The sequence below is a fragment of the Theropithecus gelada genome, chromosome X, assembly GCF_003255815.1.
Source record: "Theropithecus gelada isolate Dixy chromosome X, Tgel_1.0, whole genome shotgun sequence".
Classification (NCBI taxonomy): domain Eukaryota; kingdom Metazoa; phylum Chordata; class Mammalia; order Primates; family Cercopithecidae; genus Theropithecus; species Theropithecus gelada.
Window position 1 is genome coordinate 10,593,562 of NC_037689.1, and position 69,512 is coordinate 10,663,073.

General features: G+C 48.5%; 3 protein-coding genes and 1 pseudogene across 9 annotated transcripts in view; 2 read left to right on the forward strand and 2 right to left on the reverse strand.

Moving 5' to 3' along the window:
• Positions 1 to 14,326: 14,326 nt before the first annotated feature.
• FTSJ1 (FtsJ RNA methyltransferase homolog 1) lies at positions 14,327 to 25,532 on the reverse strand. Of its 3 annotated transcripts, XM_025372558.1 has the most exons (14): positions 24,639 to 25,532; positions 24,381 to 24,481; positions 22,874 to 23,081; positions 22,524 to 22,593; positions 22,335 to 22,425; positions 21,926 to 22,004; positions 19,832 to 19,884; positions 19,693 to 19,746; positions 19,507 to 19,609; positions 19,320 to 19,403; positions 18,529 to 18,626; positions 18,241 to 18,438; positions 18,007 to 18,048; positions 14,327 to 14,934 (listed from the first exon to the last, which is right to left on the reverse strand). In XM_025372558.1, exons 3-13 carry the CDS (start codon positions 22,992 to 22,994, stop codon positions 18,016 to 18,018), a joined length of 984 nt encoding a protein of 327 aa, XP_025228343.1. In that variant the 5' UTR covers positions 22,995 to 23,081; positions 24,381 to 24,481; positions 24,639 to 25,532; the 3' UTR covers positions 14,327 to 14,934; positions 18,007 to 18,015. The 3 variants fall into 3 exon arrangements, with proteins under 3 accessions (XP_025228343.1, XP_025228342.1, XP_025228344.1); XM_025372557.1 differs by lacking the exon at positions 24,381 to 24,481 and having other exon boundaries at positions 18,529 to 18,632; XM_025372559.1 differs by lacking the exons at positions 19,832 to 19,884; positions 22,335 to 22,425; positions 22,524 to 22,593; positions 22,874 to 23,081; positions 24,381 to 24,481 and having other exon boundaries at positions 18,529 to 18,632.
• A 6,667-nt stretch (positions 25,533 to 32,199) lies between these two features.
• SLC38A5 (solute carrier family 38 member 5) lies at positions 32,200 to 43,094 on the forward strand. 2 transcript variants are annotated; one of them, XM_025371922.1, is made up of 16 exons: positions 32,200 to 32,239; positions 33,632 to 33,685; positions 33,772 to 33,847; positions 34,482 to 34,597; positions 34,687 to 34,760; positions 35,237 to 35,329; positions 35,466 to 35,544; positions 38,679 to 38,761; positions 39,360 to 39,418; positions 39,507 to 39,644; positions 39,854 to 39,933; positions 40,564 to 40,664; positions 40,886 to 41,001; positions 41,762 to 41,906; positions 41,999 to 42,102; positions 42,607 to 43,094. In XM_025371922.1, the coding sequence occupies exons 2-16, from the start codon at positions 33,633 to 33,635 to the stop codon at positions 42,706 to 42,708; spliced, it is 1,419 nt and encodes a 472-aa protein (XP_025227707.1). In that variant the 5' UTR covers positions 32,200 to 32,239; position 33,632; the 3' UTR covers positions 42,709 to 43,094. The 2 variants fall into 2 exon arrangements, with proteins under 2 accessions (XP_025227707.1, XP_025227706.1); XM_025371921.1 differs by lacking the exon at positions 32,200 to 32,239 and adding an exon at positions 33,188 to 33,250.
• A 9,225-nt stretch (positions 43,095 to 52,319) lies between these two features.
• On the forward strand, positions 52,320 to 54,423 carry LOC112615344 (annotated as a pseudogene). The gene is made up of 3 exons (XR_003117328.1): positions 52,320 to 52,584; positions 52,892 to 53,939; positions 54,229 to 54,423. The product of XR_003117328.1 is annotated as an ornithine aminotransferase, mitochondrial-like (transcript).
• A 4,374-nt stretch (positions 54,424 to 58,797) lies between these two features.
• SSX3 (SSX family member 3) overlaps positions 58,798 to 69,512 on the reverse strand; it is a 15,743-nt gene continuing 5,028 nt past the window's right edge. For 2 of the 3 annotated variants that reach the window (XM_025371924.1, XM_025371923.1), the window contains 3 exons: positions 69,250 to 69,385; positions 60,160 to 60,264; positions 58,798 to 59,384 (listed from right to left, as the gene is read on the reverse strand). In XM_025371924.1, the coding sequence (XP_025227709.1) occupies positions 60,164 to 60,264; positions 69,250 to 69,385 (237 nt within the window). In that variant the 3' untranslated portion in view covers positions 58,798 to 59,384; positions 60,160 to 60,163. The remainder of the gene's footprint in view (positions 59,385 to 60,159; positions 60,265 to 69,249; positions 69,386 to 69,512) is intronic. The other variant, XM_025371925.1, reaches the window with a different exon arrangement.

The window sequence follows — 69,512 nt, forward strand, 5'->3', positions numbered from 1 at the left end:
AGCCACCGTGCCTGGCCGCTCTTGGTTTTCTACCCTACCTTACCTGCAAACTGCTGCCCTTCTTCCTTCTAGAGCCAGCTGAGGTCTCCCCACAGCTCCTGGCACCCCAGGGCCTCCTGGCATATATCATCCCCTGACCCGATTTCCTCTGGCACCCTAAGATCTGACTGCACTACTCTCACACCAAGCTATCAAGGCTGAGGACTTTTCCTGACCAAGTCTGACACCTGGAAGGTTGGCAGTCCTGGGCAGAGGGATTGGTTCACTACTGAGCCCCATCTCCCCTGCCTGGGGTGTCTTTCTTAGGACACATCCTCAATTGTCCTCCTGGCTCTTACTCCCTGTGAAGGACAACATCATTTGACAGAGCTAACCGCACCCAGTGCTCCTGGCAGAGGCCTTGGGATGGTTTCTTAGCATAAAAATTCAGCTACACTCAGGAAAATTCAGAAGCTGCTGCCCTTGAAGAAATTCTTTTTTGTTTTGAGACAGAGTTTTGCTCCGTCGCCCAGGCTGGAGTGCAGTGGCACACAATCTCAGCTGACTGCAACTTTTGTCTCCCAGGTTCAAGCAATTCTCCTGCCTCCTGCCAAGCAGCTGGGATTAAAGGCACCCGCCACCAAGCATGATGAATTTTTGTATTTTTGTAGAGACGGGGTTTCACCATGTTGACCAGGCTGGTCTTGAACTCCTGACCTCAAGTAATCCACCTGCCTTGGCCTCCCAAAATGTGGGGATTACAGGCGTGAGCCACTGCGCCCGGGCCCCTTGAGGAAATTCTTAGAGTCCCGACTGGAAGTGGCTTTGACCTTCTGGTCCTCTTCCCTCAGCAACGTGGCCATGCATCCTGCAAGCCCTTCAAGCGCTTCAGAGCCAGGTAAATTGGGGTGCACATGCCTGATTCCCCTGACCACGTTGTTTCCCTGGTATGTGTTCCAAAAGCGTGCGGTGTGGACCAGAATTTATGCTTGGATCTGTACACCCAGCAGACATCTCAGCATCCCACTGTCCATCTGTCCATCCATCTCAGGGACAGTTTCTGTAAATGGTGTTCTTCCTGAGGTCTTTTTCTTTCTTTGAATTGCAGGCTGGGGGTTGGCACATGTGTCTCTTTGGGGCCTGGAGCAAGAGTGGGCTGGCTACCCCATGCCAGCTACTCCAGGCCTCTGACTACACTCTCTGGGTGCTGGCTCTTTTGCTCAAAAGCCATCCCTGGCACCCCGGGGCTAGAAATTAAAGCCCCTGCTCATCTTCCAAGTGCCAACTTCTTTTATTTTATTATTATTATTTTTGAGACAGTCTCACTTTGTTGCCTAGGCTGGAGTACAGCAGCATGATCTTGGCTCACTGCAACCTCCACCTCCCAGGTTCAAGTGATTCTCCTGTCTCAGCCTTCCGAGTAGCTAGGATTACAGGTGCCCGCCACCATGCCTGGCTAATTTTTGTATTTTTTGTAGAGATAGGGTTTCACCATGTTGGCCAGGCTGGTCTTGAACTCCTGACCTCAGGAGATCCGCCTGCCCCAGCCTCCCAAAGTGCTGGGATTACAGGCATGAATGAGCCACTGTGCCTGGCCCAAGTGCCAACTTCTGTCTCAGCCCTTCATCCACCCTGTGCTTCAACCACACTCATTCTCTCTTACACCTCCCAGGGTTTACCTACGCCGTTACCACTTCCAGGAATGTCCTTCCTCTTCCTCTTTCCTGGCAACACCAACAGATCTGTCAGCACTTGGCTAAAATGTCAGGGTCATAATCAGATGCTCCCTGGGGTAACCACAGCATTGATCACAGAATCATGCAGTGAGATTTGCCTGTGGATGTCTCTCCAGTTGGACTGGGAGGGCTGAAAGAGCAGGAGGGGGTATGACTCATCTCCATGCTCTCAATGCATGGCACAAAGCTGGAGCCACAGCAGTGATCAGTTACGTGGGTGTGCGCATGGCTGGCTAGATAAACAGATGAATGAATAGGTGGGTAAGTGGGTGAATCACGGGTGGATGAATGGGTGCAAGGCTAAGTGAGTGGTTGAGTAGATGAACTGTGGGTATCTACAAGAAAGAGCGGGTCCATGACAATTCTAATGTTCTAACCTGCTCCGTCTGCTTCCCGATCCTCCTCTCTGACCCTCTCACACAGAACTCATCCTTTATGGTTGGATGAACTGACTTCCCTCTGCCAAGAAATCAGTGTTAGGAACAGACGCTCGATGAATATACACCTACACAACAGCTTTGCAGCAGAGCTGAACTGACAGGCTGATAGCTAGACAGACAGGTCCCTCAGAGGAGGGGAGCAGAAGAGCCGGGAGCTCAGATGCGCCTGGGAGGGCCATCTGCTCTGAATGGAGACAGAACATGGGAAGGAGGCTGCTGTCTCCTTCTGGGGCTGCCTTTGAGCTGCCTGGTCCATTGAGTACTTGGCACACTCCCTGACATCTCCCCATCCTTTTGCCACACGGCCCTGAATCTCACTAGAAGATTAAGTCACATCCAGCGAGGCTTTGCCTTCTTCAGGCAGACTCTGCTGCTTCTGGTAGTCGTTGACATTTTAGTATAAATTGCCTTTTAATCTGTCATGGGAGGCAGAATTTCTGAGTTTAGGAGTGATGGGGTAACTTTACAGCATAAAGCTGAGCACCTGAAAGTGGTAGGCAGAGAGGGACTAAGGCTGCCAGTGGTTTTACTTAAGGATTCAGTGGTGGCCTACTGTATTGGGCATGCATTCCTTTTGCCAACTCAGCACCTCTTTCCTCTTCTATGAAAGACCACCTTCTTTCTTTCTTTTTTTTTTTGAGATAGGGTCTCGTTCTGTCACCCAGGTTGGAGTGCAGTGGTGTGATCATGACTCACTGCAGCCTCTCACTCCTGGGCTCAAGAGATCAGCCTCCCAAGTAGCTAGGACTACAGGCATGCACCACCACACCAAGCTAGTTTTTGTATTTTTTGTAGAGACGGGGTTTCACTATGTTGTTTAGGCTGATTTTGAACTCCTGGCCTCAAGTGATCCTCCTGCCTCAGCCTCCCAATGTTCTCAGATTACACATGTGAACCATCATGTCTGACCTCCATTTTCTTTTTTTCTTTTTTGAGATGAAGTCTCACTCTGTCACCCAGGCTGGAGTGCAGTGGCACGATCTCGGCTCACCACAACCTCTGTCTCCGGTGTTCAGGTGATTCTCCTGCCTCAGTCTCCCATGTAGCTGGGATTACAGGCGCGTGCCACCACGCCTGGCTGATTCTGTATTTTTAGTAGGGACAGGGTTTCACCATGTTGGCCAGGCTGGTCTTGAACTCCTGACCTCGTGATTCACCCGCCTCAGCCTCCCAGAGTGCTGGGATTACAGGCGTGAGCCACCGCACCCGGCTCGACCTTCATTTTCTTTTGGCAACCCCCTTCCTCCTCACCTCACTCCAGTGCATGTTGTTCTTGTGGGGCTAACTCCTCCACCTCCCTGCTCCCACCTATATCTTTAGGAGTGGACTCATGACTAGACCAGCCAATCAGAGCAATCTGTCATTGTAACCACAGGGTCAGGCATGGGTGTGACTCAAGCCAGGCCACATGATCTAAAGCTGGAACTGAAGGGGAAAAGGCTTTGCTGCCCTCTGGGACTCCTTGCTGTTTAGGGATAGGCGAGGCAGCCACCACCTGGGAGAGCCTGCTGACGGCCAAATTTTCAAAGATGAATCAGGCCTCCCAGACAGACAGAGAGAGAGAGAGTCCTCAGACACGCTGTGCATGGCCAAAGCTCACTCTGTCCCAGGTCTCTTCTATTACCTGAGTATTCCCTTTTACCTTACGCTGGTTTGACTGGAGTTTCTACCATTTACAACTCACAGAACCCTGAAGAATACATACATTTTCCTGCCCTCTCAGCCCACATGGGGTTATCATCCCATTTTGCAGATTGGCCCTCTGAGGTCACAGCATGCCAGCCACAGAGGAGAGTCTGGACTGGAAGGGACCCCACAGGCCACTGAGTCCATCCCCCTGACCCAACCCCCCAAAGTTCCCCAGGTAAGTCTCAGGAGTGGTCTGGCTGCAAACCTCCCCTTCACTGGCCACAAAATTTGGGCAAGTTGACTCTCAACTTGCTGGGCAGCTTCCCATGCTGTGGCGGGGACTGGGTTTTCCCTTTGTGTCTGGTGTACTTTGTCTCCAATGGCAGGGCCTGGACTGGGAGAGGGTCAGCCTCCAGCCGTTACACTCTTGGAGAACATTTTTTCTTCCCCAAAAGATGGCTGCAAAGGTCTTCAGCAACTCACAGGTCCGAAGTGCCCATTGTGTAGATGGGGAAACCGAGACCCTAAGAGGTGATTTCTCCTAGGGTACCCCACCATTTCCTGTCAGGAACTCACCACTCCTTGTGCTCCTCCTTTGTGCCTTGGGCCTCAGGATCTCCTGGATAGCAACATGGGGGTTCCAGAGAGCAAGCCAGGCCTGTCTTCCTTGACCAGGAGTCTGAGCTCCTTGATCCATCAACCCGGGGAACACTTGGGTGTTTCATCCAAGGATGGAGCAGCTGGGTCCTGCTAGGCCAGCATCTCGAGGGGGTCCCAAGCATCCCTTCAAAAATGTCCACCACTGGAAGTTCTGCAAACCTAACAGACCTAATGACTAACAGCTGATATATATTGAGCGCTTAATCTGTGCCGGGCAATTTGAAGAGCTTCATGTCCATGATCTCATTTAATCTTCTCCACATCATATAAGGCAGGAACTGGAACTACATTTTATAGATAAGGAAGCTGGGGCCCAGCGGTTGAAATAAGATGCCTAGAATAAAGCTTTCCTATGGTCACCACCAGCATAGCATTTCAGGATGGCAATGGGGGCATTTAAGCACTTCCCCTGGCCAGGACCACTTGGGGTGGGGTGGATGGCTGGTTGTGTCTTGGGTCTGAATCAAGGCACAGCACAGAGGGTGGGACCTGACAGATGAGCCCCTCATCCCAGAGGGTCACTCCATATCCCCATAGTGGAGGTATGTCACAGCCCCCCATTCCATTCCACACCCGGGCAGAGCACATCCCCTTCCTTCCGGGAGCAGGGCAGCGCCCAGAGTAGCTTGAGTTCAGCTCTGCCTTCCAGTCCCAGTCCATGAGGGTCACTTCAAGCAAGTCCCTTCTCCCCGCGCTTGGTGATCTCATCTGTACTGTGAGCTGGTAGATGCAATTAAAAAATTATGTCCAAAATGGTAACATCATGACTCCTACTAATATAAAGTGAACATGTGTCAAAGATTTTTAGATCATTTATTTATTTTTGAGACAGAGTCTCACTCTGTCACCCAGGCTGGAGTGCAGTGGTGCAATCACAGCTAACTGCAGACCTTGACCTCCCTGGGCTCAGGTGATCCTCCCACCTCAGCCTCCTGAGTAGCTGGGACTATAGGCGCTCACCACCACTCCCAGCTAATTTTTGTATTTTTTGTAGAGACAGAGTTTTTCCATGTGGCCCAGGCTGCTCTTGAACTCCTGGGCTGAAGCGATCCACCCGCCTCGGCCTCCCAAAGTGTTGAGATTACAAGCATAAGCCACCACGCCTGGCCCAGATAATTTATGATTGAGGGAACTCGTAAGATGTTACACTAGGCTCAGAGGAGAATCTGAAGAACAAACATATATAAACTCCCAGAGATACTGCAATGGATTTGCCAATAGATGCAATATAATATCTGGAATAATCTTTTTCTACAGGATAGAGATCAGTTGTATCTCTACAGGACAAAATTTATTTATTATGGACGGGAATTATCAGTCCTGCACAGGTTAACTTCTCTCTCTACAGAGGTGCAAAATGGCCCAGCCAAAGACAAAAGTGCAGCCCGCTATAGAATCAGATAAGCCGTAAGGGGGTCGGGTAGACCATACCCAGTGTTCCATTGAAAGGACATCTTGGAACTAGTTTTGTCCATTTAAAAGGTTTTTAAAATGTTTCCTGATAAGCATAGGGCTGCGCTAGACAATGGCTGAGTATTTTTTTCCAGCTCAGAGACATCCCCGGTGAAGGCATGCCTGGCTCTGGGGCCATGTTCATTTTCTGCGAATGTCCAGATTTCCTTTGCCTTTAAAAACCTGGACACTGAGGGGCGCCACTAGTTCACATAATGCCTGTGTGAACTTTAGAAAAGGATGCCCCTTCCTCCTGATGGACACAGCCCCAAGCCACACCCCAGCGATGCTAGAGGAGCCCAGGCTGCGTTTCTGTTCCCAGTGTCTTCTGTGGCCAGGCAACTTTTGTTAGAGCATAGCCTGCACAACTGTGCCCAGTGGCCTGTGGCTGCCTGACGTTCTGCAGTCAGTATTGTTGACCTTCTGGAGGATCTAAAAAAAAGCCATTGGCTCAGAGCCAGGTGTGGTAGCTCGCACTTGTAGCTGAGGTCGGAGGATCAGTTGTGAGATCAAGGCTGCAGTAAGCTATGATTGTGCCACTGCATTCCAGCCTGGGTGACAGTGTGAGACCCCTCCAGCCCAATCTCTGGAAAAAAAAAAAGAAAAGCCATTGGCTTGGGGTTGAAGTGGGGGCACAAGAAGGTCTTGACCCTGCACCTGGGAGCTTTTAGGGGTGAAGCTGATCAGGGCTGGGGTGCCATGACTGGAAGGGGAGATTTGTGTCCATGTACCCCTAGGGGCCCATGTGTGGGAGTGCTCATGTATTCAGCTGTGCCAATGGGCTTGGATCTTGGTGTCTGTGCAAGTACACCCTTAGGGGACCACTCTACATCTGGGCCAGCTTGGAATTCAGGAGCAGCAACATCCTTCTCCAGCTGGGGTCAGGAGGAAGGTTGTGGGTCCCTGTGCCTCCCCTGCTATGTTCAGGTGGGTTGGTGGGGGACCAGGGTTCGTGGTGGAAGTGCCCCCTCCTAGCCCAGGGTTTCAACCCCACCAGGCTTCCCCCATGCTGATTGGCCTGTGGCCATGGCTCCCCCAGCCCATTTCCAAGCTTTGCCTCTGGGGAAGTGGCAGAGGAGCAGGAGGGTGGCCCAATCTTGGGGAGCAGCTGCCTACTGTCCATGGGCTCCTCTCTCAGGCTAAATGCTTCCCGGGGCCTGGGCTGCAGACAGGCAGGCCATGTGACAGTGGAGAAGACCGAGGACCAGAAAGGGCAGGCAGCTTACCCTGGGCCCCAGGGGCCTGTGGAATCCTGGACAGTTCTTTTCTTTTCTTTGTTTTTTTTGAGACAAGAGTTTCACTCTTGTTGCCCAGGCTGGAGTGGAATAGCATGATATCGGCTCAATGCAGCCTCTGCCTCCCGGGTTCAAGCGATTCTCCTGCCTCAGCCTCCCAAGTAGCTGGAATTACAGGCATGTGCCCCCGCGCCTGGCTCATTTTGTATTTTTAGTAGGGACGGGGTTTCTCCATGTTGGTCAGGCTGGTCTCGAACTCCCAACCTCAGGTGATCCACCTGCCTCGGCCTCCCAAAGTGCTGGGATTACAGGCATGAGCCACCAAGCCCAGCCTGGACAGCTCTTTAAGCCTAAACTGCCTGTTACAGGGACAGAGGGAACCACCTCGCCCCTAGCTCCAAACTCTGGTTCATCTCTGGGCTCCTCCAAGGCCTGGGTACTTAGTCTTCCACAAATGATAAAAGATCTGGATGCAGCTTCCTGGCTGAGCAAACACTGTTTTCCCACTCCCAGACATTAGTCTTCTGAATGCCCCTTGTCGTCTGTCCCCCTACCCCATCCCTGCAGTCCAACTCCTCTCCATTGCTGTGGGCCCCTTCACTGCCTCTTCCTACCCCTCCCCTCTAGGAAGCCTCCCCTGAGCCTTCAGGTCCAAGTGTTTTCTCCCTAACCCTAGCCCTAATCCCTGCTCCCAGGGGCTTCTTGACCCCTCTGCTTCCTATCATGGTGGCTCACAAGCATTGCTCATCTTCCCAGCCCTCTGGAGCCTGGCCACATTGTCTCTGGGGGCTGAAAGAAGGAAGGGGTATTTTCTAAGCTCTAGCTTTGTCTCGGATAACAAGGTTTGAGACAAGTAAAATGGTCCCAAATTTCACTCCCTTAGCTCTGCTGAAACCAGGATTCATGGAGGTAGCGCATCCCTTGGTTTTCTTTATGATCCCCAGCCAGGTGGAGGTGGAGGTAAATCTGTACACAGATCCCCCCATGGTGCTACATATGCATGCATGAATGCCATCTCTGGTCCCCCAAGGGTACACGTACACAGGCACCAAGATCCAAGGCCATTGGCACCACTGAACACATGAGCATACTCACACATGGGTTCCTAGGGATACATGTACACACATGCCCAGACCCAGGTCCTTGGACACACTTGAAGCCATGTGCACACACATGCATGGGCGTCCAGAGTTACACATGCATACATGCACACATACACACATACACACACACACACACACACACACACGGGCACCCTGAGGTACCTGTACACAGATGCCGAGGCCTGGGTCCATGGGCATACCTGATCACATCCACACACCCATGCATGTTCACACAGGGTATATGTTCACAAATACCCAGACTGAGGCCCATGGACAAATATGCACCTGCAGTATACACTCACACCTTTATGGGCATCCAGGGGATATATGTACACAGACAGCCAGACCTGAGCCCATAGGCACACATGCACTTTTGCACACACACATGCATGGTGCCCAGAGGTACATGTGTACAGAGACCACAATCTAGGTTCCTGGGCACTTGTGCATCTGTGCACACACACACGTGGGAAATCCCTGCAGCCATGCATACAGCATGCCCATGCACAGGCTCCCAAGAGTACATGTGCACGGACATCTACGCCCAGGCCCATGTGTACCTGTTTACTCACACTTGCACAGGGGTGGGTGCCCAGGGGTATACATGCATAGATACTTGACTTAACAACTTGGGCCAATGTGCTCCTCCCCACTTAGGCACTCACACACAGCCATGCATGTGCACCCTGGCATACATGTGTATACACACAGACACAAACACTCAGTGTAGCACCCACGGACTTTGCACATAGACTCTCACACATAAGTACACCCTCACGCATATGCACAATTGCTTTTCACAAACACCCTTGTCAGGGAACAGGTCCCCATGTGCCTGCTGCACCCTAGCATCTACATGAGAATGCACACTTGAACTTGTGTTGCCCACATGCACTTATAACCATACCTGCATTCAAAACAGCAAAGCGTGAATGCACACGCATGTGCCATGTATGTATGGATGCACAAAAGGACTGTCAATGTGCACACACACGGGCATAAGCACACCATGCACTCCTGCATAACTTCACACGTGCTGGTACGCACACACCTATGTGCAGGCATGCATACCAATTGTCCCAAGGCTCTTCTTCACCAACGCTGCATAACTGCTGATGGCTCCCAGCTCTGGCATTGGGCAGAACTTTCTTGTGAGGTACAGGCTGTGACTCATAATTCACTCCAGCTTTCCTCAGCTCCTTTGTCATCTAGAGAGACTCAGAACACTTGCCGCTTCCCTCGGGCTGCCACCGAGCCTGAGATGACACCACACCTATTCTCCTGAACCAAGGCATCGATGGCTCTAAAGCTGCATACGTGTTCTGCAGGGGGAGCAACCTGGCATGAGCCAGGTGTGGGTGGAGTGTTAGAGGAAGCCTCGGGGCAGTTCTGAAAGCTTCCCAAGCAATTATTAGTCATTTTGTAATGTGGCGGAGGATATTCCATGGACACCACCCCCAGAACCTGTAGGAGTGCCACAGATTTCATCCCAGGCTTGCCCTGGGCCCCTCCTGCTGCCCCAGAGCCCCCTTCAGCTAGACAAGGAGGATGTACTGAATTTTCCTTCACTTGAGCACTGGCTCCCCTCACACCTGGCCAACATGAGTCTCCTGAAATCAGCCTTGAAGCTGAGAGGCAATTAGCTGCTTGGACTGCCTTAACAAAATACCTCAGACCGAGTGGCTTAAACCACAGACGTTTATTTTCTCACAGTTTTGGAGGCTGGAAGTTCAAGATCGAGGTGCTGGTAGGGTTGGTTTCTGGTGAGGCTTCTCTTTCTAGCTTGTAGGCAGCCACCTTCTTTCTCTGTCCTCACGTGGCTTTTCCTCTGCGTGCCCACAGGGAGAGAGGGAGGGAACTTTGGCGTCTCTTCCCTCTCTAATGAGGACACCAGTTCTATCAGATTAGGACCCTGCCCTTATGGCCTCATTTAACCTTAATTACCCTCATCTCCAAATACAGTCACATTGGGGATTAAAGCTTCAACAAAGGAATTTGCTGAATTCACAATTCAGTTCACAGCAGACAACAAAGGGAGCGCTACCTTGAGCAGTTGAGGGAGGCCCCCGTACTGCCTTTTCCTCAGGTGCATTCCTGAGATGCGTCTGTGCAGAAAGGAGAGGAGTAAGGACAGGCATGAGCACAGACTCTCTTGCAGAAATAGAAATCTTTATTGCTTGCAAAGTACTGCACGTTTTATTTGTTTTGTTTTGTTTTTTGTTTTTTCTTTGCGACAGGGTCTTGCTCTGTTGTCCAGGCGGGAGTGCAGCGGCATGATCTCAGCTGACTGCCGCCTCAACCTCCCAGGCTAAAACTATCCTCCCACCTCAGCCTCCCAAAGTGCTGGGATTACAGGCATAAGCCACCATGCCTGGCCAGTACTGCACATTTTCCAAAAGTTGTAACTTAAATTTAAAGAGTTATAATTTACATACAATAAAGTTCACCCTTTTGGCATACAGTTCTCTGACTTTTGACAAACAATAACAGTTGAGTAGCCAACACCACAGCAGCCAGAGGGATCCTGTTGCAACCCGAGTCAGCCCAGGGCCCTCCTCTGCTCGGAGCCCTGCCGTGGCTCTCATCTCTCTCAGAGAAAAAGCCAAAGTCCTCTCCGTGACCCACAAGGCCCTCCGGGTCCCCCTTGACCTCACCGCCCGCCACTGGCTCCTTGCTCACTCTGCTCCTGCTCCGCTGGCCTGTTCCTCAAATGTGCCAGGCACATCAGGGCCATTGCCTTAGGGCCTTTGCCTTTCTTTCTTTTTTTTAGACAGAGTCTTGGCCTATCATCCAGGCTGGAGTGCAGTGGCACAATCTCAGCTCGCTGCGACCTCCAACTCCCAGGTTCAAGTGATTCACCTGCCTCAGCCTCCCAAGTAGCTGGGATTACAGGTATGCGCCACCATGCCCGGCTAATTTTTGTATTTTTAGTAGAGATGGGGTTTCACCATGTTGCCCAGGCTGGTCTCAAACTCCTGACCTCAGGTGATCTGCCCACCTTGGCCTCCCAAAGTGTTGGGATTACAGGTGTGAGCTACCACACCCGGCCCTTTGCCTTTCCCTGGATCACTCTTCCTCTAGATACGCCCTCCTGGCTCACACTGACGGGGAGGAACACACTCCTGGGTTTACACTGACTGCTATAGGGACCTTCCCAAGGTCACACAGCCTGGGGTGTGGATCCTCTTGGAATCACACAGGTGAGGGTGTAGACACTCATGATGTTACTAGATTTTGGAGTAAGAAATCCTGGGGTCATGCTGATTGTGGTGTAGCCACTCCTGGGGTCACGGAGAGTAGGGTGTGGCCACTCCTGAAGCATCACAGACTGGGATGTGTTCTCTTAGGGTCATACAGATTGGTGTGTGGGCAACACTGGAGTCACGCAGACTGGAGTTAGGGTAACCTCTTGGATCACCGAGTTTGGGGTGTGGACACTGGGGTCACACAGTCTGGAACAAGGACATGACTGAGGATACATAAACTGGGAAGTCGGCACCACTGTGATCAAGTGACTGTGATGTGGACACTCCTGGATTCCCATAGGCTTGGCTGGGGACACTCCTGTGGTTACACGACTTGTGAAGCAGACTCTGCTGGGGTCACACAGACCTAGCTGTGGATATGCTTCATCTGTGTGATGAGGGGGTGGTGAATGCCCCAAGTCATAAAGATTGGGGAATGAACACTCCTGGGCCCCCAAGACTTGGTGTAGATCCTTCTAGACTCACACTGACTGAGGGGAGGGACACTCCTGGAGTCACACAGACTGTGTTGTGGACACTGTTGGTGTCACACCCACTGGAGTACAGACACCTCTCAGGACGTGCAGATAAGTGTGGATACTCCTGTGGTCACACAATTTGGTGTGAACATCCCTCTGGTCACACTGACTGGGAAATTGACTCCTGTGTGGTCACAGATACTGGGGTGTGAAGACTCCTATGGTCACACAGACAGGACTGTGCCCTCCCCTGGGTCACCCAGACTGGAATGTGGACCCACCAGTAGTCACTGGCACTGGAATTTTACACTTCCGTGGTCACAATGACAGGAGAGTCGATAGTCTTTTGGTCATACAGATGGGGGAGTGCACCTGCCTGAGGCCGTCAAGATGAGTATAGACACACTAATAGCCAGAGACTATGGGGTTTGGACAACACCAGGGTCACATATGCTGGGAACTGGACATTACTTGTGTCATAAAAACTTGGGTGGGGATACTCCTGAGGTGGCTGGACTGGGGCAAAACCACTCCCAAAGCACCATAGACTGAGCTGTGGACACCCACGAGGTCACCCAGACTAGAGTACGGCCTCCTCTGCAGTCACAGTTTGAGGTACACATTTATGGCGCCACTAAGATGGCTATGGAAACTCCAAGCCATTGCCACTGCTGGACTCACAGAACCTGGCGTGAGGACACTCCTGAGGTCTCACAGGCTCTCGTGTGAACGCTGCTGAATTTGCACTGTAATGGGTATGGCTACACCTGTGGTCACATGGCCTTTTGTGTGGACACTTCCGCCATACATTGTTGGGCCGTGCATATTCATAGATTGGGGTGTGGACATTTCTGTGGTCACACTGACTTTGGTGAGAAGACTCCTGGGTTAAGTCACCATGGTGTGGACATTCCTAGACTGACACAAACTGGGGTCTGGACATTCCTGAAGTCACACGGACTGGGGTGTGGTTATTCTCGTGGTCAGAGACTAGAGTGTAGGCATGCCTATGAACACACGCTCCAGAGTTTAAACACCATTTCTGACTGCAGATTGGACAATGTTTGTCCCAGACTTGAGTGTGTATACTCCTGGGGTCACACACAGTAACTGGGGTGAGTCACAGTCAGGTGTGGAAACAGCTGGGGTCGCAGACTGGTATGTGGATACTCCTGAGGTCACTGGACCGTGGCGTGGATAGTCCTTGGATCACAGAGTACGTGAGTTTCTAAGGACACAGGATTAAGCTGTAGAAAACAGTTCTGTTTGTCTAGTTGGGGAGTTTCTGTCAGTTCCTGTTCATTAAGTTATAGAAATTGAGGACTGCAGTCCAGGTAGACTTTCTGACGTTGCTTTTTTTTTTTTGAGACAGAATCTCACTCTGTTGTCCAGGCTGGAGTGCAGTGGCACGACCTTGGCTCACTGTAACCTTCATTTCCCGGGTTTAGGTGATTCTCCTGCCTCAGTCTCCCGAGTAGCTGGGATTACAGGCATGCACCACTACACCCAGCTGATTTTTGTATTTTTGGTAGAGACAGGGTTTCACTATGTTGGCCAGACTGGTCTCGAACTCCTGACCTCAAGTGATCTACCCGCCTCAGCCTCCCAAAGTGCTGGGATTACAGGCATGAGCCACCGTGCCTGGCCCTGATGTTTCTTTAAGACAGGTTCTTAACCTAAAAAATTTGTTCTGGAGGCCAGGCGCAGTGGTTCACGCATGTAATCCCAGCACTTTGGGAGGCCGAGGCGGGCGGATCACCTGAGGTCAGGAGTTCAAGACCAGCCTGGATAACATGGTGAAACCCCGTCTCTACTAAAAATACAAAAATTATCTGGGCACGGTGGTGGGCGCCTGTAATCCCAGTTACTTGGGAGGCTGAGGCAGGAGAATCGCTTGAACCTGGGAGGCAGAGGTTGCAGTGAGCCGAGGTCGCACCACTGCACTCCAGCCTTGGCGACAAGAGCAAGACTCCGTCTCAAAAAAAAAAAAAACAGGCCGAGGTGGGCGGATCACTTGAGGCAAGGAGTTCAAGACCAGCCTGGCCAACATGGCAAAACCCCATCTCTACTAAAAATATAAAAAAATTAGCTGGGTGTGGTGGTGCATGCCTGTAATCCCAGCTACTCAGGAGGCTGAAGCAGGAGAATTGCTTGAACCCAGGAGGTGGAGGTTGCGGTGAGCCAAGATCACGCCATTGCACTCCAGCCTGGGCGACAGAGCAAAATTCTGTCTCAAAATAAATAAATAAATTTGTTCTGCGGAACCCTTTGGCATCTGGTTAAATCTGTGAACCCCTTCGCAGAATATTTTTAAAAGTATATACACACACATACACACACACACAGATGACAATGGAAGCCAATTACATTGAATTACAATTATTACTATATATTAAATTGAAACAAAATTGAGCTGCAGTCATATATGGGCTTTTTAATTAATACATCAACTTATAGGATCTGCTATCATTCCAAGAGGTGACAAATATGAACAATACTTCAAGATGCCCTTTTTATGCTACATTACAGTTGTTGTAACTGGTTTGTATTGGTGGGAAAATCCCAGGTACTGCTTTTACTATTGTGATTTGTTGCCAGCATTTATAACTTGGGAGTAAGGCTAACGTTGTTTTATTGCTGAAAATAAAGATGTAACATTTTCTTCCATCAAGTTTATGGTTACCCCTGGCTTCTATCCAGGTTAAGAATCCCTGCCTTTAGGGAAATTTCTGGATATAATCAGGACACTCCTGAAGAGGTTTAAAGAAGAGGTAAGACCTCACTCAAGAATTCCCACTGCAGTGCGGAGAGACTTCTATGCTTTCTTTCCTTGTTGTCTTCAGGGTTGTTGCAGATCCCTCCTCAGGGCTTGTTTGTCCAGGCCTCGTTGATGAGATGATATTTTGAAAACAAGTTCATCAACAAGTTCTGGTTTTCCTGACACTGAGCAGTTTCTGAGTTGTATCAGCTTGCCAGCTAACCAAAAGTCAAAGAAAGTTTTTTGTTTGTTTTGTTTTTTTAGAGACAGGGTCTTGCTCTGTCACCCAGGCTGGAGTGCAGTGGAGCTCCATCATAGCTTACAACAACCTTAACCTCCCAAGCTCAAGTGATCCTCCCGTCTCAGCCTCCCAAGTAGCTGGGATTACAGACGGGGCATGTGCTACCACACCCAGCTAACTCTGCTGCTAACATTTTTGTGACATTTCCTCCTACTTTTATGGTGAACCATGACATACAGAAAATGCATATATATTCAGTTTAATGAATAACTACAAGGTGCTATTTGGTGTAATTGCAGGATGTTCACTGTCATTGTTGTACAGTTCTCTATAGTGAATGTACCACGATTTAATGGGCATACTACAGATAGTGCTGCTAACAACACTCTAGGACTCATTTCCTTTTTTTTTTATTCAGACGGAGTCTCACTCTGTCGCCCAGGCTGGAGTGCAGTGGCACGTTCTCAGCTCACTGCAACCTCCACCTCCCAGGTTCAAGTGATTCCTGCCTCAGCCTCCTGAGTAGCTGAGATTACAGGCGCCCGCCACCAGGCCTGGCTAATTTTTGTATTTTTAGTAGAGATGCGGTTTTGCCATGTTGGTCAGGCTGGTCTTGAACTCCTGACCTCAGGCGATCCACCCACCTCGGCCTCCCAAAGTGCTGGGATTACAGGTGTTGAGCCATCACGCCCGGCCTCTAGGACTCACTTTTTAGGAGTGGAACTGGCACACATGCAGCTTTAGTAGGTAATGCCTAAGTTTTCCACGGTGGCTGCACCATTTTACCTTCCCAGTAGCGTGTATGAGACTTTCAGTTGCTGCATATCCTTCCAAATACTTAGTGTTGTTGATATTTTGAGTTTTCATTTGCATTTTCCTGATGAGCAGCTTTTCATGTGCTTACTGGTCACTCTCATTTTTTTCCTTATTGATTTACAGGATCCTTTAAATATTAGAAATTGTAAATCTCTTTCACACAATGATTTGCTGTTTCAGTTTCCCTTAAGGTGGCTTCTTGTGGCCGGGTGTGGTGGCTCACGCCTGTAATCCTAGCACTTTGGGAGGCCTGAGGCAGGCAGATTTTGTGAGGTCAGGAGTTCGAGACCAGTATGGCCAACATGGCGAAACCCTGTCTCTACTAAAAATACAAAAATTAGCTGGGTGAGGGGGCAGCATGCGTCTGTAATCCCAGCTATGCAGGAGGCTGAGGCAGGAGAATCTCTTGAACCCGGGAGGCGGAGGTTGGAGTGAGCTGAGATAGGGCCACTGTACTCCATCCAGCCTGGGCGACAGAGCGAGACTCCATCTCAAAACAAAACAAAAAAGGCAGGGTGCGGTGGCTCATGCCTCTAATCCCAGCACTTTGGGAGGCCAAGGCGGGTGGATCACCCGAGGTCAGGAGTTTGAGACCAGTCTGGCCAACATGGCGAAACCCCGTCTCTACTAAAAATACAAAAATTAGCCATGCATGGTGGCGGGCACCTGTAATCCCAGCTACTCGGGAGGCTGAGGCAGGAGAATCACTTGAACCCGGTAGATGGAGGTTGCAGTGAGCTGAGATTACGCCACCGCACTCCAGCCTGGGTAACAGAGCAAGGCTCCGCTTAAAAAAAAAACGGTGACTTTTTGTGATGGCTGACTTAGGCTGAATAACCTGCTATGCCATTGTCAGAAAGGGCCATCCTCTAACATTGTGGTTTTAGCACATTTGGCTATGGATAAACTTTCCTCCCATACCACGTGCAGTTCCACCTTTGGGACTTGGCTATTTCCTTTACCCGGAATGCTCTTCCCTCAGATAAACACACAGCTTCCCTCCAGCAATGCCTTTAGGTCTTTGTTCAGATATTACCTCTGAGGAATATCTGAGGCCTTCTATGACAACCCTTTTAAAAAGTGCAAACTGGCTGGGCACAGTGGCTCATGCCTATAATCCTGGTACTTTGGGAGGCCGAGAATGGCAGATCGCTTGAGCCCAGTAGATCGAGACCAGTCTGGGCAACATGGCGAAACTCCATCTCCCCTAAAAATACAAAAATTTGCCGGGCATGGTGGTGCACGCCTGTAGTCCCAGCTACTCAGGAGGCTGAGGTGGGAGGATTTTTTGAGCCCGGGAGATTGTACCACTGAACTCCAGCCTGGGCGACAGAGTGAGACCTTGTCTCAAAACAAAAACACCAAAAGATGAAAACTGCCATGCCTAGAATTCCTGATTCTCTTCACCCTGCTTTACTTTTTTCTATTTTTCATATCCCATATTACTCTTACTTATTATATATATTGCAAGATATGTCAATTGAAAAATGCAAGCTATATAGTATATGTGTGTATGTAAACTCTAGAACTTATAGACTGTTTTATTGATTGTTGCCTCTTTTCCAAACTGGAAGTACTGTGAGAGCCAAGATATTTCTGTTTTGCTCCCTGCTCTATCTCCAAACCTAGAACAATGCCTGGCACACAGTATGTGCTCAATAAATGTTTACTGAATGCTTCAAATGTAAAATGCTTAAAGCAGTTCCTGTCATACAACAATAGATGTTTAGAAAAAGGTTTGTTCACCGCATGTTCTCACTCATAGGTGGGAACTGAACAATGAGATCACTTGGACTCGGGAAGGGGAACATCACACACCGGGGCCTATCATGGGGAGGGGGGCGGGGGGAGGGATTGCATTGGGAGTTATACCTGATGTAAATGACGAGTTGATGGGTGCAGCACACCAACAAGGCACAAGTATACATATGTAACAAACCTGCACGTTATGCACATGTACCCTACAACTTACAGTATAATAATAATAAATAAATTAAAAAAAAAAAAAAAAAAAAGAAATAAATGTCATTGCATTCCAGCCTGGGCAATGAGAGCGAAACTCTGTATCAAAAAAGAAATAAAGAAATAAATGTGAAAAAAAAAAAAAAAAAAGAAAAAGGTTTGTTGACTAAAATCTTATCAGTTGACATAAAAATTTCAAAGGTGAAATTTTACTGAGGTTTTTCATAAAGGTTGCCCTTACTCAAACCTTTAGATAACAAGGCAAACTTACCGTAATGGGTTAAGGTGAACAACTCATTTCATTGTCTTCCATCTACTCAAGAAAAAGAAAAGTGACTCACATATTTGGTGAAATTTTTCCATTCATTATGCTTGGTTTCACCAATTTTTTTATAGCTATTAGGAGGCAGGAAAGGGAATTTTGGCCCCAGAAACCATGAGATTTGGGTCAGAAAGAGGCACACAGGGAAGGGGTCAATGCGGGTTGAGAGTCACATTTCCAGACCTCAGGGGCCAGCAGGCTGTGGCGCTGAGGGGCAACCAGGGGCTGGGGAAGCGTGTCTACTCTGCTGATGGGGCAGTCCTGGGGGCGGATCTCCTTGGCCAGCTGCCCCTTCTTCTTCAACGTGCAGGCCTCCTGGTATGGTGGCGAGATGGGGGGCTGTGTGGGTGGAGTGTACTTGTACTTTGAGCCGCCCTCTAGCTGCAGAGACAGAGGGGTAGGGAGATGGTGAGGACCTGGGAATCTAGGACAGCCTTGCTCCCACCCACCTAGTGTTGGTTGGGCACTCACGTCCAGTGGGTAACTGCGGTCCGAATCATAGGAGCTCAGGTCCCCACAAGTCACAAAAGGTACAATGATGCGGGTGGGACCATCCAGCTGGTTGAAATCTGGGTCTTAGGAACAGGGGGAGATAACTGAGGACAAGGTCTGGATGCCTGGGGCCAGTCATGACACAGGCGGCAGTATGGTTGCCAAGCCCTCCCCTCAGATCCACCAGCTACTCTCTTCCCACCCCACCAGAAATCCTTCATTTGGTTCAGATCACCTCCTTGGGGAGGCCCTCCATAATCACGCCTTCTAAAACTTTGGTGCCCTGCTCTTTTTCCTGCATATATATCCACCTGACATTGGATTATATGCTGCCTGGATGACGTCTCCCTCACTCAAATGTCATCCCAGGGGCAGGCTCTGTCTCTTCCTGCTAGAGGCTTAAGGGGCAAAAGTTTCACACCAAGGAGGCTTCCACCTGGGGGCGTGACTGAGATCTTCCTAGGAGAGAATGTCCTTAGGCAGGTGGAGCTTCCACTGGGGCAGGGCTCAGGATCCTCCTGGGATGGAATTTTCACCAGGCCCAAGAGTTACCACTAGAGGACTGCCTGGGCTGAAGCTCCTCCTGGGACAAAATACCCATCAAGGGATGGGATTTCCACCAGAAAATGGGGCTGAGGATCCCCTTGGGAAAAAAATTCCCATGAGGGGACAGAGCCTCCACCAGGGGGTGAGGCTGTGGGCCCTCATGGGACCTAGATTGCATAAGGTGCGGCAGAGTCCCCCAGGGTGACCCACGCTCCAGCTCTCACCGTAAGAATGGTCCAGCAGGGGTTTGCTCAGGTCCGGGATGAAGCCCTCGGGAGGGTCATAGCCCTGACAGACAGCGAAGGCCTCTGTTGGGGGAAGGTGGAATGAGGTGCGACTGCCGCTTCCTCCTTGTGCAGGCGGCGTCCCAGAAATCCCGGTCTGCCTGCCTGGCCCCTCCACCCCACTGACCGATGCTGGAGTTCCGGCTGCTCCTGGGCTTGGCACACAGCACGCTGGAGAAGAAGACTCGCAGCTGGCTGTAGAGGAGCGTCACATCCCGGCCTCGGAATATCTGCAGGGTGGGAAGGCAAAGACAGCGGGTGAGGTTGGCCCTCAGCGATCTCTCTCTACTCCACCAGGTTCCTTGAGACTTACCTTGGCCACAAAGCAACCCCCTGGCTTCAGGACATGTGTAGCAATGTTCAGAGCCTGTGGGCAGGACAGACGGCTGAGGCTGAGGTGGAGACAGCCAGGAGGGGGCCAAAGTGGGTCAGGGGTGGCCAGGGTTACTCACAGCTAGGAGAAGCTGGGCCTGCATATACTCATCAACATCATGGAGGCCGGTTACTGTGGCAAGAGGAACAGCGTTAGGGGGGCCTATCCTGCTCTGTGCATCTTCTTGTACCACACAGATCAGACACTAAAAACATTTTCCAGGCTCTCTTACTGCTAAGGTTCTGGATGCAAATTACTATCTGCCAACTAACTAGATGCATATTCTGAGCTCCTAACCCTTAGGAACTCATTTCAATTCTAAAATGACCTCATGTACAAGCATTATTATCATTTCCACCTCCAGCCCAGACTGCTCCTCTGAACTCCAGATTCACAAATCAGATTCCACATCTCCAATACTCCTGACCTCCAAACTCCTGACCTACCTCCCAAACCTGCTCCTCCCACCATCCCCACCATCTCATCTGAGCTTTCTAGTTGCTCAGCTCCAAAACCTTAGTCACCTCTGATGCTCCCCCTGCATCCTCTCCTCACACCCACATTGAAGTCATTAACACATCTACTTTCAAAAGATCTGACTTGATCTTCTTCTCTCCACCACTGCCCCCACCCGTTATCACTTGCCTGGACTACTCTACCCTGGAGCCCCTGCTTCTGCCCTTGGGCCTCACACAGCTCATAGCAGCCCAAGCCCAGAACAGTCCTCTTCTCCTCAAAACCCTCTCATGGTTTTCTTCAAGCTCTCATCTCGGTGAAAATGCCAACATCCTCACCATGGCCCATGAGGCCCTATAGGACCTGTCCCCTGTCACCTCTCTGATGTTACCTTTTACCACTCTCCCCCTCACTCTGTTCCAACCACAGTGATCTCCTTGTCATCACTCATACATAGCAAGTACCCTCCTGCCTCAGGAACTTTGCATAGGCTGGAATTTTTCCTCGATTGCTCTTCCTTCAGACATATCCATAGCTTACTCCCCCACCTCCTTTAGTCTCTACTGTTAAGTCAGTGAGGCCTTCCCCATCCACTTCATTTAAAATTCCAACAGGTACTCCTGCCTTCCTCCTGCTCAATGATTTCCCTATGGTACCTATCCCCCACCCCACCTTTTTTTTTTTTTTGAGACAGAGTTTCGCTCTTATTGCCCAGGCTGGAGTGCAATGACGCGATCTCGGCTCACTGCAACCTCTGCCTCCTGGGTTCAAGCGATTCTCCTGTCTTAGTCTCCCAAGTAGCTGGGATTACAGGCACATGCCACCACACCTGGCTAATTTTTGTATTTTTAGTAGAGACGGGGTTTCATCATATTGGTCAGGCTGGTCTCGAACTCCTGACCTCAGGTGATCTGCCCGCCTCGGCCTCCAAAAGTGCTGGGATTACAGGCGTGAGCCACTATGCCTGGCCTCCCCACCCCGTTTTTTTAGAGACAAGGTCTCACTCTGTTGCCCAGGCTGGAGTGCGGTGGTGCAATCAAAGTGTACTGTAACCTCGACCTCTTGGGCTCAAGTGATCCTCCCACCTCAGCCTCCTGAGTAACTGGGACTACGGGCATATGCACCACCAAGCCCAGCTAATTTTTTAGACAGGGTCTTGCTATGTTGCAAGGCTGGTCTCAAACTCCTGCCTCAAGTGTTCCTCTCACCTCATCCTCCTAAAGCACTGGGATTACGGGTAGAAGCCACCATGCCTGGCTGCATCCCCTTTTAACGATACAAAGCTCAATCATTTATTTTCTTTCCCATTTGCTCCCACTAGAACATCAGCTCCATGAGGTTAAAGATTAATGGAATTTTATTCATGAATGTTTTCTCAACACAATAGGTGCTCAGTAAATGTGTGTTGAATGGCTGACTGGCTGAAAACGAATGAACAGTGCAACGGTATTGGACAATTGCAGAGAGATGAGAGCAGGGAAAGGTAGACAACAGACATGAAACTCAAAGGGTGGGGTGCAAGTGGGAGGAAGAGAGAGGCAGAGAGAGAGCAGGCAGCAGAGGTAGGGAAAAGTTGCCAGATGTGGGAGAAAGCTGAGAACAGAAGGGAGAGGCAGGGAGTAACTGAAGAGGTGAGTAAGTCAACCAAGGTGGGAGATACAGAGAAGGACACGCACAGGGGCCTCCGCCTGGCCTCCCACTTTCTGTTGCTATTTACCATCAGGAGCCCCGTCACACACCACTAGGTCCGCAGGGCAGCCCTTAAAGTGCTGGATGATCTCCTTGGCAGTGGACAGCTATGGAGAGAGGGAGGATGAGTGGCCCCACGGCCCTCCACTGCTGCCCTCAGATTCCGCCTGCCCATGGTCCTGGCCCACAGACCCTGGGTCAGCCAAATTCCCAGGCTTTGCCTCTCTAATACTGGACTCCATCTCTGGGGACCCAGCATCATCATTTTCTGCTGTGTCTGCAATGATGACCCGTTGGCTGTTTCTCCATGGTTACTCTCTCATTCTCTTTCTCTCTCTCTGTTTCCATCACCTCTCTGTTGCTCTTCCATTCTGCATAGACCCCAGGTAAGGGCCTTCACCCAGGATATACCCCAATACCCTCAGCCATGCTCTTACCTGGGTGATGTCCCCCTGGATCTGTACCACACCTGGTAGTGGAGCCATAGCCTGCAGGTCCACAGCCACCACGTGGCCGGACCCTTGGCCCCTGTGGACAACATGGCCCACATCAGCCTAGTTTCACTCCTGGGCCCCTCCCACCCAGCCAGCCCTCCTGGGTCTCCCATCTGGGACCCCCACACTTACCCAATCTTCTGGCTCAGCACCTGGCTCCAGCTGCCCGGGGCTGCACACAGGTCAACTGCCCGTGTCACGCCTGGGCATACATAGTGAAAGCATCCTGGTCAGCTGCACCCACTTCTCCAACCTGGAGACCCTTGCAAAGTTCACCCCTCTCCCCTGGGGAGCACCCACATATCTCCACTGCCCAGGTGCCCAACTCCTCTCCAGTATTTTGCCTATCTTCCTGCCTGTCTCCCTGTCCCAGAGACCCTCTGAGTCAGCCCACCTACCATAGGGAGCTCTGCAGACCTAGCCTGCTTGTCTACCTCCTGTGCCCACCTCACTGCCCAGTGACCTGCCCACCAGTCAGGGACCTTGGAAGAGTTGGAATTCCTTATCCAGCTGTAGCAGTTTGAAGGCGCTGCGAGCACGCCAGCCATTCTCCTTAGCCAGGCGGTAGTAGACATCCCGCTTGTCCTTCGACGTCCGTCCCATTTCACACACCAGTTGCCCAAGGACCTGCCGACAGTCAGCTGATGCTGGCCAGTATCAGTAACCAGATGAGTGGGCTACCACCTACCTCTGTAGGGCGGAGAGAACCACACAAACTAAACTGGGCTCATCTGACTCACATGATAGCTCACACAGAAGATGGGCTGACTGAAGCCCTGGAACTGACCCCACTGACCTTATAGGGTCCAAAGGACCCTATCACTGAACTCTCAGGCTCCATTGCTTATCACACAGACCCTCCTCGTCCCCATCACTTACCCCCCAGTTCCTACAAAAGACCCCATAAACCCAACATTAATCCCATAGATGGCCAACTTGTGAGCCTGTCCACCTTCCATCACTGTCACCCACACTCCACACATTAAACCCTGTAACTGTCACTATCAACCCTTCTCTGCCCACGTCATGCCCATTAAAATCTCACTGACTATATCCCCAGTTGTCCCCATTGCCCCTAGATTCATATAGTCCTATCAGCCCCCATTAATCCCTTGCTTTCCACCTTTATCCTAATACTACTTCATTGTACCTCCCACTCCCTATATCTCTCTCATTTCACCCCATTCCCCATTAATCCCTTAGACGATTAGGCCCACTTTATTACTACATCCTTATGAACCTCTAATAATGCCTGGAGAATCATGGTCTATTAGCTCCCCATTGAGCATTCAATTACTGATTTATCAGCCCCCATTAACTCAGTTTTCTCCAATAGACCCTTCATAGATCACAGCACTAGGCCCCTGCCCTGTAACCCTTTCATTAACAAACACGTTACTCCCTGATGTTCACACATCAGTTCCCCATTCTCCCCTCACTGTCCACCCCGCTCTCCATGGATCCATCACTGGATGATCACACTCTAACAGTTTACTATTCACCTACTATGTATCAACAAAAGTTAACCCCCCAACCCTAGTTTACTATACCCTCTCTTTGCTCACTCTGTCCCCTAATTCCTCGATGGTCATGCCACTACAGCCCAACTATTGACTCTGACTACAACACCATCAGCCTCTCATTATCTCTTCTTTCACCACAGCCCCTTGATCATGACCCCCATTCATCTATTATTCCCCCCACAGCCTCACCATCATCCTTGCCATTACTATGTCCCATCACTTTCCATTAACCCGTTGAATATCATACCTCCATCAATCCCTGGGGGATCACGTTCCTATCCACCACTCCTTATATTATAGTTGCTTACTCTGCCATCCCCTCATTAATCAATCAATGAACAACACTTAGACTAAAATATTCTTATTAGCCCCCATTGATTCCCCAGTAACACCCCACCCTCGCGCTCCAACCAACCTCCCATTAAACAGCCTTCTGACCACACTCCCTGTCCCTCCTCATCAATACCTCAAAGATCATAGCTCCATCGGGGCCACCGGGTCCCAGGTGGCTCCGACCGCTGCGTCCCATGTCCCCACCTCGAACCCACCCCGTCTACGGGTCCCCTTCTGCAGACAAACCTTGGGTCTAGAACCCACCCGGTGCCAGCCGCCCGAACCATACACAGCTGCGGCGCCCAGGGCGAACCTCCTCCTTTCCCCGCAGTCAGGACAGTTCCTCAACAGTCTCCGCCCGCATCCCTATCCTCCGCGCCCCAGGGCCCACCTTAGTTTTCGGAGCAGGGTGGTCCGCGAGCAGCCTGTGCCTCGGCGAGAGCGCAAACGGGCGACAAGTCGTAGAGCTTCAGTTTGCGTTCGTAGTTCACCAGAATGCCCGGGGGACAAGCCTATGAGCTGTCGCAGCGTGGCAAACTCACCATCGTGGACCGCCCAGGCTCCGGCGTGCGGGGACCTGATGTGAACGTACAACGTGAGTCCCGTCATCTATTGTCGACGTATCCGGGCCTCGCGAACTGCGTTTCCCGGCATGCAAGCGGCACGGCCAAAGTGGCTGAATCCACGCACTGCGTGGCTGAAGCGTCGCGACGCGCAAACTGCCGGCGATTCTTTGTTCTTTTTATTCCGAGGCCAAGATCGAATTGCTCCCTTGCCCCTCCCTTCTTGGACCATGCTTGTCATTGAGCCTGTAAACTACATTTCCCAAGATGCCACGCGCACGATGCCACCCATTCATTTTTCGCGTGCAGGGCAGCGAAATTACCGCTGGGGGCATAAACGTGATAGGAGAAATGCGTTCTTGAAGTGAGCGAGCGCGCGGAGGCTGCTCGGCTGCAATTTCAGATCGCACTACAGATAATGGAGGCGCTGCCTGAGTTTTACCGCCTCAGAACTTCAGTTTCCCTGTCTGGAAAGTGGGGATAATCAATAGTACAGACTTAACAGCATTATTGGGAGAGTTAAATAGGTGTAGCTTAGCCACTCTCTGGCCTTTTGTAATTCTGTGATCTTCAAACATTTTAAATTCCAACCCAGACACAAAAAAAGACTATACATCCTGACCCAGTGGACAAACGGGAAAATAATGAGAACGTTTATCATAGTGTTTACCATGTGCTAGGTTCTAAATGCCCTCAGTGGTGTGCTGGTAAATGGTTAACCACTGGCTGGGGCGGGGGTGGTGGCGGGAGGGGCGGGGGGAAGGGAGGCTGGTTGCTAGCATTTGCCAATTTCCATGGCTTAGGTACAATCTTCTTGTTAGATTTCAAGGTACCGACCTGTGGTCACTGAACAGGGAGTTCAAAAGAGGTGCAGTAGCGCACTATCATGTATTATTTTTACCATACAGATAAAATGGGGGTAAATGACCTCAAGAGCATATAGAATAGTGGAATGTGGTAAAATTAGGAAGTTACCAGTTTTGAGTACGTTTATATAATTTCATTTTTAACCATAGCTGTTTAGCTTTAGGAGGCTGAGGTGGAAAGGTCGCTCGAGTCCAGGAGTTCAAGTCCAGCCCGGGCAATATGATGACATCCTCGTCTCTACAAAAAATAAAAATAGCCAGGGGTGGTGGTGCGCGCGAGTAGTTCCAGTTACTCGGGAGGCTGAGGTGGGAGGATTGCATGGGCCTAGGAGGTCAAGGCTGCAGTGAGCCTTGATTGTGCCACTGCACTCCAGTGTGGGTGACAGAGTGAGACCCTGTCTCAACAAACAAACAAAACCAGTTGCTAAACCAGCTGTTTATTATTTTATTTTATTTTATTTTGAGACAGAGTTTCGCTCTTTTTGCCCAGGCTGGAGTGCAATGGCGCAATCTTGGCTCACCGCAACCTCCGCCTCCCGGGTTCAAGCGATTCTCCTGCCTCAGCCTCCCTAGTAGCTGGGATTACAGACATGTGCCACCACCCCGGCTAATTTTGCATTGTTAGTAGAGATGGGGTTTCTCCATGTTGGTCAGGCTGGTCTTGAACTCCCGACCTCAGATGATCCACCTGCCTCGGCCTCCCAAAGTGCTGGGATTACAGGCGTGAGCCACTGTGCCCGGCTAAACCAGCTGTTTAACAACCAGTTTGCAAAATTCTTGAAAATTGAACAGTTCCTCCCAACCTGTACAAGTTGGCTCCAACATGTCCTTCCCTTTGTTCATTCATTTTAATCCTGACAACATGCATATGAGTATTAGCCAGGGGCAGCAGCATGCGCCTTTAGTCCCAGCTACTCCAGAGGCTGAGGTGGGAGGATCCCTGGAGCCCCGGGGGTTTGAATCTAGTCTGGGCAACATAGCAAGAACCCATGTCTCTTTAAAAAATAAAAGGGCTGGACGCAGTGGCTCATGCCTGTAATCCCAGAACTTTGGGAGGGCGAGGCGGGTGGATCACTTGAGGTCAGGAGTTGGAGACCAGCCTGGCCAACATAGTGCAACCATGCTACTAAAAATACAAAAATTAGCTGGGCGTGGTGACGTGTACCTCTAGTCCCAGCTACACAGGAGGCCAAGGTGGGAGGATCGCTTGAACCCCACTCCAGCTTGGGCGACAGAGTAAGACCCTGTCTCAAAAAAAAAAAAAAGGCTGGATGCTGTGACTCACGCCTGTACTCCTAGCACTTTAGGAGGCCAAGGTGGGAGGATTGCTTGAGGCCAGGCGTTCATGACCAGCCTGGGCAACATAGTGAGACCTCATCTCTACAAGAAATAATTTAAAAATTAGCTGGGCATGGTGGTGTTCATCCATAGTCCCAGTTACTCGAGAGGCTGAGGCAGGAGGATCGCTTGAGCACAGGAATTTGAGGTTACAGTGAGCTGATTGTGCCACTGCACTCCAGCCTGGGCAACAGAGTGAGAGACCCTGTCTCAAGAAAAAAAAAAAAAAAAAAAGAACGGAATGATTGATTCCTTAGCACACGAACTTCACCAGGCAGGGATTCCTGTTCTGTCATGTTCACTGCTGCCTCCCAGTGCCTGGAACAGTGTGGCGCACAGTTGATGTTCAATAAATGTTGTTTGAATTCATCCTTTTGTTGCTTCATTCCTTCATTTTTTCCCCAGTGGTGTGTCCTGCATTTCTGTGGAACCCTGGATGGAGGCATAGAGACTCTGACAACCAGGGAAGAAGCCAGAGCTTTGTCAGCAGAACTCAAGGGCATTGTGAGACTGTGGGAACATGACTCCCCTGCAGAGGTGAGCGAGTGTGAGAAAGGAAGGGTTCGAGCCACCAGGCCTCCGCTCCACAAGAGAGGAGGGGGTGCCAGGCATTGGGGGCCCATGTTCACCCTGTGGGACGCTTCCCACGTCCTGTTTTCTTGCGCTTACGAAGAGGATGTTTAACTTTTAGCAAAGAAACTTGCTTCCTCCAGCAGGGCCGGGGGTTTGGGGGACAGGAGCCAGGCTCTGAACTCTCCAGGCTCTTCCCGAAGTAGGGTGTCGGCCTGCAGCTCCCACCCGGCACCCCACTGAGTGTAAAGGTGTCCTTCCCTTGGCCTCCTGGAGGGGTCAAGGAAGGGGGAGCTGCCAGGCCAGCTCTTTCCCGGAGGGGGCATCTTAGCAGTGTAAGGGAACAAGGGGGGTGGCCCAGGGGCAGGGGACTAGGACTTTGCTGCCCATGGGGCTGCTTTGAGGAAAGGAAGTGACTGGAAAGAGTTACTCCGTGGGGAGCCTGCATGAAAGGACAGATCGGAATCCCATATGCAGCCGAGCAAGTGGGACTTTGCTTTCACAGAGAAGAAATCATTAATTCCTCCCACAAATATGTATTGAGCAATTACTATGTGTAAAGCATTGTCTTAAGTGCTTTGCCTGTGTTAATTAATTGTCTCAATAGCCCAATGAGTTAGGCATTATTAGGCCCTTGAGGAAGCTGAGACTCAGTGAGGTTTAGGAATTTGCTTGTTTAGCCACACAGCTAATAAGTGGCAGAGCTGAGAAAGCTTTTGCTGTTAACTGCTTCACTGTGTCCCTCCCTCCCCTGGATGCTACCGGGCAGTGAGCTGTTTTAATCAAAGGTCTCCTTAGAACTGACGATAACCCAAAGTGACTTTTAACAGATTTCACGGGACTCCCATGTGTCACACAAGGGTCTGCTTTACTGAACCAACACAAACCTTAAATGACCCTGAGAAGGAGCCCTACTTTGATGAACTAATAAAGTTTTCTTATCCCTGGCACAGCCTCAAGGCCTGGGTCCTGCTTAAAGACATCTGTTCCTTCTAAAGCAGGTTCCTCTACGCAGCCAGATCACACTTTCCCTTTGTTTTCCCACTGCCATACCGGCTTATGTTGAGCACCTGCTATCTGCAGTGCCCTGAAACTTATGGGAGCTGTGGGCTTCTTAGAGCTGGATGGAGGTTCATCTCTCCCCTAGAAGAGTTCCTTTGGCAGAAATAAAAGTAATGATAATAATACGACATTAGATAAGTGGCCTTTGTTGAGCACCTGCTGTGTGCCTGGTAGCCCTGTGTTGGTCCATGTTGGAAGGCCAGTGGGGGCAGGCCCTGGGAGGGAAGGGGAGCAATCAGAGCAGGAGTCTGTGGCAGGGAGGTGGCAAATGGATGCAGAGGGGAGGGGGGTTGTCTTTTATTTTTTAAATCCAAATAAGGTATGCTAGTTATCTGGACGGGACACTTCAGACTTGAAATATGGATACCTGCATCCCCGCCCCCCACCTTTAACCACCTGGGTCACAGCCTCTGGTGACAGGTGTCTCTTTCCCTGGCCAGCCGGTAGCACAGATGTGTAATGGCTCTGGGTGGGGGAGGGGTATGAGGGGAGAGAGAAATCAGAGTAGATAGGAAAGGAGACGGAGGCTGGAGGAGGCTGGGCAGAAGTGTGTGTATGTGTGTGTGCACGCGTGTGTGTGAATATGCTAAGTGTATCTCACCTGCCTGTTCTCAGCCACAGCCACATATATGTGAGCTGTGCCTGCGTCTTCCTATGTAACTTGTCTGGTGCTGTGTTCTGTCTACAGTCGCCTGCCCAACCTGTGCTTTTTTTTTTTTTTTTTTTTTTTTTTTTTTTGAGATGGAGTCTCACTCTGTCACCTGGGCCGGAGTGCAGTGGCGAGATCTCAGCTCACTGCAACCTCCGACTTCCAGGTTCAAGCAATTCTCTTGCCTCAGCCTCCCGAGTAGCTGGGATTACAGGCGCCCGCCACCACGCCCAGCTAATTTCTTTTTGTATTTTTAGTAGAGACGGTGTTTCGCCACGTTGGCCAGGCTGATCTCGAACTCCTGACCTCGTGATTCACCTGCCTTGGCCTCCCAAAGTGCTGGGATTACAGTCATGAGCCACTGCGCCCGGCCCAACTCATGCTTTTTTTTTTTTTTTTTTTTGGCAACCGTGTGCATTGGTACTGTCTGTCCGCGCAGTTCATCTATATGTTGTTGTGTGCGTGTGTTGCTTGGGTGTTTGTCTCCTTTGTAATAGTCATGGGTGACGAGTGTGTCATCAGAGTACTTGTCCCTCTTATGTGTGTATCTGTGCGCACGTGTCTTTCTTTGTGTGTCTGCTGCTGTATTTGTGTCTTTCCTTAATGAGTGGCTGCAGGTATGTGTGCCCTCGGGGTGTTTCTTCTGGTGCTGTGGTATGAGTACTATCTGGTTCTCCTGTTTCTTCCTTGTGTAGCTTTCCATGTAGTTTCTGGATTTTTTCTTTGCAACGATAGTAAGTGTACTCTGCATTCCTGTGCTTTGTGTTGGTGTGCTGGTATATGCTTTCCCTGTATGTTTCTTTTCTGACTTGATTTGTGACTAGCTGTGTGTGTACACGGCTGTGTGCAGCCATTTGCTGAAATGCTGTTGTGTGTGTGTGTGTGTGTGTGTGAGAGAGAGAGAGAGAGAGAGAGAGAGAGAAAGAGACTACAGCTTTTCTGTTTGTACAAAATTCATGTCAGCCTATGAGTGCTTCTGTCTGTGACTGGAGCTGTATGTGGTTACATGTGGTCATAAGTGCACATTCAAGTTCACATACACAGAGATATGATTTTAGGGCTTGGACCTGGAAGTTTGTCTCCAGGGTCATCTGAACCTGGATTCAGGTTCAGATCCAGGGCCATCTGAAACTGGATCGTGTGGGTGGGAAAGACCCAGGACCCATGAACGATGTCATCAGCTGTGTGTAATCGTCTGTGTGCTCTGTGTGCGGCTGTGAATCTGTGTGTGTGATTTACCTGTTGATTATCTTTGGCATGGCTGTGGGTCCAGCGGCAATGATGTTCAGGAGTCTAGAGTGTCTGGAAATTGGCATAAGCCAATTTGTGTTAGTCTGTGCTCTCTATGAGCGGCTCTGAGCCTGTGGGTATTGATAGTTGTAAGACTGTCGTCACTCCGTGTGGCCACGTGTGTGACTGTCCCATGAGCCTGTGCTCTTAATGTGAAGTGGTGAGTCTGTATGTGTTCATGTCTGTCAGTCTTTATTCTCTTGTGTGGCTGTGAGTCTTTGTGCACTTCTGTGAGTGATGGTGAGTTGGCCCCTGTATCTGAGCCCCTTGATGGGGCTGTGATGGGGCCTGTTGTGTAGCTGTGATCCCTGAGTGCGCAGGAGTCTCTCTCCTGCTGTGGGGAAGTAAACGCCCCATCCCTTGTCCTCCTCCAACTGCGGGTGGGGTGAGGGCATCTAGGCCAGCTTTGAAGCCCCAGCCAGCTCCTGGCCTTTCCGGGAATTCTGTGTTCCCTGTCGGGGGTGGGCAGGTGGGCAAGGGGCCCAGACAGAGGCCTCTTGTCCACCTGGGCTTCAAGCAGCCCAGTCGAGGTGGGCCCAGACCCCAAGTCCACCCTGCCTGACATCCTGTAGCAGACATGTGCCTTGCCTGGGACAGGCATGCCTGTCATATGCCTGGAGGGGAATGAACAGACGGACTCCCATAGAAGACAGACGGACAGACAGATAGTGGGACTTCTCAGGGCTTGGACAAGCCCCACCCCACGCTTGGGGTGGGGTCCAGGACTACAGTGCCCGCCCAGTTTGCAGACAGTGTGAGTTCACAGTCCACATTCCCCACCCAGCCACAAATGCCCTCCCTGCCTCCCTCTGGGGGCCTCCAAGATCTAGGGTCCTCTCGTGACTAGGCTGTCTGCCTGAGGTCTGCCTGGAATAGCCTGGCTACTATCCCTGCACCTGTTCTGCTGCTGTCTCCAGGCCTCTCTGCCTGAATCTGCCTCTCTCTGCCTCTTTTCTTCTCTGCCTCAACCACTCCCTCTGTCCCTTCGTCTCTCTGAGCTGGTGTGTCTGGTCCTACCCTGTTTGGGGAGCTGTCTGGCTCTGTCCCCCACCTCTTTGCCAGTCTGTGTCTCCTGTCTATGACTGAGCCCGACTGCCTGTTGCCTTTCTGCAGGTGTTTCCACGAGCCTATCCCTACCCACCTGTCTGTTTCTGAGTGTGCCTGTGCGTCCCTTTCTCTCTGTCTCTGCCTGTCTACCAAGATCCCCTAGCATCCCCTCCTCCCACCCATCTGTCTTTCTGTTCCTTCTGTGGTCTGTCTGTTCCTGTGCTGTTTCTCATGGCTGCTTTCTTTGTAACTTCGTTTCTCCTACTCTCTGTCTCCTCTCTGCACCTTTTTCTGCCATCCATCCCATCTTGCTGTCCGTCTGCTCTGTGAGTCCATCCCCTCTGTCTGCCTGTCACTCTCTCTAGCTGTGGGTCTACACCCGCAATCTTTCAGGCCATCCCCCCCCCACCAACACACAAACAAACCTCTGTCTCCCTCCAAGTGGGTCCAGATAGGGGGCGCCCCTTCTCCACCTCTTCCCCCGCCCAGGGCCAGAAGGAGGGAAACGAAATTAAAATTAACATTTCTTCTCAGAAAAAAAAAAAAAAAAAGTACCGCCCAGAGCAGGAGTCTGAGTTGCGGCCACTTCAGGAGCTGAGAGGAGCAGGTAGGTGAGGAGGAAGCGTGGGCTGCGGGGATGGTGTTCCTGGGGGCCTGAGATATGAGTAGGGGTCCTGGGAAGGGGCTTGGGGTTCCTTGGAGACATTTTAGCACTAGTGGAGAATGGAATGGCGTGACTGTGGGGGGGTCCTTTTGGTACCTTGATCCCAGGAAGTGAATTCAGGTGTGGGTGGGAGGCTCCGGAGGGCGCTGGTGGCGGGGGATGGGACTCCTTGAGACCCCTCCGTGTCCCAGGAACAGGATTCAGGACTTGGGAAAAGGATTTCCTGAGCCAGTTTGAGCTCTAATGGGGACCTTGAATGGGGATTTCTGAGATACCTCCTTCCCAAGGAGTAAGCGCGGGAGGGGGCTGGGGTTTCTTCAGAGACGCTCTACCCACAAGACAGGGACTCCAGGCTCGGGTGGGAATTGCAGAGACACCCCCACCCCAGGAAACTCATTAGGCCACAGGAGGGGGTCTTTAATGGTCTCAGAGACTGCTTTTCCTCCGGAGGGGAAATGAGGGCTCGGGCCAGGTTCCTGAGACACCCCACACCCCACACCCAGGAAGTTTCTCAAGTCTGGAAGTGTCTCCAAATTGACTTCTGTCAGAAGACGAGTGTTTAAGACTTGCTAGGGGTTCTGGAAAATACCTCTAGGCCCTAGAATCAGGGTTAAATGGGAGTCCCTGGGTCATTTCTGTCCCTGGGAAGGGGCTCGGTTCGGGGACTTGTCTTTGGCTTCTAGTGAAGATATTCAGAGTCTGCAGCGTCTGGGGCAGGGGTCTCCGAGTCTGTCCCCCACCCTCAGCTCACTCAACAGGTTGCATCAGCTCTGGGCTCGGGCTTGGGGGCCCAGGCGGGAAGGAGGGGGGTGAGGGCATTAGGAGGGGTGGGGCAGCCAGGCCGACACGTGTCCCTGCAAGGAGTGAGCCGCCTGGCCACGCAGTGAGGGTGGAGGGAGGGGGGGGGGCGCGGGGGACCGGGGAATGAAAGACACAGATGGCAAGAGAGACAGCGTGAGTCTGGGGTCTGGGAGGAGAGGCTATCCCTTCTCCACGTGGTCGGCTCATCTGCGCTGGGGTCCGGCTGTCTCTGTTGCTTTCTCTCTCTCTCTCCCCAACTATTTCTCTCTCACTGGCTCTTTCTCTGTGTCTCTCTGAGTAACTAACTAACTGTTGGCTTCTCTCCTCTGATTCTTTTTCTTCTCTCTCTCTCATCTCTTTCTCTGTCAGCCTGCCTCCATTTCTGTCCCTGTCTGTTCCTGCTCCCCTGTCTCATCTCTTTCTCCGTCTTTCTGTCGGTCTCTATGGGACTCCCCTCCCCCTTCTTCAGCTCCCCTCACTTTGAAGCACCCTCGTTCTGTCTCTGATCCCCCCACCCCATTTCTCTGCCCACAGGATGGAACTGCAGGATGCAAAGATGAATGGAGCCCTCCCTTCGGATGCTGTGGAGTGAGTCAGGGGTCCAAGGAGGTGGGCTCAGGGATTAGGGGTCAGGGTTACCGTCTTATTGGCCCCTATTTCCCTGCCCTATCCAGCTACAGGCAGGAACGTGAGGGCTTCCTGCCCAGTCGTGGTCCTGCTCCTGGGAGCAAGCCGGTCCAGTTCATGGATGTGAGTGGCCCCACAGGATCTGTCCCGGTGGCACATTCCCCAGCTAATCTCCTCCCGCACTGCTCCCTCTTCCCCACTCCTCCTCCTCCCTGCTGTTCCCCTGCCCAGCTATCTCCCCACCACAGCTACGCACTCCTCGGTCGCTCCCCTCTCCAGATACTCCTCTTCCTCAGATATGCCCTTTCCAGCTCTCTCCCTGGCCTTGCTTCTCCCCACCCATGCTTCGGCCCAGTGGCTGCCCTCCCTATCTGCTCCCCTCCCGACCTGCCTTTCTCCTCCAGCTGTTCTTCCTCCTCCAGCACTCCCCATCCTCAGCCGATCCCCACCCGCAGTGTCTCCCCTCCCCAGCTGTTTTACCTCTGGTGGCTGCTTCACCCTCCCCTGGTCCTCTCCACTTCCAGCTGCTCCCTCCAAAATTTGTCCTTCTGGTTTCCCCCTTCCTAGCTCTCCCCTTCGCAGCTTCTTCCGTCTTCAACTCTTCTTCCCTGCTAGCCTCTTCCCTCCTCCGATGGTCTCTCCTTGGCTTCTCTCCACCCCGCTTGCTTCTTCTCCAGTCTTTCCCTGGCCCTGGCATTAGTCTCCTTACCCGGTGCCCCCTCCCAATGTGTGCCCGGGCTTTGCTCCTTGCATGCAGTTCGAGGGGAAGACATCATTTGGAATGTCAGTGTTCAACCTCAGCAATGCCATCATGGGCAGCGGCATCCTGGGGCTGGCCTATGCCATGGCCCACACAGGAGTCATCTTCTTCCTGTGAGTCCATAGGTGGCCTTCGGGGCCAGGGGTGTTGCAGGGCAGGTGGGAGGCCCGGGACCAGGTCTGAGCTGTGCCACCTGCCGCAGGGCCCTGTTGCTGTGCATTGCGCTTCTGTCGTCCTACTCCATCCACCTCCTGCTGACCTGTGCTGGTATTGTAGGTGAGACCCAGAGCCTGGATCCCAGTCCCCACTCCACCCCTTTGGACCCCAGACTCTGGACCCACATCCAGAGCTCAACGTAGACCTTGAACCCCAAACCTCAGACCCAACTCCCTGAATGCAGACCCCAGATCCCGGACCCAGCACCCCAGAATCCACCTCCAGACCACTACACTCTACCTCTAACCCCCACCCCTCAGTCCCCAGTTCCCCAGCTCCCACCATGGTCTCAGTCTATAGTCTGGCTCCAAGACCCCTACTCTCACCTCCAGCCCTCATCCTTTTCCCTGGCCTCAGATCCCACCTCCCAGACTCTGCCCCCAAACTCAACCCCAACTGCTTAACCCCCACCTTCAGCCTCCATCAGTCAAAGCCTGTTCCCCCAAGCTCCAACTTCCCAGCTCCCAGGCCCTCTGGCCTGCACCCCTGGCCTGGCCTCTTGGACCTTCAACCCTGTTCCTGCCTTCCCCCGCTAGGCATCCGAGCCTATGAGCAGCTGGGACAGAGGGCATTCGGGCCTGCGGGGAAGGTAGTGGTGGCCGCAGTCATCTGTCTGCACAATGTTGGGGGTGAGGACTCTGGGAGGTGGGGGTCAGCTTGGGGGGAGAGGGCGGAGTGAGGTGGGCTTCCCCAGGCTGGGCTGGGGAAGACAGGGTGGGGGCATGAAGAGAATCTTTCTGCTTACACCTCCCCCACCCGCACCAGCCATGTCCAGTTACCTGTTCATCATCAAATCTGAGCTCCCCCTGGTTATCGGCACCTTCCTGTACATGGACCCCGAGGGGTGAGTGAGCAACACCCCTTGGCTGGCCAGCAGCTCCTTGACTCTGCCTGCGAGGCCCGGTCGGTATCTTCAGCGCTGTTTGTGCAGCTGACTTCCAGGTGTTCCAGTTTGAGACTGCTGGGCAGGTCACTTGGGTCAGCATGATTCCTTTGCGTGACTGTTGCTTTGACCACAGGAGTCCAGTCGACCGTGTGCTGATTTTGTGACTTATTCTGGCTGCTTCTGGCTGGAGGCTGACTCTTTACGTCCGGTTTACTCTGCTGCTGACCATGTGTGTGTGAATGTACATAGCTAATGGACTCAGACTCTGCCTGTGGGTTTGACTCTGTCTGCCGGCCTGGTTGATTCTCTTGGGCTGGCTTTGTGATTGACTACAGCTGTGTCCCATATACTGTGATTCCAACCATATGTGTCTGACCTTCGATCACTCTGACTTCCCCTGTCCAGCTGATTGTTTGAGCTTGATTCTAGGTTCATCTGGCTGAATCTGTCTAGCTGTAAGCGTATGATTGCTGACTCCAGCAGTGTGTCTGTGTGCATGTAGTACGCTGTGGTACCAACTATGTATGACTCACTCTGACTGTATGTGTCGAGCCAACTCCATCTCTGTGTTTGATTTGGTGGCTGTTCTGGTAAATTCTCTCTGGTGTGTGTGTGTGTGTGTGTGTGTGATCCCTGACTGTGACTATGTGTCCTCTGTATTATGGTTGGAACCATATATGCTGGACTGTTCTGATTATGCATCTGGCTGCCTGTGTGTGAGTCTGGATCCGCTGTGATGGCTTGGTATGTGTGGGGGGCATGTGCACGATGGGACTCCAGCAGGGCTAGTGTGTATGTACAGGGTGTTGCAGTGCTTGTGCTCCAGCTGCACATGTGGAGCTGCCTCTGTGTGTTTCATGAACAGCTCTGTGTGTCCAGTGGCTAACTCTGCCTCTGGTCCCATGGGCTTTGCATGGTGTGTAGATGTCTCTGGTTTTGTCAGTCTGACTCTGGTCTGTATGACATTTTTTTTTTTTTTGGATGGAGTCTCACTCTGTCGCTCAGGCTGGAGTGCAGTGGCATGATCTCAGCTCACCATAACCTCTGCCTCCCAGGTTCAAGCGATTCTCCTTCCTCAGCCTCCTGAGTAAGTGGGATTACAAGCATGCACCACCATGCTTGGCTAATTTTTTAATTTTATTTTTTTGAGACAAAGTCTTACTCTGTTGCCCAGGCTGGAGTGCAGTGGTGCCATCTCGGCTCACTGCAACCTCTGTCTCCCAGGTTCAAGTGATCCTTCTGCCTCATCCCCCATGCCCGGCTAATTTTTGTATTTTTAGTAGAGATGGGGTTTCACCATGTTGGCCAGGCTGGTCTTGAACTCCTGACCTCAGGTGATCCGCTCACCTTGGCCTCCCAAAGTGCTGGGATTACTGGCGTGAGCCACCACACATGGCCAGTCTGACAATTTTAACCGAGTGCTTGATTTTTACTCTCTGTGTGTATCATTTTAGATTTTTGGTTTGATTCTGAGAATACTAGATAGCTGACTGTGTGACCAGAGATGTCTCATTATTATAGTTAGCTCCCATTGGTTTATTTCTGTGTAACTGTGTATGAGATAGAAAGAGACCGTGTGAATGTCTGGAACACAGGCATTCAATCAAGTTGTTTTGAATGCATGAGCAGTTGTTCAGCTGATTCTGTCTTAACTGACTGTCTTGCCTGGTCACCTTCCTCCAATATCTGTACAGATCCCACCTTTTCTCAGAGCTTGGTTCCAACAGTGTGGCCAGCTGGATGATTTCGTTTCTATTTCAGTCTTTCTTTGACTGTGCGGCCAAGTCAGTCCACAGGCATACTTTTAGGCATCCAACAAACCTTGAGCTGTTCAAACAAGCATGCATGTGTGTTTCTGACTTTTTGATGGACTCTGCATCATGGCTTGTCTACTGGATCATCAGACTGTTGATGGATCATCAGACCTGTCAGACATACCACGATCGTGACTCACTCTCTTTGTGTCTGGCACCTTGTGTTGGACTGATTTTCTCTTTCTTTCCTTTCTTCCTTCCCTCCCTCCCTCCTTTCCTCTCTTTCTTTCTTTCTTTCTTTCTTTCTTTCTTTCTTTCTTTCTTTCTTTCTTTCTTTCTTTCTTTCTTTCTTTCTTTCTTTCTTTCTTTCTTTCTTTCTCTTTCTCTCTCTCTCTCTCTCCCTCCCCTCCCTCCCTCCCTCCCTCCCTCCCTCCCTCCCTTCCTCCTTCCTTCCTTCCTTCCTTCCTTCCTTCCTTCCTTCCTTCCTTCCTTCCTTCCTTCCTTCCTTCCTTCTTTCTTTTCTTTCTTTCTTTGCTTCTTTTTTTTTTTTTTTCTTCAGGGTCTTGATCTGTCACCCAGGCTGGAGTGCAATGTCGCAACCTTGGCTCACTGCAACTTCTGCCTTCTGGGTTCAAGTGAATCTCCTGCTTCAGCCTCTTGAGTAGTTGGGATTACAGGCATGTGCCACCATACCCGGCTATTTATTTATTTATTTTGAGATGGAGTCTCACTCTGTCATCAGGCTGGAGTGCAGTGTCGCGATCTCAGCTCACTGCAAGCTCCGCCTCCCGGGTTCACGCCATTCTCCTGCCTCAACTTCCCGAGTAGCTGGGACTACAGGTGCTCCTCACCACACCCGGCTAATTTTTTTTTGTATTTTTAGTAGAGACAGGGTTTCACCATGTTGGCCAGGCTGGTCTCGAACTCCTGACCTCAGGTGTTCCATCTGCCTCAGCCTCCCAAAGTGCTGGGATTACAGGCATGAGCCACTGCACCTGGCCTGGACTGATTTTTACATTGAGTCTGACTGATTTGGGGTGTTTGACCATCTGGTTGTGCATCCACTTGCGAAATCTGATGGCAGGTTTTGTTCAGCTGTGTATGTGTTAGCTGTGTCCCACCAACAGTATCTGACAATCTCATAATCAGCCTATTTTTGTCAACCCTGTTGTGCCGTTTGTCACTGTAACCACCTGAATAACTTCTCATAGCTGAGGCTGTCAGCTTAACTCTCCTGACTTAGGGCAGAAAGCTGCCTGTTCAACTGTCTTCTGTGAGTGTCGGCCTGACAGTTTCCTTTGACTGGCGGCTAGGCACTGTGTCTTCCTGTCTCTCTAGGGACTGGTTCTTGAAGGGAAACCTCCTCATCATCATCGTCAGTGTGTTAATCATCCTGCCCCTGGCCCTCATGAAACACTTGGGTAAGAGGCTCCCTGGGTTGGCCATTGGGTAGTAGGGTTAGACAGAAGAAGCCAGACTGAGAAAACCCCTATTCATTTTCAAGGGCTGCAGAACACCAGGAGAGCTTATTTGATGTGGGCTTGAACAGATTAGCAGGAGTTTGCTATGGAGGGGAGGTTTTTCTGGGTGGAAGTAGAAGCTTATGCAAAGGCAACTGGGGTGGGCAGACCTTGAAGGCCAGACTGGGTGTTTGGAGTTCACTGTACGGGGTTCCATTGATTTTTTTTTTTTTTTTTTTTTGAGACTGAGTCTCGCTCTGTCACCCAGGCTGGAGTGGTGCAATGGCGTGGTCTCGGCTCACTGCAACCTCTGCCTCCCGGGTTCAAGCGATTCTCCTGCCTCAGCCTCCCGAGTAGCTGGGACTACAGGTGCGTGCCACCACACCCGGCTAATTTTTGTATTTTTAGTAGAGATGGGGCTTTGCCATGTTGGCCAGGCTGGTCTCGAACTCCTGACCTCAGGTGATCCACCCGCCTAGGCCTCCCAAAGTGCTGGGATTACAGGTGTGAGCCACCACGCCTGGCTGATTTCTGAGACTCTGTATTTTGCCCCTCTTAGGCTACCTGGGGTACACCAGTGGTCTCTCACTGACCTGCATGCTGTTTTTCCTGGTTTCGGTGAGTCACAGAGAAGCGGGGAGAGAGTTTGGGACATTGGGACATAGCCTCCCCCATGACCTGGCTTCCCCGATGCCCCCATCCTCAGGTCATCTACAAGAAGTTCCAGCTTGGCTGTGCTATAGGCCGCAATGAAACAGCAATGGAGAGTGAAGCTCCCGTGGGACTCCACAACCAAGGGCTCAACAGCAGCTGTGAAGCCCAGATGTTCACAGTTGACTCACAGGTGTGTGTGCAGGCATGTAGGAAATTGCAACACACTCAGGCCCTCTGGTTCTGTCACACGGTGCATCCTGTTCAGAGTGGAGCTGGGTATTGGACACTGGGGGCTTCTGTGTGTCTGATATGGAGGGCAATTACAGGGCGGGAGGGGGATGGGAAGAAGGGGATGGACCCCTGTGGGCTCTAATCCCATGTACTCGGGCATTCCCCTAGATGTCCTACACAGTGCCCATTATGGCTTTTGCTTTTGTCTGCCACCCTGAGGTGCTGCCCATCTATACGGAGCTCTGCCGGTGAGTGGGCAGGCAAGTGGGCCTGCATGATGGGCCAGCAAGTGGGGCGGTAACCGGAATGTCTGACGCTCCCTACAGCAGTCCTGGGACTGTCACTTGGTGGAAGCTAGGTTGTGCCGTGGGAGGGGTTTGGGGTGGTCAGGAGGTCTTGGGGGATTCAGGCTAGTGACGGTTTGCTGATCGGGGCTTAAGTATTCTCCTATTTTAATATCCAGCACAAATGTGGATGGACAGAGTCAGGAAGCAGAGGTCAGATGATCAGATGGAGGGGGTGATATGCATGGCTGGTGGTATGGGGATGGGGAGGTACGGACAGACAGGCGGAGGCAGGGATGATATGATGGGAGATGTGTGGATGATCAGACAGAGGGACAGCATGGATGGTCAGATGGAAGAGGCAGTGGCAGTCAGATGCAGGGGAGAGGGAGATGGTCACATGGGGGGGAGATATGCATGGTCAGAGAGGGGGTTTTGGCTAGTCACAGGGGAGGCAGAGACGGGTGTCCCCATGTGTGCCAGCTGAATGTCAGTCTGGGAGAAGGGGACTCTGGAGGGTGGAGGCTGGCTTTGAGGGACCTGGGGCAAGTCCCAGGGTCTGGGCATGACAGTTCCACGACCTCTACACCTCAGGCCCTCCAAGCGCAGGATGCAGGCCGTGGCCAACGTGTCCATTGGGGCCATGTTCTGCATGTATGGGCTCACGGCGACCTTTGGATACCTCACCTTCTACAGTGAGTGGGGCTGCGGCTAGGGCTGGGGGGAGGGGGAAGGCCTGGGGCGGGAGCCTCTGAGCTCTTTCCTTCTGTGACCATGGACCTGTCAGTTTCCAAACAGAAGGTGTGCCTCACTTATGTGGATTTTGTCACTGTGCATGTATGTATGGGTTTCTGGGGCATTGGTCCTGGTGCTGTCTCCACATCCTGCATCCCGTACCCCCTGCCTCATGGTCCAGGCAACGTGGAGGCGGAGATGCTGCACATGTACAGCCAGAAGGACCCTCTCATCCTCTGTGTGCGCCTGGCCGTGCTGCTCGCGGTGACCCTCACTGTGCCAGTCGTGCTGTTCCCGGTGCGTGGGGCCCATGGCTCAGAGGGACATGGATAGATGGGTATAGGGTGCAGGCATGGATGTGTGGGTCGAGGCTGGAGACAGGAGTGGATGGATGGATGAAGGAGGCAAGGATGGACAGATAGAAAAGGGCAGCGTTTTCAGATGGACAGAGATGGCAAAAATTGATAGACAGAAGTGGGAAGGACATAGATAGCAGGAGAGAGAGGGTCAGGGGACAGGGTAGTCAGTCGGAGGGAGGAGGCACAGATGGATGGCTAGAAAGAAGAGGGAGTCAGGAAGAGTCAGTTGGAGGGTAGAAACCAGGATGGACAGAAAAAGGGTGGAGGCTGAAGTGATGGGATGTAGGAGGGTCAAGGCTCCGAGATGGGGAGGCGGAACTAATTAGACAGAGGAGGGAGGTAGAGGTCAGGTGGAGAGAGGCAGGTCACACAGGGTGGAAGGACCGGTGGATGGTCAGACAGAAGGAGAGGCGAAGATGGTCAGCTAGAGGAGGAGGCAAGGATTTCAGACAGTGGGTGCGGGTGCCGATGGGTGTTCAGACAGAAGGAAGAGATGTGGATTGTCAGAGGATGGAGGCAGGAAGCCCGTTCAGAACATGGAGACACAGATGATGGGTTAGGCAGGGTGAAGCCATGGATAGTCAGAGGGAGGGGAAATCAGGGATCTCAGACAGAGGGTGGAGCTAAAGACAGATGATCACGTGGAAGGGGGGCAGCACTAGGGTCCTGACTTCTGTCCCACCCTACTCTGGCCACAGATCCGCCGGGCCCTGCAGCAGCTGCTTTTCCCAGGCAAGGCCTTCAGCTGGCCGCGACATGTGGCCATAGCTCTGATCCTGCTTGTTTTGGTCAATGTCCTTGTCATCTGTGTGCCGACCATCCAGGATATCTTTGGAGTTATCGGTCAGTAAACCTCACCCCAGTCCCATATCCCATCTAATGTGGGCCTTGTCCCCAGGTCAGGTTGACTCCTGTCCCTCCTTCTTGTCCTCCAGGGTCCACCTCAGCCCCCAGCCTCATCTTCATCCTCCCCAGCATCTTCTACCTCCGCATTGTACCCTCTGAGGTGGAGCCTTTCTTATCCTGGCCCAAGATCCAGGTAAGCATTCCAGGGCAGAGCTAGGGAGAGAGGGAGCACTCCAAGGAGGGAGTGCTCACTCCAGGATGGTTGGAGGTGAAAGGGACATGCATAGGAGGGGGCTGGGAGAGCATATGAAAGAATGGTCTGGAAGAATGAAGGTGATTGTCTTAGGAAGGGGCAGAGGAGACAGAGCACCAGCAGGGTCCAGGAAGACAGGGAGCACTCAAACAGGGGCTGGCATAGAGGGAGCATTCTCCAGACAGATGGAAGGAGCACTATTGGGAAGAGAGCTGGAAGCACCTTCAAGAAGGAGGATGGAGGAACGTACTCTCTATGGGTCCTGGGAAGGTGGAAGGAGGACTCGCAGAAAGGGGCTGGCTGTAAGGAAGGAGAGGGCACACAGAGGAGAGTCAGGAATGGATGAAGCACTCTCTGAAGGAGGTGGAAGACTTGAGGAATAGTCTCAGAAGGCAATTGGGTGAGGAGTCCCAACCAGCCCCATCTTGTCTCTCTGGCCCGCAGGCCCTGTGCTTTGGAGTCCTGGGAGTCCTCTTCATGGCCGTCAGTCTAGGCTTTATGTTTGCCAACTGGGCCACAGGCCAGAGCCGCCTGTCTGGACACTGATCAGGCCCTGCTGGCCCAGGTCCCTGTGCGAATGCACATGGAGGGGTCGGGGCCGCTCCCTAGGGTCCCTCCTGCCCAGCATGTGGAGGTGGCTGGTTCCCATGAACGTGGTTGTCAGAGGCGGGGGACAGCAGAGGCTGCAGACTGGCCCACTTCCCTCCTCCCCAGGGATGCCAAGCTTGGATCATGGCCCTAATCCCATCCCCAACCCCATGGGGGGAGGAGGAGGAGGAGGAGGAGAAGGAGGAGAAGGTGGCGGAGGAGGAGGAAGGCAGGTCCTGGCGGAGCCTTTGCCCAGCCCAGTCCTCTCTGCCTCCTCCTGGCTGAAGCTGTTTGTCAGGATTACCCTCGGGCTAAAGAGGAAAAATAAAGATGTTGAGCTACCACTCTGGACTCAGCCTTCTGATCTTTCTCTGAGTCTTACTGGGGGAGCCTGCCGGAGTCCAGGCTGGAGCAAACTGAAGCCCTACGAGTGGGACTGTGCCTGCTCATGCGTTCACTCACTTCACTCTTTCAGTAACTTGCTACTCAACTTAATATTTCACTCACTTGGCCAGGAGCAGTGACTCACACCTGTAATTCCAGCACTTTGGGAGGTTGAGGCCGGTGGATCACCTGAAATCACGAGTTTGAGACCAGCCTGGCCACCATGGCAAACCCCATCTCTACTAAAAAATACTAAAATTAACTGGTTGTGGTTGGCGCACGCTGTAGTCCCAGCTACTTGGGAGGCTGAGACAGGAGAATCACTTGAACTCGGGAGGCGAAGGTTGCAGTGAGCTGAGATCGTGTCACTGTACTCCAGCCTAGGCAACAGAGTGAGACTGCATCTCACACACACAAAAAAAGACTTCACACATTCACTCAGTAAATATCTACTGAAAGCCTACTGGGTGCCAGGCACTATTGTAGGTGCTGGGGATATAGCAGTGAACCAAGCAAACAGTAGTGCCCTGGAGTTGATGTTCTGACACATGAGTGGGCAAATCCATCCTGCTGCCTATTTTGGTATGGCCCTTGAACTCAGACTGGCTTTCATATTTCTAAATGATTGAAAAAAGGTGGACCTAGCACAGTGGCTCATGCCTGTGCAGTTCTTTGGGAGGTTGAGGCAGGAGGATCATTTGAGACCAGCCTGGGCAACACAGCAAGACCCCATCTCTACAAAAAATATTAAAAGAAATAGCCGGGTGTGGTAGTGCACGCCTACAGTCCCAGCTACTTGGGAGACTGAGGTGGGAGGATCTCTTGAGCCCGGGAGATTGAGGTTGAGGCTGTAGTGAGCCATGATCACACCACTGCACTCTAGCCTGAGTGATAGAGTGAGACCCTGTCTCAAAAAGAAAAGGGGCTGGGTGTGGTGGCTCATGCCTGTAATCCTAGCACTTTGGGAGGCCGAGGCAGGTAGATCACCTGAGGTCAGGAGTTGTAGACCGGCCTGGCCAACATGGTGAAACCCCGTTTCTGTTAAAACTACAAAAATCAGCCAGGCATGGTGGTACGTGCCTGTAATCTCAGCTACTCAGGAGGCTGAGGCAGGAGAATCGCTTGAGCTCAGGAATCAGAGTTTGCAGTGAGCTGAGATCTCACCACTGCACTCCAATCTGTCTCAAAAAAAGAAAAGAAAATGAAAAAATATTATTAAAAGAAATAATATTCTGTGACACTTCGAAATTACATGAAATTCAAATTTCAGTGTCTAAATAATTTACATATCAATTTCAGTGTCTGTAAATTATTTACATATCATTTACAGTGTCTTCTTCATTTACATATTGTTTGTGGCTTTCTCGTGCAGAGCTGAGGATTTGCAACAGAGACCATATGGCCTGCAAAGCCTGAGCTATTGACTCTCTGGTCCTTTTCAGAAAGTGTTAGCTGACCTCTGACCTAACAAAGAGAAGAAAAGAGAAATAATTCCTCATAAAGATGAGTGCAATGAAGAAAATGAGCGATGTGAGAGTGGTGTGGGGAGGTGATGGGTGAGGAGGCGTTCAGTGAGACCTTGCTGAAGAGGGGACAATGAGTTTGGTCCTAGGTTGGCTGAAAGGAGCAAGCCTCATGGTTATTTTGGCAAAGGGTGTTCCAGGCAGAGGGAGCAACAGGTGCAAGGACCGCGAGGTAGGAACGAGTATGGCTGGTCCAAGCAAGAGCAAGGAGAAGCCAGCATGAGTATGTGAGTGCCATTTTCACCACAGCCTTGTCAACAGCCTGAGCAATGAAACAGATTTTTGTCAACCTCATAGAAAAAATGGTATTGCCATTACAATTCACGTGTGTGTGTGTGTGTGTGTGTGTGTGTATTTCTAATTCTTTAATTTTTAATTTTTAACTTTTTTTGAGACAGGGTCTTGCTCTGTCACCCAGGCTGGAGTGCAGTGGTGCCATCACAGCTCACTGAAGCTTCAGCCTCCCAGGCTCAAGCTATCCTCCTGCCTCAGCCTTCTGAGTAGCTGGGACTACAGGCATGTGCCACTGTGCCTGGATAACTTTAAAATTTTCAGTAGAAATGGGATCTCTCTATGTTACCTCGGCTGGTCTCAAACTCTTGGGCTCAAGTGATCCTCCCACCTTGGCCTCCCAAAGTGCTCGGATTACAGGCAAGAGCCATATTTATGAAAGAAGGTTTTTTTTTTTTTTTTGAGACAGGGTGTCACCCAGCCCGGAGTGCAGTAGCAAGATCACGGCTCACTGCAACGTCAACTTCCCGGGTTCAAGTGATTCTCTTACCTCAGCCTCCCGAGTAGCTGGGACCACAGGCATATGCCACCACACCCGGCTTATTTTATTTTATTTTATTTTATTTTATTTTTTAGACGAAGTCTTGCTCTTGTCTCCCAGGCTGGAGTGCAACGGCGCGATCTCGGGTCAGTGCAACCTCTGCCCCCCAGGTTCAAGTGATTCTCCTGTCTCATCCTCCCGAGTAGCTGGGCCTACAGGTGCGTGCCACCACACCTGGCTAACTTTTTGTATTTTTAGTAGAAACAGGGTTTCACCATGTTAGCCAGGATGGTCTCAATCTCCTGACCTTGTGATCTGCCTCGGCCTCCCAAAGTGCTAGGATTGCAGGTGTGAGGCACCGCGCCCAGCCTGAAGGAAGCTTTTAGATGTTTGAGAGACATTTGCTTATCTTCCCAGATAATTTTTATGCATTTGTGAGCTACTACACATCTATATTATTCCCCCACTTCTATTTACAAATAGGGCAGTTGACTGTAGTTGATTAATACTATACGCTCCTTGTTTCACTGTTCTTTATCCCTTACTGCCACTAAACTTAAGCTCAATAAGCCATCCTTTTTGATAATAACAGTAACCTGAAATTCCAGCACTGGGCCTTAAAAATGCAAGTCTTGGCTGGGCATGATGACTCATGCTTGTAATCCCAGCACTTTGGGAGGCCAAGGCAAGAGGATGACTTGAGGCCAGGAATTTGAGACCAACCTGGGCAACAAAATGAGATCCTGTCCCTACATTTTTTTTAAAATTAGCTGGGCATGGTGGTGTGCACCTGCAGTCTCAGCTACTCAGGGAGGCTGAGGTGGGAGAATTGCTTGAACTCAGGAGTTCAAGGCTGCAGTGAGCTGGATTGGATCACTGCACTCCAGCCTGGGCAACAGAGTGAGACCTTGTCTCAAAAAGCAAAACAAAACAAAAAACAAAACAAAACAAAAGAAAACCAGCAACCTCATACCCATTAATAGTAACTCCCCACTCCACCCAGCCTTCGGGAACCATGAATCTACTTTCTGTTCCTATGGGTTTGCTTATTCTTGGCATTCATACAAGTGGAATCATACACTGTGGCCTTTTGTGTCTGGCTTCTTTCATTTAGCATATTTTCAAGTGCATGTCACAGTATGTATCAGTACTTCATTAAATCTTCTGATCCATGAAAAATGGGCTACCTTTCCATTTATTTAGGTCTTTAATTTCCTTCAGCAATGTTTTGTAGTTTTCAGTGCAGAAGTCTTACACTTCCTTGGGATGCAAGTCCTACTTAGGGGATTTTAGTAGTCTTTTAGTGCTGCTGTGACAGAATACTTCAGACTGGGTAATTTGTATAGAACAGACATTTATTTTCTCACAGTTCTGGAGGCTGGAAAGTCCAAGATCAAGGCACCAGCATCTGATCAGGGCTTTTTGCTGCATTCTCATATGGCAGAAGGCAGAAGGACATGAGAGAAGCAACTCCCACCATCTCATTTATAAGGACACCTAATCTCATTTATGAGGGAGAACCCCTCATAGCCTAGTCACTTCTTAAAGACCCTATCTCTTAGTACTGCCACATTGACAACACCTGAATTTTGGAGGGGACACATTCAAACCATACTAGTGATTAAAAATAACATCTTAATTTTTAGCGATCTAGTTCAGATTAATACCAACTTAATTTCTATACAAAACATTGCTCTTATATAGCTTTGTCCACTCCCTTTACTGCCACTAAACTTAAGCTCAACAAGTCATTCTTTCTGATAATAATGGTAACCTGAAATTCCAGCACCTGGCCTTAAAACTGCAAGTCTTGGCTGGGCGCGGTGGCTCAAGCCTGTAATCCCAGCACTTTGGGAGGCCGAGACGGGCGGATCACGAGGTCAGGAGATCGAGACCATCCTGGCTAACACGGTGAAACCCCGTCTCTACTAAAAAATACAAAAAACTAGCCGGGCGAGGTGGCGGGCGCCTGTAGTCCCAGCTACTCGGGAGGCTGAGGCAGGAGAATGGCATAAACCCGGGAGGCGGAGCTTGCAGTGAGCTGAGATCCGGCCACTGTACTCCAGCCTGGGTGACAGAGCGAGACTCCGTCTCAAAAAAACAAACAAACAAACAAACAAACAAACAAAAAAACTGCAAGTCTTGGCTGGCATGATGACTCATGTCTGTAATCTCGGCACTTTGGGAGGCTAAGGAAGGAGGATGCCTTGAGGCCAGGAATTTGAGACCAACCTGGGCAACAAAGTGAGATCCTGTCCCTACACAATATTTATTTATTTATTTATCTATTTATTTAGAGACAGAGTCTTGCTTTGTTGCTCGGGCTGGAGTGCAATGGTGCGATCTTGGCTCACTGCAACCTCTGCCTCCCAGGTTCAAGCGATTTTCCTGTTTCAGCCTCCCGAGTAGCTGGGACTACAGGCATGTGCCACCATGCCCAGCTAATTTTTATATTTTTAGTAGAGACAGGGTTTCACCATGTTGGCCAGGCTGATCTCAAACTCCTGACCTCAGGTGATCCGCCTGCCTTGGCCTCCCAAAGTGCTGAGAGTACAGGTGTGAGCTCCCGTGCCCGGCCCCATTTTTTTTTTTTTTTTAAATTAGTTGGGCATGGTGGTTTGCATCTGCAGTCCCAGCTACTCAGGGAGGCTGAGGTGGGAGAATTGCTTGAACCTAGGAGTTCAGGGCTGCAGTGAGCTGTGATTGCACTGCTGTACTCCAGCCTGGGCAACAGAGTGAGACCTTGTCTCAAAAAGAAAAAAAAGCAAGTCTTCTTATTTAACAGAAAGCACCCCAAAAAGAGATGAGGGCGATGTCCCTACTCCTCGCACCCGCAGAAGATGAATTTTTCATTTTGGTTATTACACTTTTAAACTCCAGAAATTTCTATTTGGTTCGTTTTTTATATTTCTATGTCTGTACTGATATTCTCTATTTGGTGAGATATTGTTTCTATACTTTAGTTCTTTAGACATAGTTTCTTTGAGGTTTTTGGACATATTTTAAATAGTTCATTTAAAGTCTTTTTATTAGAAAACCCAGCATCTGGCTGGGCGTGGTGGCTCACACCTGTGATCCCAGCACTTTGGGAGGCCAAGGCGGGTGGATCACTTGAGGTCAGGAGTTCAAGACCAGCCTGGCCAATATGGTGAAACCCTGTCTCTACTGAAAATACAAAAATTAGCCAGGTGTGGTAGTGGGTGCATGTAGTCCCAGCTACTTGGGAGGCTGAGGCAGGAGAATTGCTTGAGTCCGGGAGGCAGAGATGGCAGTGAGCCGAGATCGCACCACTGCACCCCAGCCTGGGTGACAGAGCGAAACTCTGTCTCAAAAGAAAAAAAAAAAAGGTAATAAAACGTTAAGAGAAAACAGGAAAACCCAACATCTGGGCTTTCTCAGGGACGGTTTCTATAGATGGTCTTTTTTCTTTATTCTGTGGATGGGTCATATTTTCTTCTTTTTTTGCATGTGTCATAATTTTTTATTGAAAACTGGACATTTCAAATAATACAATGTGGCAACTCTGGAAACCAGATTCTGTCCCCTCCCTAGGGTTTCTTGTTGCTGTTTTGTTTGTTTGTTTTTAATGTTTGTTTAGGCTGAGCTTGGTGGCTCATGCCTGTAATCCCAGAACTTTGGGAGGCCAAGGCAGGAGGATCATTTGAGCCTAGGAGTTTGAGACCAGCTGGGGCAACATAGTGAGACCCCATCTCTAAAAAGAAATAAATTAGCTTGGTGTGGTGCACATGCCTATAGTCCCAGCTACTCAGGAGGCTGATGCCGGAGGATTGCTTGAGCCTGGGAGATCAAGGCTGCAGTGAGCCATGTTAATGCCACTGTACTCCAGCCTGAGAGACAGAGCAAGACCCTGTCTCAAAACACAAGTTTGTTTAGTTTTTTCCTGAACAAATTCTGTAGTCTCTATTCCTTGTCCTCTGTGGCCACTGAAGTTGCTTGGTTAGCTTAGCGGCCACTAATGATTGAATAGAGATTTCTTTATGCCTGGAACCAGTATGTCTCCCAGTCTTTGCCAAGGGGATCTGTGTGTGTGTTGGGACATACCTTCTGCACTCAGCCTGGCAGTTTACAATGTTGCCTTATCTTTCTCTTCCTGCTTGCTCAGAGCCTCGAGAGGTCTGTCAGAGGTGAGAGCTTAAAGCCTACTTAGGTCTTCTGTGGGCATTTGCCTAGCTGCAGCCCAGGGCATATGTGTGTGGCCTTCTAGATTCCGAGGCATATGTTGGAGTTATTCAAGCCCCAATAGATATCCCATTTTCCAGCCTTTCTTTCTTTTCTTTTCTTTTTTTTTTTGAGATGGAGTCTCGCTCTGTCACCAGGCTGGAGTGCAGTGACGCGATCTCGGCTCACTGCAACCTCAGCCTCCAAGGTTCAAGCAATTCTCCTGCCTCAGCCTCCTGAGTAGCTAGGATTACAGGTGCACACCACCATGCCTAGCTAATTTTTGTATTTTTAGTAGAGACTGGGTGTCTAGTAGAGACCATGTTGGCCAGGATGGTCTCGATCTCTTGACCTCGTGATCCACCTGCCTCAGCCTCCCAAAGTGCTGGGATTACAGGCATGAGCCACTGCGCCTGGCCTCCAACCTTTCCTTTTAAGCTTGTTGGTTGATGTATTGTTTTCCCCAACTGCTATTCACTACCCCAGGTTGTAGTGTCAGTTTGAGTGAAGTCAAATGAAGACAAGCCTTTCAAGTGGGTTCTTCCAGGGAACCACCAGATAAGTCAAAACAAACAACTGTAATTCTTTGTGAAAGGTCCATTCTTTTCTCTCCGGTACTGGTACCTGTACTGGGAATGCAGATCATTATCTTCAGGGCTACCACCAAGCTGGGAGCGGGAGATGGGGCGAGGGTAAGTTAAAATACCACAAAGCTTACAGTTCTTACAGAGATTCAGCTGGTTTTTCTCCCTTCCTTCCTTCCTCCCTCCCTCCCTCCTTCCTTTTTCTTTCTTTTTCTTTTTTTCTTTGATAGTCTTGCTCTGCTACCCAGGCTGGAGTGCAGTGGTGCCATCTCAGCTCACTGCAACCTCCACTTCCCGGGTTCAAGCAATTCTCGTGTCAGCCTCCTGAGTAGTGGAGATTACGGACGCGTGCCACCACGCCTAGCTAATTTTTGTATTTTTAGTAGAGACGGGGTTTCACCATGTTGGCCAGGCTGGTCTCGAACTCCTGACCTCAGGTGATCCGCCTGCCTCGGCCTCCTGAAGTGCTGGATTACAGGCGTGAACCACTCAGCTGGTTTTTCTTGATTAAACATTCCTCTGCTTGTTACAAGCTTTCGGTTAGTTTTCACAGTTCTGAAAAAGTTGATTCTGACAGTTTTTGCCAGTTTTTTCACTGATTTTTATAGAGGCATAGATTTTTGGAGTTCTCTATTCCACCATTTACTTTGTGTTAGCAACATTAAACATTTTAAACATCATTACTTGACTTTAAAAGGTTTAAATTTGATTGATAACTTTAGTTTTCATTTTCACACGTCCTTTGATTACTTTAATCTCCTTCTCTTTCAATGTTTGTGTTATTGTGGCCTAGAACTTTATTTTTGTTACTTTTTCTTTCTCCACATGGTCTAATGCGGCCTAGTATTTTAGCACCACTTCAAATTTATGATCCTCAAATGCTCCCAATCAGTATTTTTCCAAATGACATCATCTTAATGAACACTGGATTATAATTAAACTACATTAAAGCAACATGCGTTTTAGTAAATAATTCCTTAAATAATAAAGTCATAGGTCTGGGTAAGCTCACATAAGGAGCATTGGTGCTTTTTACCAAAGCTGGAAAATTCTCAGCCATTATCCCTTTGAACATTGTTCTCCATAATTTCTATTCTCCCTTTCTATAATTTGTGTTCAATATATGTGAGCTCTTTTCATTCTATCCTCCATATCTTTATATTTTCCATTTCTTTTTTGTTTTTGTTTTTGACACGGAGTTTCACTCTCGTCCAGGCTGGAGTGCAATGGTGCAATCTCGGCTCACTGCAACGGCCACTTCCCGGGTGCAAGCGATTCTCGTGCCTCAGCCTCCTGAGTAGCTGGGATTACAGGCATGCATCACCATGGCTGGCTAAGTTTTGTGTTTTTAGTAGAGATGGGGTTTCACCATGTTGGTCAGGCTGGTCTGGAACGCCTGACCTCAGGAGATCCACCCGCCTCGGCCTCCCAAAGTGCTGGGATTACAGGCTTGAGCCACCACGCCCGGCCTATTTTCTGTTTCTTTATCTCTAATTGTCTGTTTTCCTCAGAGCTATATTTTAGTTCACTAATTATTTCTTCATTTGTGTCTCATCTGCAGTTTAATACGTTTATTAATTATTTAAATCACCATTTTCACTTCTAGAAGTTGTATTTGGTTATTGTGCAGGTATTCACATAAGCCTGTTGTTTCTCATCCTGATCTTTCATTAAGAAATGTATTTTTAGCTTGGGCAACATAGTAAGACCCCATCTCTAAAAAAAAAAAAATAGCTGGGTATGGTGGCATGTGCCTGTAGTCCTAGCTACTTGGGAGGCTGAGGCAGGAGGATTGCTTGATCCCAGGAGTTCGAGGCTGCAATGAGCTATAATTGCCCCACTGCACTCCAGCCTGGATGACAAGGTCTCAAAAAAGATTATATGTTTTACCCTTTTTCCTTGGGAATAATATAGATTTATGGGAAATTGCAAAAATAGTACAGAGATGTCCCATATACCCTTTACTCAGTTTCCTCTATACTATAGTAGTGTAAAAATACTATAGTACAATATCAAAACCAGGAAATTGACATTGGTAAAATAGTGTGTATAGTCCTATGCCTTTTTATCCCATGCGTAGACTCCTGTAACCAACACCATAATCAAGACACAGAACATGGCTGCACTTTGTAGATGTCGCATGTCCCGGGTGGTCCTCAGGCACTGTCAGATTTTGGACTCTCTGAAGATCGTCCCTGGATCTTGGGTTAAAAATCTGTATTCTAGTCTGAACCATGGGAAGAAAAAAATAGTCGATCTGTGGTTTTTCTACTTGAAGGACACAATGTTTTCCAAACTAGCACCTTTGCAGAGGTTTGCTGAACTTAGTGGTGGAGCTCATTCTTCAGTGGCTTCTGCTATATCTGTTGCAACTAAAAAAACAATCCAGACTGTGCGCAGTGGCTCACGCCTGTAATCCCAGCAATTTGGGAGGCCAAGGCGGGCAGATCACCTGAGGTTGGGAGTTCGAGACCAGCCTGGCCAACATGGAGAAACCCCCATCTCTACTAAAAGTACAAAATTAGCCCAGTACCGTGGTGCATGCCTGTAATCCCAGCTACTTGGGAGGCTGAGGCAGGAGAATTGCTTGAAACCGGGAGGCAGAGGTTGCAGTGAGCCGAGATTGCGCCATTGCACTACAGCCTGGGCAACAAGAGCGAAACTCCGTCTCCAAACAAACAAACAAAAAAACCCCAAAGAAAACAGTCCAAGGACCTCCAACTTCTGATTACATTTTTGAAAGGGAATCTAAGTGTGGTGCACACAATTACCCTCCTTTACCTGTAGCCCTGGAGAGAGGAAAATGTATTTACTTATGGGATATAGAAGGCAGAAAATATTTTGACTTCCTGAGTTCTTACAGTGCTGTCAACCAAGGGCATTGTCACCCCAAGATTGTGAATGCGCTAAGAGTTAAGGGAACAAATTGACCTTAACCTCTAGAGCGTTCTATAATAATGTACTTGGTGAATATGAGGAGTATATTACTAAACTTTTCAACTACCACAAAGTTCTTCCTATGAATACAGGAATGGAAGCTGGAGAGACTGCCTGTAAACTAGCTCATAGGCGGGACTATACAGTGAAGGACATTCAGAAACACAAAGCAAAGGTTGTTTTAGCAGCTGGAAACTTTTGGGGTAGGACATTGTCTGCTATCTCCAGTTCCACAGACCCGACCAGTTACGATGGTTTTGGACCATTTATGCCGGGATTTGACGTCATTCCCTGCAATGATCTGCCTGCACTGGAGCGTGCTTTTCAGAATCCCAAAGTGGCTGTGTTCATGGTAGAACCAATTCAGGGTGAAGCGGGTGTGTTGCAGATCCAGGTTACCTAATGGGAGTGCGAGAGTTCTGCACCAGGCACCAGATCTATATATTGCTGATGAAATACAGTCAGGATTGGCCAGAACTGGTAGATGGCTGGCTGTTGATCATGAAGATGTCAGACCTGACATAGTCCTCCTTGGAAGGGCCCTTTCTGGGGGCTGATACTCTGTGTCGGTGGTGCTGTGGGACGATGACATAATGCTGACCATTAAGCTAGGGGAATATGGGTCCACATACGGTGGCAGTCCACTAGGCTGCCGAGTGGGCATTGCAGTCCTTGAGGTTTTAGAAGAAAACCTTGCTGAAAATGCAGAAAAAATGGGTATTATCTTGATAAATGAACCCATGAAGCTACCTTCTAATGTTGTAACTGCCGTAAGAGGAAAATAATTATTTTATTTATTTATTTATTTGAGTCAGAGGTTCACTCTGGTTGCCCAGGATAGAGTGTAATGGCGTGATATCGGCTCACTATAACCTCTGCCTCATGGGTTCAAATGATTCTCCTGCCTCAGCCTCCTGAGTAGCTGGGATTACAGGCACGCGCCACTATGCCTGACTAATTTTTGTATTTTTGGTAGAGATGGGATTTTGCCATGTTGATCAAGCTGGTCTCAAACTCCTGACCTCAGGTGATCCACCTGCCTCTGCTTCCCAAAGTGTTGGGATTACAGGCGTGAGTCACTGTGCCCGGCGAGGAAAAGAATTATTAAACGCTATTGTTATTAAAGAAACCAAAGATTGTGATGCTTGGAAGGTGTGTCTACAACTTCAAGATTATGGACTTCTGGCCAAGCCAACCCATGGTGACATCATCAAATTTCACCTCTGCTGGGGTCAAGGAGGATGAGATTTGAGAGTCCAGTGAAATCATTAACAAGGCCATCTTGTCGTTCTGAGGGTAGCAGCTGTTTTCAGTGGTCCCTGGGAGCTGGCTGGAGAGAGGTGATCTTGTAAAAGCTCTGCTCTTAATGCGGGCACATTCCACTCCCATGTGTCTTCAAAACCGTTTTTTGGAATATATATTTTTTTCCCGTTGATACATAATAGAAGAACTTTTATGAACCTGCTGTTTGCTTTGTAATGTAAGAGAATGTAATGGCATCTATATTCAGTAAAAGTGTTTTGATGTGCATGTGTACTTTCTAAGGTGAAACGCATCTATGTATACAGACAGCCTTTAAATCACATCCTTCAGTGTACTTTATATATGTTTTCATAATTTCCTTGCTGGTATAAATGTTTTGTATTTGAAAAAGTTATCTCTAGTGTATTACATAAAAGGCTTTACCTTATAAAGTCAAATCATTGTTATCACTGAATTTTAGGAAGAATGAATGGTTAAGCATACATAAACTACTAATATTAAGTAAACGTCATGTTGGCCAACATCAGGATGTATTCTATGGATGTCATGATTTTCAGTTAAGAATTAGTGTTTAAAATTCCTAAATTGTTTGAGTGCTTGATTATAATTTGTAAAAAAAAGTTTAACATTTCTTTGAATTTAAAATAAAGCTTATATTAAAAAAAAAAAAAAAAAAAGGATACAGTACATGGCTGGGTGCAGTGGTTCATGCCTGTAGTTCCAGCACTTTGGGAGGCCAAGGTGGGCAGATCACTTGAGATCAGGAGTTTGAGACCAGCCTGGCCAACATGGAGAAATCCCCTCTCTACTAAAAATGCAAAAATTAGCCGGGCATGGTGGCACGCACTTGTAATCCCAGCTACATGGGAGGCTGAGACAAGAGAATCGCTTGAACCCGAGAGGCAGAGGTTGCAGTGAGCAGAGATCGTGCCACTGCACTCCAGCCTGGGAGACAGAGCAAAACTCTGTCTCAAAAAAGTTACAAACCATTTTCATCACCACAATGTTATCCCTTGTGCTACTCATTTTTAGTAATACCCACTCTCCTCCCATCCACCATCCCTAATCCCTGGCAACCACTAATCTGTTTTTCATTTCTAAAATTTTGTCTTTTCTACAATGCTGTACAAATGAAATCTTACAGTATGTAACGTTTTAGGGGCTTATTTCACTCAGCATAATTCCATGGCGATTCATCCAAAATATTGATATTTGTTTATCAATAGTTCGTTGTTGTTGTTGTTGTTGTTGAGACGGAGTCTCACTCGGTTGCCCAGGCTGGAGTGCAGTGTCTAAGCTCACTGCAACTCTTTGCCTCCTGGGTAGATAACATTTTAGGGGCTTATTTCACTCAGCATAATCTCTGGAGATTCATCCAAGACATTAATATTTGTGTATCAAGGCCGGGCATGGCGACTCATGCCTGTAATCCCAGCACTTTGGGAGGCTGAGGTGGGCAGATCACAAGATCAAGAGATTGAGACCATCCTGGCTAACATGGTGAAACCCCGTCTCTACTAAAAACTACAAAAAATTAGCCAGGCATGGTGGCGGGGACCTGTAGTCCCAGCTACTCAGGAGGCTGAGGCAGGAGAATGGCGTGAACCCAGGAGGCAGAGCTTGCAGTGAGCCGAGATCGCGCCACTGCACTCCAGCCTGGGCAACACAGCGAGACTCCGTCTCAAAAAAAAAAAAAAAAAAATTTGTGTATCAATAGTTCATTCTTATTAGTGAGTAGTAATTCATGGTATGGATGTACCACAGTTTGACCATTCCCTTATTGTTGGACATATTGATTATTTTGAGCTTCTGGCTATTACAAGTAAAGCTGCTATGAACAATTACGTATAAGTTTCTGGATGGGCATAAATTTTAATTTCTCTGAAGTGTCATTGTTGAATTGTGTGCTCATTGCATGTTCAGTTTTATAAGAAACTACTAAACAGTTTTCCAAAGTGGCTGTAAGATTTTACCTTCCCAGCAGCATTTTACAAGATGTCCAATTTCTCTGCATCTTTGTCACCATTTCGTGTTGTCACTATGTTTTTAATTTTAGCTGTTGTAATAAGTGTGTAGTGATACCTCATCATGGTCTTAATTTGCATCTAGTGATGCAAATTAGTGTTGAACATCTTTTCATGTGCTTATTTGCTTATTTCCTCTTCAGTGAAATGTATGTTCATATATTTTGATCATTTTCCAATTGGATTATTTGTTTTTTACCTTTGAGTTTTTGTTTGCTTGTTTGTTTTTGAGAGAGCCTCTTGCTCTGTTACCCAGGCTGGAGTGCAGTGGCATGATCTTGGCTCACTCCAATCTCCGCCTCCCAGGTTCAAGCGATTCTCATGCCTCAGCCTCCCACGTAGCTGGGATTACAGGCACGAACCATCATGCCTAATTTTTGTATTTTTAGTAGAGATGGGTTTTTGCCATGTTGCTCAGGCTGGTCTCAAACTCCTGCCCTCAAGAAATCTGCCCTCCATCCACCTCGACCTTTCAAAGTGCTGGGATTACAAGCGTGAGCCATGGCCTACCATTGAGTTTTGAGAGTACTATACATATTCATTATACATTCTGGATGTATATGTGATTTGCAAACATATTCTCCCATTCCATACCGTTTTTTTTTCATCCTTTTAACAGGGTTTCTTGCAGAGCAAAAGTTTTAAATTGGATGAAATCTAATTTATTTTTTTCCTTATGGATTATGCTTTTCGAGCTGTTTACTATGCCCTAGATCTCAGACGTTTCTCCTATGTTTTCTTGTAAAAGTTTTAGTTTTAGTTTTATATTTTAGATTTAAATCTATGATCCACTTGAGTTTTTTTTTGTATAAAGGTATGAAGATTAGGTCATTTTAAAAATTGGCCTATGGCTCTGCAACTTCTCTAGCACCATTTGTTAAGCAGACAATCCTTCCTTCTCTTTGTCTCTTTGTAAAAAATCAGTGTGGAGCTATTTCTAGGTTCTCTATTTTGTTCCAGTGATCTATGTGTCTATTCTCCCAATACTACACAGTCTTGATTCCTGTAGCTATATAAGAAATATTGAAATATGGTAGAGACATTCCTCCCACCTTATTCTTCTTTTTCAAAAAGTGTCTTAGCTACATATATATTTTTTTGAGATGGAGTCTCACTTGTGTTGCCCAAGCTGGAGTGCAGTGGGGTAATCTCGCCTCACTGCAACCTCTGCCTCCCAGGTTCAAGCGATTCTCCTGCCTCAGCCTCCTGAGTAGCTGGAGTTTCAGTCGTGAGCCACCACACCCGGCTAATTTTTATATTTTTAGTTGAGACATGGTTTCTCCATGTTGGCCAGATTGGTCTTGAGCTCCTGACCTCAAGTGATCTGCCTGTCTCGGCCTCCCAAAGTGCTGGGATTATAGGTGTGAGTCTTAATGGTCTCCATTCGCACACAATGATTTAAAAATAGACTCCCCTCTGCCCTTCCCTTCCCCACAACTGTTTCCCCTCTGCACTGTGCAGTGGTACCTGTGAGAAAGAACTGACCCATTCCCAAACCATCGTCCCCACCCCAGCACCCAGGCCCTTGGTTGGTGAGACCCTTGATGGCCAGTCTCATGCTTCTGTCCAGGGGACTTTCCAACCGTTGCTCCCCTGCATGGAGACTAAGTGGACTCTTCTATTCCCTTCCATCACAGGGTCTACAGTGCACGCATCTTCTTCATTCCTCCACGTTCCCCAGATGATGATTTCATCTATGTCTCCTCCCACATACTTCTAAATAGACCGTCCCAGCCCTTGAACCCCAAAATCATGCAGAGAGCAAAGGCCAAGATGCCCAACCACCTGCTGCAGAATCCTGCTTCAGGAATGAAGTGTATAGTCTCTATCAAAATAAAAACTGGAGGCCAGGCACAGTGGTTCATGCCTGTAATCCCAGCTCTTTAGGAGGCCAAGGCGGGAGGATCTCTTGAGCCTAGGAGTTCAAGATCAGCCTGGGTAACATAGCGAGACTCTCTTGACAAAACCTAAAAAAGTTAGTGGGGTGTGGTGGTGGGTGCCTGTAGTCACAGCTACTTCGGAGGCTGAGGAGGGAGGATCGCTTGAGCCCAGCAGTTCAAGGCTGCACTGAGCTATGATCATGCCACTGCACTCCAGCCTGGATAGAGCAAGACCCCGTCTCTAGAAGAAAAAAGCAAACACCCAACAACTGGAAACATCCTCCTCTAGAATGGTGGTCAGCAACATCTGCCTGCCTTCTTCCCTGATGTCTCTCCAGCACCTAGAACAGCGCTCAGCACGAGGACGCACTCATTAGGGTTTTGTTGAATAAATGACTCCTTTGATGCAGCAATTCCACTTCTAAGAATCTCTCCTAAAGAAATATTCACACACGTGCACAGAGCTGTGTGTACAACAGTGAGAGGAGCAAACAACTGGGGAACGTTTGCAAATGTTTATTAACTGTCAGTGACTGATACATGGGAATCAGATAAGGGGAATGCATGCTGAACAGGAAACAGTGAGCGGGGCTTGACCAGGGCGCATGGCACTGGAGAAAAGCAGATGGGAGATGCTTCTACTGGTACTTAGTGTGTGTGTGTGCGCGAGTGTAGTGTGTGTGTAAATGCAGAGGAAAAAATCGGAAATTAAACACTCAGACCTGACCTCAGTAGTCACATCTGGGGAGAAAGGAGGGTAGTGCTGTTCTATGGAGAGAATACCTGACAATACTTGTTTTCTGAGGTAGGTGCATGGATACCCGAACCGAAATATGCATTAAGTATGTCTTACTCATCAATGAAAACACTAGTATCTAACAGAATGGCATACTGCAAGAAAATACAACGGAAATGCTAACATTGAACTCTTGGCACACAAAGAAAAATGATGCTCAACTTTTCACTGTTGTGAACACTTGCTTTGACTTGCTATACACCTGATGACGAGGGGTCCACAGCCATGCCCATGTTCGTGAAAGGTCACCACGTTCTGCTTCTCATTGTGGGCATGTGTCATATCCCTGAGGCTGAGGCAAGAAGAGAGAAGGAAAGTAAGTGGCAGTGAGTTCCCACTGCCCAATAACTCAGTCTCAACTCCTCCTGACCTGCAGACCCTGCACACTCCGATTCTGCCCTACCTCAGGACCCACACAGGCCTTCCACGGTTCCTTGAAGTGAACCATCTGCCCATGCCACAGTGACTTCCTCTCCTGGATTATCAATTCCTAGGCTAGAGGAAGGTGTGGCCCGCGTATCAGGGCTGACCTGGGGTTTGGGAACCCACAACATCCTGGGTAGGGAGCATCCCTGGATGTACAGGCCAGGGAGTAAAGAGAGAATGCGAAATCGGCCGGATGCGGTGGATTATGCCTGTAATCCCAGCACTTTGGGAAGCCGAGGTGGGCAGATCACGAGGTCAGGAGACAGAGACCACCCTGGCTAATATGGGGAAACCACGTCTCTACTAAAAATACAAAAAAATTTAGCCGGACATGGTGGCAGGCGCTGTCGTCCTAGCTATTGGGGAGGCTGAGGCAGAATAGCGTGAACCCGGGAGGTGGAGCTTGCAGTGAGCGGAGATCATGCCTGAGCGACAAAGTGAGACTCTGTCTCAAAAAAAAAAAAAAAAAAAAAAGAAATACGAAAGAGCATGGGAAATTTATTCATTCAGCCTCAATGCTGTACCCTAGAAAATTATGAGAAGGGAATGATTTGGGGAACAAGTGACAAGATAGGATACCGGTACCGTAACAGAATAGCACATCTGCAGGGATGTGGGGGATGAGCCGAAGGTTCACTTACGGAGTTACTCGTCGTCTTCCTCAGGGTCGCTGATCTCTTCATAAATCACCGGATGCTTTCTCTCACGCAGTCTGTGGGTCCAGGCATGTTTCCCCTCTTTGGGTCCTATGATGGAGAAGAGTTGGAAGATGAGGGTTGGGTAGGTTGAAGAGTGTTAGGCTCTGTTTTCTCAAAAACAGGAGATGCCTCCCCGCTCCCAAGTGCCCAATGGGCCTTCTTTATCCAGTTTTTCACATTCTCTGGCTAGAGAGGCTGAGACCTTAGACCCACACCAATACAGGTCAAATGCCAATTAAAGTTTTAGCTTCTGGCTCCATTCGTTGTCAGGTTTAAATTCCCAACCTCTTTACTTACAGGAACGTTCATGGATACCTCCTTTCATTCAGCACGTATTTGTTAAGGGCACACAGGCATACCTTGTTTTATGGCACCTCATTTTTATAATGCTTCGCAGATACTGCAATTTTTTTTTGAAATTCTCACCAATTTTATACTTTTTCATTATTATTATGTCTGTTATGGTGATCTGTCATCAGTGAGCATTAATGTTATTACTGCAATTGTTTTTGTTGTTCTTTAGTCTTTTAAAATAATTTTGGGCCGGGCGCGGTGGCTCAAGCCTGTAATCCCAGCACTTTGGGAGGCCGAGACGGGCGGATCACGAGGTCAGGAGATCGAGACCATCCTGGCTAACATGGTGAAACCCCGTCTCTACTAAAAATACAAAAAACTAGCCGGGCGAGGTGGCGGGCGCCTGTGGTCCCAGCTACTCCGGAGGCTGAGGCAGGAGAATGGCGTAAACCCGGGAGGCGGAGCTTGCAGTGAGCTGAGATCCGGCCACTGCACTCCAGCCCGGGCTACAGAGCAAGACTCCGTCTCAAAAAAAAAAAAAAAAAAAATAATAATTTTGTTTTTTATTTTTGTGGGTACACAGTAGGTGTATATACTTATGGGGTACATGAGATGCTTTGATACAGGCATGCCATGCGTAATAATCACATCATGGCAAATAGGGTCTCCATGCCCTCAAACATTTATCCTTGTGTTGCAAACAATCCGTTTACACTCTTTTAAAGATTTTTTAAATGTACAATTAAGTTATTATTGACTATAATCACCCTCTTGTGTGTAATTGTTTTGGGGGTACCAGGAACTGCACCCATAGACAATGACAAACTTAATCGGCCAATGTTGTGTGTGGTCTGACTGCTCCACCGATGAGCTGTTCCCCGTCTCTCCTCCTTTTCTTGGGCCTCCCTATTTTCTGAGACACAGCAACACTGAAATGAGGATTATTAACGACCCTACAATGGCTGCCAAATGTTCCAATGAAAGGAAGAGTCGCATGTCTCTCACTTTAAATCAGAAGCTAGAAATGGCTAAGCTTAGTGAGGAAGGCATGCTGAAAGCCAAGATAGGCTGAAAGCTCTGCCTCTTGTAGCAAACAGCCAAGCTGTGAATGCAAAGGAAAAGTTCTTGAAGGAAATTATAGTATATAATGCAAAGGAAACGTTCTTGAAGGAAATAATAGTGTATACTGCAAAGGAAAAGTTCTTGAAGGAAATACTAATACTAATACTCCAGTGAACAGAAGAATAAGAAAGCAAAACAGCCTTACTGTTGAAATAGAGGAAGTTTGAGTGGTCAGGATAGAACATGAAACCAGTTACAACATTCCCTTAAACCAAAGTCTAATTCAGAGCAAGACCAGAACTCTCTTCAAGTCCATGAAAGCTGAGAGAGGTGAAGAAGCTGCAGGAGAAACGTGTGAAGCTAGCAGAGGATGGTTCATGAGGTTTAAGGAAAGAAGCCGTCTCCATAACATAAAAGTGCAAGGAGAAGCAGCAAACCCTGATGGAGAAGCTGCAGCAACTTATCCAGAAGATCTAGCTAAGATCACTGATGGAGATGGCTCCACTAAACAACAGATTTTCAATGTAGATAAACTAGCCTTCTATTGGAAGGAGATGCCATCTAGGACTTTCATAGCTAGAGTGGATTGACTCCAACTGTGAAAGTTCTACTGTGGGCAAAATGCTATCCAATAGCATCACATACTACAGAGAAATCCTTCAAGAAAGGGAGAGCTAACTGATGTGGCAAATTTCATTGTGTTATTTTAAGAAACTGCCACAGCCACTCCACCCTTCAGCAACCACCACTTTGATCAGCCAGCAGCCATCAACACCGAGGCAAGACCCTCCACCAGCAAAAAGAATGTGACTCACTGAAGGCTCAGAAGATTGTTAGCATTTTTTAATCAATGAATTATTTTAAAATTAAGGTATGTACATTTTTAGACATAATGCTATTGCACAATTAGTAGACTGCAGTATAGTGTAAATGTAATGTTTTTATGCACTGCGAAACCAAAAAAGCAATGTGTGTGACTCACTTTATTGCAGTGGTCTGGAACCGAACCTGCAATATCTCTGAAGTACACCTGTACTGGGTATCAGGCATTGAGCTGAGTAAGATATGATCCCAGGTTATCACAGATAGAATTGCTTGAGCACCTTTTATGTCATCAGGCCTTCTAGATTAAATTTAATGCCTCCTAACAATTTATGAACTATGATTCTGTATTTCCATCTTATGGACTAGGAATCTGGAGCTGGAGCTGAGAAATTTGGAAGAGTTGCTCCAAGTCTCGTTTTTTTTTTTTGTTTTGTTTTGTTTTTTTTTTTTTAATTACACTTTAAATTCTAGGGTACATGTGCACAACGTGCAAGTTTGTTACATATATATACACGTGCCATGTTGGTGTGCTGCACCCATTAACTCGTCTTTTACATTAGGTGTATCTCCTAATGCTATCCTTCCCCCAGCCCCCCATCCCATGACAGGCACCAGTGTGTGATGTTCCCCACCCTGTGCCCAAGTGTTCTCATTGTTCAATTCCCACCTATGAGTGAGAACATGTGGTGTTTGGTTTTCTGTCCTTGTGATAGTTTGCTCAGAATGATGGTTTCCAGCTTCATCCATGTCCCTACAAGGGACATGAACTTATCCTTTTTATGGCTGCATAGTATTCCATGGTGTACATGTGCCACATTTTCTTAATCCAGTCTGTCATTGATGGACATTTGGGTTGGTTCCAAGTCTTTGCTATTGTGAATAGTGCTGCAATAAACATACGTGTGCATGGTCTTTATAGTAGCATGATTTATAATCCTTTGGGTATATACTCAGTGATGGGATGGCTGGGTCAAATGGCATTTCTAGTTCTAGATCCTTGAGGAATCTCCATACTGTCTTCCACAATGGTTGAACTAGTTTACAGTCCCACCAACGGTGTAAAAGTGTTCCTATTTCTCCACATCCTCTCCAGCACCTGTTGTTTCCTGACTTTTTAATGATTGCCATTCTAACTGGTGTGAGATGGTATCTCATTGTGGTTTTGATTTGCATTTCTCTGATGGCCAGTGATGATGAGCATTTTTTCATGTGTCTGTTGGCTGCATAAATGTCTTCTTTTGAGAAGTGTCTGTTCATATCCTTTTTCCACTTTTTGATGGGGTTGATTTTCTCTTGTAAATTTGTTTACGTTCTTTGTAGATTCTGGATATGAGCCCTTTGTCAGATGGGTAGATTGCAAAATTTTTCTCCCATTCTGTAGGTTGCCTGTTCACTCTGATGGCAGTTTCTTTTGCTGTGCAGAAGCTCTTTAGTTTAATTAGATCCCATTTATCTATTTTGGCTTTTGTTGCCACTGCTTTTGTTGTTTTAGTCATGAAATCCTTCCCCATGCCTATGTCCTGAATGGTATTGCCTAGGTTTTCTTCTAGGATTTTTATGGTTTTAGGTCTAACATTTAAGTATTTAATCTATCTTGAATTAATTTTTGTATAAGGTGTAAGGAAGGGATCCAGTTTCAGCTTTCTACGTATGACTAGCCAGTTTTCCCAGAACCATTTATTAAATAGGGAATCCTTTCCCCTTTTCTTGTTTTTGCCAGGTTTGTCAAAGATCAGATGGTTGTAGATGTGTGGTATTATTTCTGAGGGCTCTGTTCTGTCCCATTGGTCTATATCTCTGTTTTGGTATGAGTACCATACTGTTTTGTTTACTGTAGTCTTGTAGTATAGTTTGAAGTCAGGTAGCGTGATGTCTTCAGCTTTGTTCTTTTTGCTTGGGATTGTCTTGGCAATGTGAGCTCTTTTTTGGTTCCATGTGAACTTTAAAGTATTTTTTTCCAATTCTGTGAAGAAAGTCATTGGTAGCTTGATGGGGATGGCATTGAATCTACAAATTACCTTGGGCAGTATGGCTATTTTCATGATACTGATTCTTCCTATCCATGGGCATGGAATGTTCTTCCATTTGTTTGTGTCCTCTTTTATTTCGTTGAGCAGTATTTTGTAGTTCTCCTTGAAGAGGTCCTTCACATCCCTTGTTAGTTGGATTCCTAGGTATTTTATTACCTTAGTAGCAATTGTGAATGAGAGTTCATTCATGATTTGGCTCTCTGTTTTTCTGTTATTGGTGTATAGGAATGGTTGTGATATTTGCACATTGATTTTGTATCCTGAGACTTTGCTAAAGTTGCTTACCAGCTTAAGGAGATTTTGGGCTGAGACGATGGGATTTTCTAAATACACAATCATGTCATCTGCAAACAGGGACAATTTGACTTCCTCTTTTCCTAATTGAATGCCCTTTATTTCTTTCTCTTGCCTGATTGCCCTGGCCAGAACTTCTAACACTATGTTGAATAGGAGTGGTTAGAGAGGGCATCTGTGTCTTGTGCCAGTTTTCAAAGGGAATGCTTCCAGTTTTTGCCCATTCAGTATGATATTGGCTGTGGGTTTGTCATAAATAGCTCTTATTATTTTGAGATACATCTCATCAATACCTAGTTTATTGAGAGTTTTTAGCATGAAAGGCTGAATTTTTTTGAAAGCCTTTTCTGCATCTATTGAGATAATCAAGTGGTTTTTGTCTTTGGCTCTGTTTATATGATGGATTACATTTATTGATTTGTGTATGTTGAACTAGCCTTGCATCCCAGGGATGAAGCCAACTAGATTGTAGTGGATAAGCTTTTTGATGTGCTGCTGGATTCAGTTTGCCAGTATTTTATTGAGGATTTTTGCATCGATGTTCAACAGGGCTATTGCTCTAAAATTCTCTTTTTTTGTTGTGTCTCTGCCAGGTTTTGGTATCAGGATGATGCTGGCCTGATAAAATCAATTAGGGAGGATTCCCTCTTTTTCTATTGTTTGGAATAGTTTCAGAAGGAATGGTACCAGTTCCTCTTTGTACCTCTGGTAGAATTCGGCTGTGAATCCGTCTGGTCCTGGACTTTTTTTGGTTGCTAGGCTATTAATTATTGCCTCAATTTCAGAGCCTGTTATTGGTCTATTCAGGGGTTCAACTTCTTCCTGGTTTAGTCTTGGGAGGGTGTATGTGTCCAGGAATTTATCCATTTCTTCTAGATTTTCTAGTTTATTTGCATAGAGGTGTTTATAGTATTCGGTTTAGTCTTGGGAGGGTGTATGGTCCAGGAATTTATCCATTTCTTCTAGATTTTCTAATTTATTTGCATAGAGGTGTTTATAGTATTCTCTGATGGTAGTTTGTATTTCTGTGGGATTGGTGGTGATATCCCCTTTATCATTTTTTATTGCGTCTATTTGATTTTTCTCTCTTTTCTTCTTTATTAGTCCTGCTAGCAGTCTATCAATTTTGTTGATCTTTTCAAAAAACCAGCTCCTGGATTCATTGATTTTTTGAAGGGTTTTTTGTGTCTCCACCTCCTTCAGTTCTGCTCTGATCTTAGTTATTTCTTGCCTTCTGGTAGCTTTTGAATGTGTTTGCTCTTGCTTCTCTAGTTCTTTTAATTGTGATGTTAGGGTGTCGATTTTAGATCCTTCCTGCTTTCTCTTGTGGGCATTTAGTGCTATAAATTTCCCTCTACATACTGGTTTAAATGTGTCTCAGAGATTCTGGTATATTGTGTCTTTGTTCTCATTGGTTTCAAAGAACATCTTTATTTCTGCCTTCATTTCGTTATGTACCCAGTAGTCATTCAGGAGCAGGTTGTTCAGTTTCCATGTAGTTGAGCGATTTTGAGTGCATTTCTTAATCCTGAGTTCTAGTTTGATTGCGGCGTGGTCTGAGAGACAGTTTGTTATAATTTGTGTTCTTTTACATTTGCTGAGGAGTGCTTTACTTCCAACTATGTGGTCAATTTTGGAATAAGTTTGATGTGGTGCTGAGAAGAATGTATATTCTGCTGATTTGTGGTGGAGAGTTCTGTAGATGTCTATTAGGTCCCCTTGGTGCAGAGTTGAGTTCAATTCATGGATATCCTTGTTAACTTTCTGTCTCGTTGATCTGTCTAATGTTGACAGTGGGGTGTTAAAGTCTCCCATTATTATTGTGTGGGATTCTAAGTCTCTTTGTAGGTCTCTAAGGACTTGCTTTATGAATCTGGGTGCTCCTATATTGGGTCCATATATATTTAGGATAGTTAGCTCTTCTTGTTGAATTGACCCTTGTACCATTATGTAATGGCCTTCTTTGTCTCTTTTGATCTTTGTTAGTTTAAAGTCTGTTTTATCAAAGACTAGGATTGCAACCCCTGCTTTTTTTTTTGTTTTCCATTTGCTTAGTAGATCTTCCTCCATCCCTTTATTTTGAGCCTATGTGTGTCTCTGCACATGAGATAGGTCTCCTGAATACATCACACTGATGGGTCTTGACTCTTAATCCAATTTGCCAGTCTGTGTCTTTTAATTGGAGCATTTAGCCCATTTACCTTTAAGGTTAATATTGTTATGTGCGAATTTGATCCTGTCATTATGATGTTAGCAGGTTATTTTGCTCTTTGGTTGATGTAGTTTCTTTCTAGCATTGATGGTCTTTGCAATTTGGGATGTTTTTGCAGTGGCTTTCCATGTTTAGTGCTTCCTTCAGGAGCTCTTGTAAGGCAGGACTGGTGGTGAAAAAATCTCTCAGCATTTGTTTGTCTGTAAAGGATTTTATTTCTCCTTCACTTATGAAGCTTAGTTTGGCTGGATATGAAATTCTGGGTTGAAAATTCTTTTCTTTAAGAATGTTGAATATTGGCCCTCAGTCTCTTCTGGCTTGTAGAGTTTCTGCCGAGAGATCTGCTGTTAGTCTCATGGGCTTCCCTTTGTGGGTAACCCGACCTTTCTCTCTGGCTGCCCTTAACATTTTTTCCTTCATTTCAACTTTGGTGAATCTGACAATTATGTGTCTTGGAGTTGCTCTTCTCAAGGAGTATCTTTGTGGCATTCTCTGTATTTCCTGAATTTGAATGTTGGCCTGCCTTGCTAGGTTGGGGAAGTTCTCCTGGATAATATCCTGCAGAGTGTTTTCCACCTTGGTTCCATTCTCCCCATCACTTTCAGGTAGACCAATCAGACGTAGATTTGGTCTTTTCACATAGTCCTATATTTCTTGGAGGCTTTGTTTGTTTCTTTTTACTCTTTTTTTCTCTAAACTTCTCTTCTTGCTTCATTTCATTCATTTGATCTTCAATCACTGATACCCTTTCTTCCACTTGATCGAATTGGCCACTGAAGCTTGTGCATGCATCACGTAGTTCTCGTGCCATGGTTTTCAGCTCCATCAGGTCATTTAAGGTCTTCTCTATGCTGTTTATTCTAGTTAGCCATTCGTCTAACCTTTTTTCAAGATTTTTAGTTTCTTGGCAATGGGTTCAAACATCCTCCTTTAGCTTGGAGAAGTCTGTTATTACTGATCGTCTGAAGACTTCTTCTCTCAACTTGTCGAAGTCATTCTCCATCCAGCTTTATTCCATTGCTGGCGAGAAACTGTGTTCCTTTGGAGGAGAAGAGGCACTCTGATTTTTAGAATTTTCAGCTTTTCTGCTCTGGTTTCTCCCCATCTTTGTGGTTTTATCTACCTTTGGTCTTTGCTGATGGTGACATACAGATGGGGTTTTGGTGTGGTTGTCCTTTCTATTTTTCCTTCTAACAGTCAGGACCCTCAGTTGTAGGTCTGTTGGAGTTTGCTGGAGGTCCACTCCAGACCCTGTTTGCCTGGGTATCACCAGTGGAGGCTGCAGAACAGCAAATATTGCAGAACAGCAAATGTTGCTGCCCGATCCTTCCTCTGGAAGCTTCGTCTCAGAGGGGCACCCGGCTGTATGAGGTGTCAGTCAGCCCTTACTGGGAGGTGTCTCCCAGTTGGGCTACTTGGGGATCAGGGTCCCATTTGAGGAGGCAGTCTTACCATTGTCCCATCTCAAACTCTGTGCTAGGAGAACCACTACTCTCTTCAAAGCTGTCAGACAGGGACTTTTAAGTCTGCAGAAGTTTCTGCTGCCTTTTGTTCAGCTATGTCCTACCCCCAGAGGTGGAGTCTATAGAGGCAGGCAGGCCTCCTTGAGCTGGGGTGGGCTCTACCCAGTTTGAGATTCCTGGCCGCTTTGTTTACCTACTCAAGCCTCAGCAATGGCAGACGCCCCTCCCCCAGCCTCGCTGCCACCTTGCAGTTCAATCTCAGACTGCTGTGCTAGCAGTGAGTGAGGCTCCTTGGATGTGGGATCCTCTGAGCCAGGTGCAGGATATAATCTCTTGGTGTGCTGTTTGCTAAGACTGTTGGAAAAGCACAGTATTAGGGTGGGAGTGTCCAGATTTTCCAGCTACCGTCTGTCACAGCCTCCCTTGGCTAGAAAAGGGAATTCCCCAACCCCTTGAGCTTCCTAGGTGAGGCAATGCCCCACCCTGCTTCGGCTCACACTTCGTGGACTGCACCCATAGTCCAACCAGTCCCAGTGAGATGAACCTGGTACCTCAGCTGGAAATGCAGAAACGCATTGCTTACACTGGGAGCTTTAGACTGGGGCTGTTCCTACTTGGCCATCTAGGAACCTCTCCTTTGTCATGTGGTTTTTTTTATACAGATGCCAACTCCACTCTGTGTTTCTGGAAGTCAAGTCTAACATCTCATCTGGAGCTGGGTGAGCTCCTCAGCCCAGCCTGGACCCAGGCTTGTCTGTGGTCCATGCCACACACCCAGTCCACACACCCAGTCCCCACACCTGAACATAGCCAGGGAAGCCAGAGGGGTTGTTCCCGAATTGTTTCCTCTTACCAGATCTCTTGTTAATCTTCTCAGAGGTACTTGGTTTTCCCGGGGGGCACAGCTGTTTCACATCATTTTGAGGGCCAGATGCTTCTGGGACTTCTTTTGAATCATTTTCTTCCTCTGCTGGCTTCTCGGGCATGATCTTTATAATGTGAAGGTCACAGATAAACAGCATCAGTGACATTTCTATAGTGCTTTAGAGCTTACAAAGCGTCTTCACATGCATTACCTTAATTAATGTTCTCAAAAACGCTGGGAGAGTTACACAG

Bases quoted from the DNA above. Each gene is read 5' to 3' on its own strand.
- SLC38A5 (XM_025371921.1), top strand. The intron at 35,545-38,678 runs GTGAGTGAGCAA...CTGTCTCTCTAG, and splicing joins CTGTACATGGACCCCGAGGG to GGACTGGTTCTTGAAGGGAA. The intron at 39,934-40,563 runs GTGAGTGGGCAG...TCTACACCTCAG, and splicing joins ATCTATACGGAGCTCTGCCG to GCCCTCCAAGCGCAGGATGC.
- FTSJ1 (XM_025372557.1), bottom strand. From the start codon at position 22,994: ATGGGACGGACGTCGAAGGACAAGCGGGATGTCTACTACCGCCTGGCT. The intron at 22,594-22,873 runs GTCCCTGACTGG...ATGTATGCCCAG, and splicing joins GGAATTCCAACTCTTCCAAG to GCGTGACACGGGCAGTTGAC. The intron at 22,426-22,523 runs GTAAGTGTGGGG...TGTTGTCCACAG, and splicing joins GTGCTGAGCCAGAAGATTGG to GGGCCAAGGGTCCGGCCACG.